The sequence below is a fragment of the Phocoena phocoena genome, chromosome 8 (genome assembly GCF_963924675.1).
Source record: "Phocoena phocoena chromosome 8, mPhoPho1.1, whole genome shotgun sequence".
In the NCBI taxonomy this organism is placed as follows: Eukaryota; Metazoa; Chordata; class Mammalia; order Artiodactyla; family Phocoenidae; genus Phocoena; species Phocoena phocoena.
The window spans coordinates 97313566-97376676 of NC_089226.1; the positions used below are offsets into that span (position 1 = coordinate 97313566).

The 63111-nt window shown below is 45.6% G+C and overlaps 4 protein-coding genes across 6 annotated transcripts in view; 2 read left to right on the plus strand and 2 right to left on the minus strand.

The window, feature by feature from the left end:
• Positions 1-1500, plus strand: part of NDUFS3 (NADH:ubiquinone oxidoreductase core subunit S3) — a 4850-nt gene extending 3350 nt beyond the window's left edge. The window contains exon 7 of the mRNA XM_065881862.1: positions 1243-1500. Within this exon, the coding sequence (XP_065737934.1) occupies positions 1243-1410 (168 nt within the window). The 3' untranslated portion in view covers positions 1411-1500. The remainder of the gene's footprint in view (positions 1-1242) is intronic.
• A 1550-nt stretch (positions 1501-3050) lies between these two features.
• Positions 3051-4694, plus strand: FAM180B (family with sequence similarity 180 member B). 2 transcript variants are annotated; one of them, XM_065883099.1, is made up of 3 exons: positions 3051-3204; positions 4034-4104; positions 4299-4694. In XM_065883099.1, the coding sequence occupies exons 1-3, from the start codon at positions 3120-3122 to the stop codon at positions 4692-4694; spliced, it is 552 nt and encodes a 183-aa protein (XP_065739171.1). In that variant the 5' UTR covers positions 3051-3119. The 2 variants fall into 2 exon arrangements, with proteins under 2 accessions (XP_065739171.1, XP_065739169.1); XM_065883097.1 differs by lacking the exon at positions 4034-4104 and having other exon boundaries at positions 3120-3204; positions 4264-4694.
• A 1327-nt stretch (positions 4695-6021) lies between these two features.
• C1QTNF4 (C1q and TNF related 4) lies at positions 6022-6996 on the minus strand. Its single transcript, XM_065883096.1, has one exon. The coding sequence runs from the start codon at positions 6994-6996 to the stop codon at positions 6022-6024; it is 975 nt and encodes a 324-aa protein (XP_065739168.1).
• Positions 6997-28719: 21723 nt separating this feature from the next.
• Positions 28720-49661, minus strand: MTCH2 (mitochondrial carrier 2). 2 transcript variants are annotated; one of them, XM_065881962.1, is made up of 13 exons: positions 49496-49661; positions 46941-47025; positions 46686-46792; positions 39609-39635; positions 39348-39410; positions 37422-37479; positions 37111-37162; positions 36613-36672; positions 35142-35235; positions 34130-34177; positions 33136-33203; positions 30838-30913; positions 28720-28929 (listed from the first exon to the last, which is right to left on the minus strand). In XM_065881962.1, the coding sequence occupies exons 1-13, from the start codon at positions 49580-49582 to the stop codon at positions 28843-28845; spliced, it is 912 nt and encodes a 303-aa protein (XP_065738034.1). In that variant the 5' UTR covers positions 49583-49661; the 3' UTR covers positions 28720-28842. The 2 variants fall into 2 exon arrangements, with proteins under 2 accessions (XP_065738034.1, XP_065738035.1); XM_065881963.1 differs by lacking the exon at positions 39609-39635 and having other exon boundaries at positions 28843-28929.
• Positions 49662-63111: the final 13450 nt, after the last annotated feature.

Sequence of the window (63111 nt, forward strand, 5' to 3'; positions counted from 1 at the left end):
TGGAACTGGGCAGCAGTCTGGGCAGGGAGGACTTGGTAGAGATCCTGGGCAGGAATTACGGCCATTGGATTGTGGTGGCTTAAGAGCATCAGTACTGGATTCCATCCTAGCTCCACTCTGACACAGTTTTGTCATCTGCAAAATAGGGACAATAATAGTACTTAACAATAGTAGATTTGCAGAAAACTAATTGATGTATGTTTAAAAGGGGAGTATTGTAAATGTTCAGTTGATGTTAGCCATTATTTTAATGGTCATTTTAATGACCAAGGCAGACTTAAGGACACAGTTTGTCACCAAGATCTGAAAGTGGAGTATCTTTTTACCCTGCCCTGGATCTCTGAGAAGGCAAGACACTACATGTTCAGCCCTTGAGAATGGCCAGAGGCAAGACCAGTAACAATTGCCTGTAAGAGCCTTATAAAGAATTTCAGTGCTTTACTTTACGATTGCAAAAGGTTGCAGGTTATTAGCAGGAAGATGGTTTATTATATACAGACGTGATTTTGTAGCAAAGTAACTTTTTAGAAATGTTGGGATAGTGGCAATCCAGCCCATCACTTCATACCCAAATGCTCCTGTTTTTTTAGTGTTTAGTTTAGCATGGTCCCATTCCCAGCACTCAGTTGTCTTTACCTTATCCAACTGATCTTCCAATAACAAGAAAAGCCATGCCACATGTATTGCCTTGCATCTTGGCAGTGATAATGCCAAGGCCACAGGGCCTGAACTTGAGTGCTTGCCAGCTTAGGTTTGTTGTTCCCAGCCACTGACTTGCTCCCTCATCATGGGCAAACGCTTACTGTCAATTTGTAAGAGTGTGTTGAGGGAATTCCCTGGCGGTCCAGTGGTTAGGACTCCACGCTTTCGCTGCCATGGGTCCACGTTCATTCCCTGGTTGGGGAACTAAGATCCTGTAAGCCGCACAGTGAAGCAAAAAAGAAAAAGAATGTGTGGATGGGTGAGCAGAGTTCCGGTGGAAGAGGAGCCCAGAGCCCCTGATGTGGGGATGGTGGGCAGGGGGGCCTGCCTGGGTGATGGCAGGGCATGACATAGAGGCCATTTTAGACTGTTTGGGTTGTGATCTGATGGGGAACACAGATGAGGATGGAGACTTACAGAGGCCGGATAGGAGTCAAGGACAGAGAAGTAAAGGGGCTGAGGAAGGCTTTGGGAAAGTGGGCCTTTAGTGGCTGTAGCAAGGTCTTCCTTAGTGCTCAAGCCTGCCTTTTTCTTCTGCAGTTACGCTATGACGATGAGGTGAAGCGGGTGGTGGCCGAGCCGGTGGAGTTGGCCCAAGAGTTCCGCAAGTTTGATCTGAACAGCCCCTGGGAGACTTTCCCTGCCTATCGCCAGCCCCCCGAGAGTCTCAGGCTTGAAGCTGGAGACAAGAACCCCGAAACCAAGTAGTTTCAGGGAAGGCATGTGTATCCTAGAAAGCGCCATATCTATCATTGAGCGTCCCTGTAAATAAAATCCTACTTAGATTCACCACTTCCTGTGTGCTTTTTGTGATACGCGGGCCGCTCACTGTGGTGGCCTCTCCCGTTGCGGAGCACAGGCTCCGGACGTGCAGGCTCAGCGGCCATGGCTCACGGGCCCAGCCGCTCCGCGGCATGTGGGATCTTCCCGGACCGGGGCACGAACCCGCGTCCCCTGCATCGGCAGGCGGACTCTCAACCACTGCGCCACCAGGGAAGCCCTGGATATACTTCTGAGAGAGAGATTCTGGAGCTGAAATTGAAAGTTCTCACAATCCACAGGGCTCAGGATGGGTGTGGCAGGGCCTCACCTGAGAATTGGAGGGGTCTCAACAACTGCTGGAGAAAGCCCCTTGTCACAGCATACTGTCTGGCGGCAGCTGATGGCTCCAGGGGCCTGGGTGGAAATAGGGCACCCTCCACCCACCCTCATCCTCCTCCTATGCAAACAATCGCAGGGTTCCATGGGCCAACAGTCAGAGCCAAGAAGAGCTTCAGCTCATTTTGAACCCTGTGTCCTGCTCCCTGCAAGCTGACAGCCCATCATGCTTGGGCTAAGGGAATCCTCCTGCACTCTGGCCTGAGCTGAGAATGCTATAAGCAAGCAAAGGGGGTCCCAGTCTGGGGCAAAAGACAATCAGGAGCTGCAGGTCTGTCTGCCAGGAAGCAGCACTCCGCACCCGGCCAGTGTGCAGTCTGTTCAGCCCCTGGCTGCGTGCCTGAGGTGGGAGTGTTTCTCTGCCTGTCAGTCAGTGGGCCGCTCGGCCAGCACACCAGGCAGTTGGAAGACCAGGCTTTGCAGCTGTTGCTCTTGGCTACTGAGGGGCTCCCTGGAGGCTGGGCCGGACTGGGCTGGGCTGGACTGGGTGTCAGGGGCTGGACTCAGCTGCAGAATGTTTTGGGGGTGACGACAGATAGTAGTGTAACTGTCTGGGCTCTTGCCTACCTTTTTTTTTTTTTTAATTAAAAAAAAAATTATTTATTTTTGGCTGTGTTGGGTCTTCGTTGCTGTGCGCGGGCCTTCTCCAGTTGCGACGCGCAGGCTTTCTCTAGTTGTGGCGAGCGGGGGCTCCTCTTTGTTGCGGTGCACAGGCTTATTGCAGTGGCTTCTCTTGTTGCGGAGCACGGGCTCTAGGCGTGCAGGCTTCGGTAGTTGTGGCACGTGGGCTCAGTAGTTGTGGTGCACGGGCTTAGTTGCTCCGCGGCATGTGGGATTTTCCCAGACCAGGACCCAAACCTGTGTCCCCTGCATTGGCAGGTGGGTTCTTAACCACCGCACCACCAGGGAAGCCCCCCTCTTGCCTAACTTTTCGGAGGGCTAAGTCAGAGCTGTTTGCTACCAAACGCGTTCTTCCTATTAACTAAGCATCCCGCCCATCTGGGCAGGAATAAGCTAAGGGCCTGACAAGCCAGGAGCCAGGCTCTTACTGCCAACAACCACAGATTCCACATTTCTGTGGGATGGAAAGAGCCCCAAGGAAGCCAGAGCCAGCCCCTCCCTGTTAAGCACGGAAGAATGATACACAAGCAGGGAACGGCTGGAGCCTGCAGTGGAAAGTTGGAGCCCTGGTGTGTGGCAGGCGGACAGAGGTGCAGAGAGCAGCCGGGGAGAATAAGACTCAGAGGACGTGGTGGGCCATGGCTGGGACGATGCAGTTCCTGGCTTGGTTAATGGTAGCCATTTGCTTCCTCCCTGGGGTGACTACAACCCAGCACCGTGCAGGTACGGGACCTTAGGGTGGGGTGGACAGGAGCCAAGGAAGGCTGCTGGCTGACAGCAGTTACACTTGGTCCTATCTGAGCCTAGCAGGGCTTAGGAACTGAGGGCATGATGGGTAGCAGGCTGACCTGTGCTGTGGGGTGGGGGAGGGAAAGGTGTGGGCCCCATCCAGAACCAGAAGGGTCGGGGTGAAGTGAGCGGAGATAGCCCTAGGTGCTTTCAATGGGCCTGGGGCTTATTCTGGCTGGTGTGCAAAGGAGGACCTCTTAACCTGCCCTGGGCTTAGGACAATCATTCCAAGGGTTAGGCAGCACCCCAGAAGAGGGGTGAAGGAAGCTGCAACAGACATCCTGCCTTGCCTGGCCTCCCTGCCTTGCACACGGTCACTTACCGAGAAGCAGGAAAGAAATAGGTCCTTCTCAAAGGGGTCCTTGACCTTTGGGGAGGGTCACTGGCAGTTTCAGGTCACGCTGTCCCTAGATGATTATAGGAAGGAGAAATGGGAAGTGAAGTGTCTTGTGACCCGTTGGCCTGGAGCCCTTGGCCAAGTGAACTGTAGAAGTTCAAGGAGGAGTCCTGGACATTTGCCAAGACAGTATCTGGCTTTGGGATGATGCTTTTGGGATCACAAGACCTATGCCTTGTGAATGAGAGAGTGAATGTCAATGTGCATATGTGTGTAGGGGGAGGTGGACATGGGATGGCATTCCTGTTCTTTTGTAGATAGAAGAACCTCTAGGCACCCCTACCAGGCAGCTTGAAGGGACTCGTGGGAGGTTGGGGTGTTCAGGGTGGAGCTTGGCAGGGCCCTGACTCCTCTCTGCTGCCCCAGGGCAGCCCATGGACAGCACCAACGTGGGAGATGGCCTGCAGGAGCCAGAGGCCCCGGAAGTGATGTTTGAGGTCTTTCCTCCAGCCTGGGACATGGGGGTGGGAGTGTCCAGATGTCCCTAAGCTCAGGGTTGGGAAGGGGGATGCCTCAAGCTGGGGCCGCTTGGGGAGGGGAGCCAACCCAGCATGGGTCCTACTGCCTGCTTATGCCCCCCCGGCCCCGCTCCCTAGGCCCCAGCCCACCCCTTACATGGCTCCCCTTGCAGCTGCTCTGGTCTGGGCTGGAGCTGGATATCATGGGGCAGCTGCACATCCAGGACGAGGAACTGGCATCCACACGTCCCGGCCGCCGGCTCAGTCTCCTCCTGCAGCACCTTGTGCCCAGTGACTTGGAGGGTGCCGAGCAGCGGCTGCAGCAGTTCCAGGACCTGCGGAAGGGACCCCCTCTTAGCCCTTGGGACTTTGAACATCTGCTCCTCACAGGCCTGTCCTGTGTCTACCGGCTCCCTGTGGCTAGTGAGGCTCAGGAGAGAGGTCGCTGGGCCCAGGTCTTCGTCCTCCTGGCGCAGGAAACACTCTGGGACCTGTGCAAGGGCTTCTGCCCCCAGGGCCAGCCCCCTTCTCTGGGGCCCTCGGCCTCTACCCTTGACCCCTTCCCCTAACCCTCCCCTTCTGCCTGTCATTCCCACCCCAGCCCCCTCCACCCCGCCCCCTACCTGAGCCAGACCCATCTTGGCCAGGGGCCTCCATCTGGCACCTGGTTTTTCCCACTGTGTTCGGGCCTCTGGGCTCGGCTTGTACCCCAGACCCCAGCTTACCCCTCCCCCATCTTCTTCCCTGGGCCCAGGCTCTGGGTCCCAGGCAGCAGGCAGAGACCTAAGGGCAGGACTTGCAGGCAGTGTGTGTGGTGGTGGTGGGGGGGGTGTAGGGGTCAGGGTTGAGAAGTGTGTTTAAGGGATGCTGAAAGGGAAGCTCCCAAGTAAGGCTAGGTCAGACCCTCCAACTCCTACCCAGGCAGTCCCATGAGAGGCAGAATCTACAGGAAACTCGTAAGTGCTCAGTGCCCAGTCCTAATGTAGACACCTCTTTTAAACCCAACCAAGGCTCTGGGAGTCCCTAAGCCTCCAAGTAAGTACCCCATGTGGGCTAGGAGAATAGACTGGACATTTTTAGGTCAGTCTGTTGGAGGAATGGAGGGAAGCAGGTGGAGGAACATTATCTTCTGGGGGGCAGGGAAGTGAGAAGTGTTTTTTGGTCTATATCGACAAGGCTCAGAGGAGGGAGTAAGGCTGGAAAGGGACTGAGGCTGGCTGGTGTAGTCCTGATCCTGTGTAGCTCATCCCATAAAATGTTCTGGTCTAGCCTCCTGCAGCCCGGTGTCCTTCTGTTTTCAGAGTAAGTTGTTTAACCAGTGCCTTGAGCAAACCACCCTCCTCATCCCGGGAGGGCAGGAATCAGGGCAACCAGATATCAACTGCTTGTCCCATGCGCACGCCCTACTGGGAAAAGGAATGTACCGTTTCCTTGAATCCCATAGCCCCAGTGAGGCAGCGGGGTGAAGTCCCTTGTCACAAAAAAGAACCAGATGGGCCCTAAAAGTAACGTCGTAGGTCAACGGGGAGGAATTACAGGGACTGACTGGAATGGGACATGAAGGGGAGGCCCAAATCGGGGTTAGGCAAGTAGGGTTCAATCACATTCCCACCTCCTCGCCCTCCCAAGGCCTGACTGAGTGCTAACCTCTGCCCTCCGACCCCCACCCGGGGCCAGCTGTAGTCAGTCCCTCCCGCCCCGCCCGAGACAAAAACGTTGCAGTCAAGACAAAGCGCAGGACCCCAGCAGACAGGCGCCGGCGCAGGCCCACTTTATTCGCAGAGTCCAGCCACGCTGGGCGGGCCGTCATGCTCGCGCCGGCGGGACATTTCGGGCCGCGGTCCCGGCTTGGCATGCACGCCCCGGGCCGCCCGGGGCTCCTCTCCGGGTCGTGGCTCAGAGCTCCGGAGGCCCGAGGCCGGGCGGGCCGGCGGGGATAAGGTCGGGGTACACCAGGAAGCCGGAGAAGGTGATGTACTTGCCATGGTTGCTGTAGGCGCCGTAGCCGTCGTGGTCGTGGCTGAGCAGCCAGACGGCGTCGCCGCGCCGTAGCGCCAGCATCACGCTCTGGCTCTGCATCTCGCGACGCCGCGATGCGCCGTCGTCGTAAATCATGGCCTGCACCTCGTCGCGGTTCTTCATCAGCTTCACCGACAGCGTCTTGCGCGGCAGCTTGCCCAGCGTGAAGGAGAAGAAGTAGGCGCCGGGCAGGCGGCAGCGGAACACGCCAGCCGCCGCGTCGAAGTCGCCGCCGATGTTGACGAGCTCAGTGTCGAAGGCTAGGGGCCGGTGCCGCGGCCCCGGGCCCGCGTCCGAGCCCACCAGGCTGCGCGTGCGCGCCGCCGAGAAGGCCGAGCGCGGCTCCGGGGGCGCGGGCGGCCCGCGCGCAGGCGCGTCGGCGTCGGCGTACACCAGGTAGCCGCTGAAGGTGGCGCCGGGTGCCCCGAGCGCGTACTGCTGGGCGCCGTGCAGCCGCAGCCACACCGTGTCGCCGTAGTTGAGCTGCAGCATGGCGCTCTGGCTGGCGGCGTGCCGCGTGGCGGGCCGCCGCTGCTCGTCGAAGGCCAGTGCCTGCACCTCGTCGCGGTTTCGCACCAGCATCACCGACAGGCTCTTGTGCGGGGCCTTGCCAGCCGTGAAGGAGAAGAAGTAGGCGCCGGGCACGCGGCAGCGGAACTGACCGGTGGCCGCGTCGAAGTCGCCCCCGATGTTCACGTACACCTTGTCGAAGGTCACCGCCATCTCCGACGTGCCCTCCAGGGGGGTGATGCGTGCTGCCGAGAAGGCTGAGCGCAGCTCTGTCGAGCCCAGAGCCGGGCCCAGGGCCCAGCAGGCGGCCGGGCCTAGGAGGCCCAGCAGGAGCGGCAGCATGGCGCCTGGGAGGGGAGGCACGAAGGAAAGGAGACAAGGGTTGGGCAGGGGCGGCCTGGAGACGGGTTCCCTTCACAGACCCGCCGTTGACCCACAACTAGGACTCCTAGTTTCCTACACACTTGGACTAGGTCAGTGGTTCTTAAAACGTCATGGGGCCTCAGTGTCACCTGGAGACCCTGTTAAAACACACATTGTTGGCTCCCACCCCCACCTTGTCTAGTATGAGGCCCAAGAATTTGCATTTCTAACAAGTTCCCAGGTAATGCAGAGATGTTGCTAGTCTAGGGACCACACTTTGGGGGCCATTGGATTAGGACAGTTTTGGTTTGTTTTTTTTTTTTTCTCTCTTCTTTTTTTGTAACCACCGAACTCCTTTTTCAAGTGAAAGATCACAGACATATACCATAGATGCAAGCACAAATGCTCTGGTCAGAGGGTCCTATAGCCCTGTCTGCTGGGCTTACACATCCCCTCCTCCTTGACACCCAGGGGCCCTGGAAACGCAGAAGGTGGTCAGGGGGTCTCTGAGTTTCCTTCAGCCTCCGATTTGCTGCATTTTCCTGTGTCTGTTCTATGGTCCTTACTTAGCCTGCCCCTCTCTCAGGCACTGGCTCTCTATACTGATATCCTCCATGATGGCTGCTGGTTAAGCCCCCATTTTGGCAGGAAAGGAAATAGCCGCTCCCTGACCCATTTCCTGGCCTCTGACCCAGTCAAGGGTCAGCTCCCATGCTGGACCTCTGGACTCTCCAGGGGCCCTTCTTGCACTAAAGAGGCCAGAACAGATGGGCTTTGAGGTAGCTCCCTCCCCCTGTAAAATCAGAGTAAGAGAAAGAGACTCCTTCCTCTGGGCTTGGGGGCTGGTCACTGAGGGGAAAGAGAGAGCCAGGGGCTGCTGGGGATAGAGTGAGAAAGCAACAATTCCAGCACGGCTTTGGCAAGTCTGTGAGGTCAGCAGCTTGGTTCCTCAGTCGTAGTGGTGGAGTGGAGAGGACTGACAGCTAAACCTGGGCCCAGGTCCTGGCTCTACCCGTTACAGGCTGTGAAACCTTAGGCAAGTTCCTTAATTTCTCTGGCCATGGCTCCCTCTGTGTAACTGGGGAGGAGACCTGCCTCACAAGCTTACTGTGAGGATGCTCTGAGAAGGCATGTGTGAACACCTTCGTTGGATGGCACTGCAGTCAATTTTTTGAGAAAATCGATCTGATCAAGTTCTTTTTTTTTTTAATTAAATTTTTAATTTTATATTGGAGTATAGTTGATGATCAAGTTCTTGACATAAGGGGTTAGGGTTCAGTAACTCCTACCCTTGGAAACTTGGTAAAGGCACTACTTAACTCAGAGGACTAACTCTCCAAGGGTAGAATTACATAATGCTTCCTAGTAGGGCATAGGCTGTGGGGATTGAATACCCTGAGGACCTGAAGTGGAGGCAAAGCAGAAAAGAAAATGAGCTGGTAGCAGTCTAGGCCGTGGGCCTCTATGGGAAATGCCCGGGGAGTGTGTGTATCTTTGTGTCTCTTAGAGACACCGCGAACCTGCCAGGAAGGGTAGCCAGGTGCAGCTGTGATGTGCCGCACACGAGGACGTTCGCCTGAGGTTAGGTGGGTGCTGGAGTCCAACCCACATTCTACTTGCCCAACTGTGTGGAATTGCTGCCCCTGGGGGAAAGTGTGCCTTTTTCTAATTCTCATAGTAAGACCCCCAAGTCCCTAGCCCAGCTGAACACTCTCTCCTTACACAGGAAGTACCTTTTCTCATTCTTACAAAGGTGTCCCATGGGCTAGCCAGTACCCTTGGTGAGGGCAGGGGCAGGGAGGGGGGGCATGTGCAGTAGTGAAGATTGCACCTCACAGTATTCAGTGCAGTCCCTTTCACAGAGCTCTTTGGACACGTCTGGTGTCACAGCCAACCTGCGAGACAGGTGGGCCCTCTCCTGTTTTATAGGGGAGAAAGCCAAGGCCCAAAAAGGGGAAGCATTTTGGCCCAAGGCCACTCATGGAGCACTGAGGCAAGCCTTGAGGTCTGTTGACTCCAAATTCAGTGTGCTTTCCTCTCCACCACCTTTCCATTCTAAACACAGTTATTTCCAGCCAACCTGTCATCTGCCTCAGTTTCACTTTTCACAAAAATTGAAGTGGAATGAGTCTTGGGATCTAGGGTGAAAGGGAAAGAAAGCAAAACCAACCAAAAAAATATTCTTAACATTTTTGTCTTCTGGGAACATCTCAACTCTTCCTGACACTGCTGCTCTCTTAGCAGGTCTTGCCCCAGGAGCACCTGCCCACTCGACCCTCAGTAATCTTCCTGCCAAGCCTTCCTGCCAGTGCCAGAGGGTCCTCCTGTGTGTCCAGTACCCAGCCTCCATTTCACCTACCACTGCCCATTTCTCAGATCTGTGGGTCCCCATCCTTCCCTAAACCCCCTTCCCGGAGCAGGTCAGAGGTAGCGGGTGTCAGGTGGGCATCACAGCTCCAGGGAAGGAAATGGCTGTTCCTAGCTCCATCCAGGTGAGGCTGAAAATAATCATCCTCAAAGAGAAAAAACTAGGACACAGTGCGCTGGACAGACCCAGAACCCTGGAACGGAGGGTGGAGGTGCAGCCATGTCAGGCTAAGGGGATTCTAGAGACCCCTCCCTACCAAACCTCAATTCCCAATCACCCCCTCCCTCAAGCTCTGCCCAAACCTCCTTCCCCACCTACCTTGAAAACCCCTCAGGCTCCCAAGAAGATAAGTCCCCCTTTCACAGACGAAGCCAATTAATCCTTTCTCATGAAAAAAAAAAAAAAAAAAAAAACCCTCGGAAAACGGTACCCCAGACCCTCTCTCCCCCAGACCTTCCTTTATCCATCCCTTCAGAGTAAAAGCCCTTGAGGCTCTTTCATGAAAAAAAGCTCCCAGGTCCTCCTTTCAGGGAAAAAGGACCCAATTCCCCGGCCCACGCTTCCAGTCAAGGAGAAAGCCTGGCTCCCCGCGCCCCAGAGTAGCCCTCACCTGGCTGGGGGCGGCGGTCGGTCGGCTTCTCTCCGAGCCCGCGATCCGGCTCCGGGCTCCGGGCTCTGGGCTCCGGGCTCCGGGCTCTGGGCTCCGGGCGGGCGCCGGGCTGCGCACTGACCGCCCGCGCTGCGGCGGGGCCGGGCCTGGCGGCGGCGGCGGCGGGCGGGGCGCTGGGACCCCGGGGTGGTCTCGGGGTGGCGGGGCAGCGAGGGAAAAAGGGCTGCTGAAGAGCTAGGCTCCGGGACAGCGCGAGGAGAGGCGGGGTAGGGGCGGGCAGGGGGAGAAGCGGGAGGGGAAGCGAGAGGGAGGGGCGCGCCGAGGCCGGGGAGCCGAGCCGCAGGGCCCAGGGGCACCGCACGAAGAAGGCCCCCCGCGCAGGCAGCGCGAGCACCGGGCTCTTCTTCTTCCGTGACCTCCCTAAAGCTTCATCCTCTGGGTCTGGAGAGCAGGCATCATTAATCTAAGTTAGCAGATGGGGAAACTGAGGCAGAGGTCAACCTAGCGGTGGCTCAGGGCACTCTACAGACCAGCCTTCTCCCTGATTTGAGGAGAGGAGACTGGAGCAGGGAGAAGAGACTGGACTAGCCTCTGGACTGCAAGGACAGTGGAAGGTGAGAGTTTGGCTGGGACAGATGTCCAAGCTGAGTGGCACCGGGGGAGGGGGTCTGAGGGAAGAGAAGGATAAATGGATCAATGCTGCCAGTAAAGGAAGGGCTTACAGTGACCTGACATCTCACCTCCAAATCGGAAAATGCCTGTGGTTGGTAAGGAAGGAAGGAGGAAGACAAAACCCGCAGACATCAGAGGGTCAGCCTGTGCCCCCTGGGGAGGGGTTGAGGAAGGAGGGGAGTCCTTGGGGCAGAATTGAGTGTTGGCAGAAAGGGCTGCTTCCACAGCGTCTGCAAGGAGGGAGAGGGTTGAGAAGGGCAATGGGAGGGCTCCAAGGGCCTGTTTGCAGAGGGCCACTGACACCCTGCCTAGCTGGGTCGGGGTGGCAGGACCCGGCAGGACACCAGGGCTGGAACAGCTGTCTTCCCACCGCAGCACTCACCGAGGCCCTTCCATGGCTTCCACTCTGGACTCTGGCACCACCTCAGGGGGGCTGCGGTCCTGACAGCTGTGCAGGGGACGACCTGCCTGGCTCTCAGTAGATGCTGACCAAATGGATGGCTTTTGAAGAGCCCCACTCTTCAGCTGCCAGAGCAGGACCCCTCTGCCTACCCCCCCGATTGACTCAGGGGGCCTGAGCTCTAGTCCTGGCTCTGCCACAGACCCTCTGTGTGGTTTCTGAGAAGCCTGGTGCCCCGTGAAATCCCCTGTCCTCTGGAGCTCTCCTTCTGGAACTATCAAAACTTACACGACCCCAGTTAATCTAACATGGGTTAGTCCTCCTGAAGGTGTTGACGGTGATGATGAACTCATTAAGTGTTCTCCAGGGTGCTGAGGGAATGATAAAATGAATCGATATGTGCCTCAATAGAAAGGGATGGATGGAGGCGTTTCGGCCTGGGCATGGGGGCATTTGGGGACAGAGGGTGAAGCACCTGTCTAGCCTTTCAGGACCATCTTTTCCCTCCTTCATCAGCCTGAAAAGGCCTAGGTAGGGTGTGGGGGGAGGCCTAGGAGGGCTGGGGAAGGCAGGAAGCCAATCTGCGGCAGCCACAAGCCTTCTTCTGGACAAGGAGGTCGGGGTTGCCATCTTGAAGGTGCATTTTGAAGGTGTGATTCCAACAGTGGGAGGAATGGGAAGAAGGCAGGACTCTCAGGGCAGAACAGTTAAACCACTGGGGGTCTGTCTCAGGCTGAAAGCCATCTGACACTTTCCCTAGGTCCACAAAAGCATTTCAGCAGAGAAATGAAATGTTCGTTTCATTTCTCTGGAGACAGGTGGCTGAGGCAGATGACAGCAGGGTTTTTGCTTCAAGGGATGGGACAAGGTGGAGGCCACTGGCAAAGGGATACAGAGCAGGAGGATGTCATGTACTGGTGGGCATCTAGGCAGGCTGGGCAGGCTGGGGGTGCACCGGAATGGAGTTAGGAGGCAGCAGGGTTCAGAGAAGAGCCCTAGGGCTAGGCTGTAGCTCCTGTCTGCTCCTACCACAGCACAGTGATAATTTTCATAGCAAGTTCCTTTCATTGGGTGTAGCAGATGCTACCAGAGCCCCCAGTCAAGCCCCCAGGCCTACTCGGAGGTCACCTGCAGACAGTTTCTGAACTTGCTCCCTGTGTCTCTCCTGTGGCATTCCCAGCTTTGGACGTGAGTGTGGGGCAGGCTGGAAGTGGGGAATTAACGCCCCCAGGGTAACCCTCCACCAAGGAGGGCCCAGAGTTAGTGGATAAATCCTCTAGCTTTCAGTCCCTCTGAAAGTGGGGCAATTTCCAATTCCCAGGCCTGTTCCAGTCTCAGAAAGACTCCAGCAGAATGGAACCTAAGTCGTCCATGGGGAAAGCTTGCTTATCCCTGTATGCTTTGCTTGCTTTCCTCTCATGCTTGTCTCACTCCCCACTCTCTCACCCTGCTTCTGGGATCACCTCCTAAATAAACTACTTGTATCCAAATCTGCCTCAGGGTCGGCTTTTGGGGGGAAACCGAACTGAGACAATGAACGATAACTGTGTTAAGTGCTTTTTCATTTCGCCCATTATCTTATTTAACTTCTATTTATTTGTTTATTTTAAAAGTTATTTTTGGCTGTGCTGTGAGGCATGCGGGATCTTAGTTCCCAGGGATCGAACCTGTCCCCCTGCAATGGAAGCATGGAGTCTTAACCACTGGACTGCCAGGGAAGTCCCCTTATGAAATTTCTTAACATCCCCTGAAGTAGATGTCACTAACCCAATTTTACAAATGAGGAATAAAGAGGTTAATGCAGAGGTAGGATTCAAAGCCAGGTCTGTCTGGCTCCAAAACCCAGTCCTTAACCACTGTGCTTTGCGGCCTCCTGAATTCTTTGATCCTCTATGGGCCTTAATTTTTTTTTTTTTTTTTTTTTTTTTTTTTTTTTTTGCTGTACTCGGGCCTCTCACTGTTGTGGCCTCTCCCGTTGCGGAGCACAGGCTCCGGACGCGCAGGCTCAGCGGCCATGGCTCACGGGCCCAGCCGCTCCGCGGCATGTGGGATCTTCCCGGACCGGGGCACGAACCCGTGTCCCCTGCATTGGCAGGCGGACTCTCAACCACTGCGCCACCAGGGAAGCCCCGGGGCCTTAATTTTTCATCTGTAAAATGAGGAATGCGTTCTTAGTTTGAAGGGAGGCGATGTACCCATTGCCGCCGGCAGCTAGGCCTGGCCAGTGAGATGTATGCAGAAGTTATTAGGAGGTACTTCCCTGGCGGTCCAGTGGTTAAGACTCTGCGTGTCCACGCAGGGGGCATGGGTTCAATCCCTGGTAGGGGACCTAAGATCCCACATGCCGCGCAGCAGCATGGCCAAAGGAAAAAAAAACTAAAAAAAAAAAAAAAAGGATGGTGAGGATTTTACATAGTGCTGATAGAGGAGTAAGGGAATGGGATCCAGTCTAAGGTAAGAGTGTGAGCAAAGGTGTGGAGGTAGCGTAGATCGGCCAGTTTGTGGCTCAGTTGAAGAGGGAAGGGTTTGTGGAAGAGGCCTGGCAGGTGAGGTGTTGTAGGGCTTAAATGCTGAGCTAAGGAACTTGGTTTATCCTGTCGCAGGGGGTTAGGGCTCAGAACAGTATTTAAGATTACTCCTACCACAGAGTGAAAGGCAGCATTAAACCATGCACAGAGCCCTTCTAAGTGCGGGACAGAAGAGGTGAGGAGAGGCAGGGAGATCTCTAAGGAAGATAAAGGGAAGGGACAGGTGGAAGAGAAACTAAGAAGAGCTGCAGAGACTGACAGAGAGAGCACGTGCGCACAAGCTCACAATTTAATTAGCTTCCTGGCTTGCCAGTGGCTTACAGGGGAATTAGCAGAGCTCAGAGTCTAGGGACCTTGCTGGGAGTTGAAGGGAAGCTAATAAGAAAGACAACAACAAGCCCCAGGGAGAAATGAAAGAGGAGGAATCGTCAGCCAAGCAGAGATGCCGGCAGGAGAAGCAGATGTCAGGGTGCTGAGTCCCTGCCTTCCTTAGAGGTTTCAGCTTTCCAGGGGAGTAGACTTTTAGAGCTCCTGGGCTGGGCTCCTGGCCCCACTGCCCCTGGTTCCAATGCCTCTGAGCACCTGATAAACAATGCAGAATGGAGGCAGTTGGGAGTGGCTGTGAGGATCAAGTTCCCCTCTGTTGGCCCTTTTCCCAGAAGGGAACCCCCAGGTCCCTTCTGCAGATGGGGAGGTTGAGGCCGGAAATGCGGAGGTGGCCTGCTCCTGACCAGATGTGGCAAATTGCATCTTCCAAAGACAGCGGGATAGCATCTCCCAGCCCACCCTGCTCTTCTTACACCATGCCACTCCCCTCTAAGAGGAAGACCTAGGTTGGGCGTGAAAGGTGATGCTGCTTCTGCCTGGTGCTCTCTCTTGAAACTCACACTTGGAATCCAGCCATCATGATGTGAGAAAGCCCAGGCCACATGGAAAGGCCACGTGCAGATGTTGTGGCCAACAGCCCCAGTCAGGACGAGTTATCTAATTTTCAAGGTTCAGTGCAAAATGAAAAGGTAGGGCCCCTTGTTCAAAAGTTAAGAATTTAGAGGGTCACACCATCATTAAACCATGCATAGAGACCTTCTAAGTGTGGGACCTTGTGTAGCTGTACAGGTTGCATCCTGTGAAGCTGGCCCTGACCGCAGGTGAGGTTCCAGCATCCACTGTTTGCAGTGTGAGTGAGGAAGCCTTCAAGTTGACTCTGGGCCCAGTCACTGTCTGACTGCACCTGTACGAAGGACTCCGAACGAGAACTACCTGGCTGAACCCAGTGTATGTCCAGACCCACTAGGGACAGAATTGATTGTTATTTTGTTTTAAACCAGAAACTTTGGGGGTTACTGCAGCCATAGGTAGTTGGAATACTGGGGGAAACAGAACGTGTCAAAATTGGACTGAAGATGCGGTACAGTTACTGAGTTTCTCCCCAAACCCAGGCTCATTACCTGAGCTACCGTTGCTGGTCCTCCTTGACCCATGTTGGCAGAGGAGGCAACAGGTAACTGCAGACCCTACCTATGGACCTCTCACTATGGAAGATGGTGGAGCCATTTTGAGTCCTCTGTTTCTTGCAGTTAAAAGCACTCCAACTTTTACAAGTTATTTCCCCTCTCTGGGTCCTGGTTTCTTCGGATGTATATTGAGAGGACTTCATAATCTAGGGCCTGTGAGTCTCTGGAGGGAAAATACAGAGGACTTGGTGACTAGAATGAGAGGGGGGGAGTGAAGGAATTGGAAGAGTCAGAAGGTGTTTACTTCACCTCTTGTACTGGGATCTGCGGGGGGACAGGGAAGGAAGAATGTTCAGTCTGGGTCAGATGATGACTGGTTCCACTTTGGGCATTTAGATCACACTAGATTTGGGGGATGGAAAACTGGGGGGGGGGACTTACATAGTGTCATCAATTAGGTAGAGAATATAATTATGCAGGAAAAGATTGGATAAACACCAAAATGCAGGAAAAGACTGGATAAACAAAAATATTGTTATTTATGCTAGGTTCAGGGATGATATTTATTTTCTCTGTAAAATATTTTCTATTTCCCAAACTTTCTACAATGAATATTTATTCCTTTCATTTGAAAAGTAATTTGAAATATCAATAAAAACTTTATTTCTTTCAAATGTATCTAAATACATATTGGAATTAGAATATTATAAAAGTGGGAGCTTAAATTAGAGGAGAAAAGATACAATTGAATAAACTGTATGGCAACAACTAGGCAGCCATCTAGAAAACTTTAAGTTGGATTCGTACATCACACCTGATACCAAAACAAATTCCAAACGGATCACATAGTTTTTTTTTTTTTGCGGTACGCGGGCCTCTCACTGTTGTGGCCTCTCCCGTTGCGGAGCACAGGCTCCGACGCGCAGGCTCAGCAGCCATGGCTCACGGGCCCAGCTGCTCCACGGCATGTGAGATCTCCCCGGACCGGGGCACGAACCCGTGTCCCCTGCATCGGCAGGCGGACTCTCAACCACTGTGCCACCAGGGAAGCCCGGATCACATATTTAAATGTAAGAATGAAACCAAAACAGTACTAAAAGAAATCAAGTGATATTAAAAAAAATTCAAAGAAGTTTGAAGTATGACATAAAATCCAGAATTCATTAAAAAAAAAATTGGTGGATACTTTTTACTACAGCTTAAAACAAATCATATTAACACGGCAAAACTGCCAGAAACAAAGACAAACTACAAACTGGAAAATATATTTGTAATTCATAACACAAAGAGCTCTAAGAAAAAGACGACTGAGTAGAAAAGTGGGTAAGGAATATAAGCAGTTAATAAAAAAAATACAAATAACTGTTAGAATAAGACAATTACAGTAAGATGCCATCATTGTTTTTACCTCTCAGGTTATCAAAGATCTATAGATTTATAACACACTCTATTGGTGATGAGGTGGAGAAACATTCATACCCTGTTAGTGGGAGGGTCAACTGGTACCCCTGGACAGTTGGACAATATCTACCAAGTTTTAAAATGTGCATGCCCTTCAACTCCATGATTCCACTTCCTGAAAAGCTGTTCTTCAGTTATATGCCCACATGTCTGAAATGACATGTTATTCATTGCAGCATGTTTGTAATAGCAATAGAGGACCCATCCAATAAATTCGAATACATAGACTACCTACCCTTTACAGAAGAATGAGGAGTCATTTTGTATACTGATATGAAATAATCTCTAAGATTTACTGTTAAGTGAAAAAAAACAAGGTGTACATTGAGGGAATTGGTAGGTAGCCGAAATAAAGCCCAGCCAAGCTGTAGCCATCTGAAGCCTCTCAAAGATGTTTTATGCACCCCTCAAATCATTGATTATAGCAGGTTCATTCTAAATGTACTTTTTCTATTCCCCCTTACAATTCACTCCCCTAATACATTATTATTCTACTCTTGGCCTTCTACATGAGAGTCTTTTACTGCCTTTTTGTGTTAGCTTGAATATCACCGTATGAGAGGATATTTCCTAACAACTGGCTATGACCCAGTCCTAGTCCCATCTCCCTTAAAAAAAAATAAATAAAGCAAACAACTTGCCATTTTCTATTTATTATGGCATTTATCATTCTAACATATTTTTTAGCTATCCACTCTAGAATATGACCTTCATAAATATTTGTTGAAAGAATGTTGGTTAAGTCTTCTGCTCTATAATCCTCATATGTATTCTTTGAAAAATTTATTTTGCCACTGTAGTGTAAGATCTAAACTTCCATACAGACTAGACTACACATCAGGCTTCTTTTTCCATAAGTCCACTCCAACTGTACTTGGCCCTCAAAGTCATAGCTTCTTATAAATGGAGAAAAGAAAGTTTCATGGAAGGAAATAAGTTTATTTCTCCTTTGCTTTCCCAATAAGATGACCTCTTTCCTCCTCCGACTCTTTTATTTATTTATTTTTGGCTGTGTCAGGTCTTAGCTGCGGCATGTGGGATCTTTCGTTGTGGCGTGCAGGCTCTTTGTTGCGGTGCACAGGCTTCTCTGTAGTTGTGGCACATAGGCTCCAGAGCGCACAGGCTCAGTAGTTGCAGCCTGGGGCTTTAGTTGCCCCGCAGCACGTGGGAACTTAGTTCCCGACCAGGGATCGAACTCCTGTCCCCTGCATTGGAAGGCGGATTCTTAGCCACTGGACCACCAGGGAAGTCCCCCTCCTCTGACTCTTAAATTCCCTACAATTTATTTTTTTAATCCAGAGTTCCATTTTTCCATTGATGCTTTCTTGAAAGAGTTCCCTTGAGTTTACACTTAAACAAGAAGAGGAGTTTAGGACCAATCCATTACAACATATTGGAAAATTTGTTAAATGTTATACATTTTATATTCAAAACTTACTTGAGAATTGCTTTAAGTTCAGGGCACCATGCTGTAAAGAGTTATATCTATACTGTTAGTTAGTATAATAATTATTTTTGTAATTCTAATGTAAATAGTAATACTTTATTAGGCAAGAGAGGTCCTTATGACCATTTCAGAGTATGCACTGGGTCCACATCTTTGAAATTTAAGTAATGAATCAAACAGGTTCATGAATTATGAAATAAATATTGATTTGATTACAAAAAAACAAGGTGTACAGTATGCTACCATTTCTTTTTTTTTTTTTCCGTATGTGGGCCTCTCCGTTGTGGCCTCTCCCGTTGCTGAGCACAGGCTCCGGACGTGCAGGCTCAGCGGCCATGGCTCACAGGCCCAGCCGCTCCGTGGCATGAGGGATCTTCCCGGACCGGGGCACGAACCCGTGTCCCCTGAATCGGCAGGCGGACTCTCAACCACTGCACCACCAGGGAAGCCCCTACCATTTCTATTTTTTTAAAAAAGTATGCATTTGCTTTTATGTGCATGGAATACCTCTGAGAGAATCTTCTAGAAACCATTAACAGCAGTTGCCTCCTGGGAAGAGGAATGGTTATGGGAGAAAGACATACTTTCCACTGTTTTACCCTTTTGTACCTAAAATTTAAAAAGGCAGGGAGGGACTTCCCCGGTGGTGCAGTGGTTAAGAATCTGCCTGCCAATGTAGGGGACACGGGTTCAAGCCCTGGTCCAGGAAGGCCCCACATGCCGTGAAGCAACTACACCCATGTGCCACAACTACTGAGCCTGTGCTCTAGAGCCCGTGAGCCACAACTACTGAAGCCCGCGTGCCCTAGAGCCTGTGCTCCGCAACAAGAGAAGCCATCGCAATAAGAAGCCTGCTCGCCGCAACTAGAGAAAGCCCGCACACAGCAACAAAGACCCAACACAGCCAAAAATAAAATAAATAAATAAATTTATTAAAAAAAGGCAGGGAGAACCAGTATCTTTTTGAGCAGCTGCTTGGTTCCTGCTGGCTTCTATTCAACCTGAGGTCGGCTGAAAGCCCTCAGCCTTTTTCACAAGCACCGTCAAGCCAAACTTCCTTCATCCTGTGCTGGTGCAGCTGATGTTTTAAAATACGTATAAATGCAGGTCTTTCCACTTCTTTTAAATTCATCCTGTGGGTTTCAGCTCACTGTTTCAAGATATTTTAGAATCTTGATTCTGACATCCAAATATTAGCTTTTCCTTCCAATAGTGGTGCCACCTGCACTGTGAGTGTGGCAGACACGATTAACTACTGAGCTGACCAAATGCAGAATCTAGAAGCATGAAATTTAAGACTTCTCCCCGGATTCACATCAACTGAATAACCAACTTGGGGGGAGGGGCACAGTGGTTAAATGGGCTAGAAATCCACCCGACTGGGCAATCTTGGAGGTCACTGTTTTCCTGGCTGTCTCCTCAGTTGGGAGGCACCTGATGTCTAACTGGAAACAGGGTACGCTATGTCCAAGGAAATTTTCCTAGTGGCCTTCCAAATAAATAATAACAAACTATATTATTGTTGACATTATTATTTACTCTATCTTGTTTTTAGTGAAGGTACCAATTCTCTTTCTAGGTGTTCTCAAACCCACAGTTTAATATGATATTCTAGAATAAATTTGGGAATTCACCTGAAGTATACCCACCTAGAGTTTCCAGAATCTACCTCTTCCTCTTTTCTAACACCGGGATATTTGCAGCCATCGGGCATTGGGGCCCCTTTCCTTTTGTCCGCAGCTTTATCAGCTACGTTGGCAAGGGTTCCAGAATCTTCTCTGCAAAGGTTTAACACCTTGGGATTTGCAACTCATTTAAATGGCTGGGTGCTTAGGTTTACTTCTCTTCTCTCCCTTTGGAGTTTCAACTTCCTCTATCTGAAGTTTTGCTTGACTCATTCCAGTTTAGAAATGCTTTTCTTCGATGGAGAGTGAGGAGAATCGGGGTTGAGTATTCTGCTTTCCGACAACTGCTAATCTGGCACCTTTTCCCCAAGTTAGAACCCTATCCTGTCTTTATTCCTCTTGCTCTGAACATAACCAACAACGTCTTTTACTGTCTGCACTTTTTCCGAGTCTCATTTTATCAAGGACTTCAGCCTTCTTCTCTTATACCTGCCTTTTCATTTGTGAGCCTGTCAGGGAGCTCTTGGTACAGCCACGCTGGTTTCTTCAGCTCTGCCCCTTTTCCTGTCCAAGGATTTTCTGCAAATGGGCTACCCTCATTTTCTATTTCAGAGCCTCCTGTCTCCTGTGTCACATTCCCATCTAAGTCTCTAAACGTGAGATAGTAACTCTAATCTCTTCAAGTTATTTTTCTAGGACTATTTATTTATTTGCTCACCCACTCATTCCATGGCCAACATGCCCTTCCTTCTTGATTCGACTTTGCCCTGTGGTTCCTGTGCCACTGACAGCTCCAGGCAGATCTTCCCCACGGTCAGAGCTAAGGTCGGGAGAGCTGCTCCCTGGCAGTCATGTCTGTCCACTGAGAGAGGAACCGGTCGCTGATGCATGTGAAGCTGTGTGGGACTGTGGCTGCCAGGGCAGGGTGGGGGCAGTCCCCCAGCCTGCGGCCATCCCGCCCTCAGAGCTTGGCTGGGCAGGTGGAAGTGGACTCCCGTGGGGCCATGGCTTCCAAGCGCTCACCTGTCAGTTTCACCCAAAGGCTTCTCCCCATCCCCCCACCCTGGGCTGGCAATGCGCCAGGGCGGAGAGCAGAAAGCACACAGGATTCAGAGTCAAGCATATCCAGGTCTGAATTCTAGCTCTGCCCCTTCCCGGCAAGTTGTTTAAATCTCTGTGCTTCCATTTTTCTCACTTGAAAAATGGGGATATTATGTGGTTGATGGGGTGATTGCGCATAGGTTTCAGTACCCATCAACCCCTGTGCTCATCTCAGGTTCACGGTTCTCACAGGTTATGTCCTTGACGGACTGTGCTGCTTTCTTTCCCTTTCTGGTCAAGCTGTTTCTTTTGGACATGCTACAGTGTATGTCTATGCCTGGTGAACCTTCCTTTGATGAGCCATGCCCCTGCAGCCCCAAGTAGAGTAGACCCTTGAATCTGTTTGGTTGAATCTGCAGATACGGAGGGCCAACTGTATATGGTTCCAGTGGAGCTGACCCTGGATCCTGACACCTTCAGGCTGGACCTGACTCAGGTCTGGCCAGTAGAGTACTCCATCCCCCAGACACACCAAATGGAACGGTTTACAGATGGATGTGTGTCAAGCCAGAGTCCTCCAGGGATTCTTGCTGGAACTTCCCTAAGAGACATTTACTCATTCTCTGAAATTACAAGCTCTAAAAAGCCATTGAGTGAAGATGCCATTTGTCATCTTGCTGCCAAGTGCAGTGAGCCTGTCTGAGAAGGAAACCAGGCAGAGGTGGGCCCAAGGAATGGGGCGAGTGGGAGTCCTGATGCCTTTGTTTGAACCACCAGATTAACAACTGACCATTTCTGTTGCTTGAGCCAATACATTCCTTTTCTTAATTAAGCCAGTCTGTTGGGTTTCTGAGTATGCAACCATGATATACAACTTGACCCTTTCATTGTTATAAAATCAAATTCTCTCTCATCAAGTTGCATTTTTACCTCCTTGTTTAAAACTGTTCCCCTATTTTTATGTAGAAAAACAGAACTCAGTACGTGTGCATGACATATTAGAAATTCCCCAGACTTGCACACCCAGCTCTGAATCCTGGCTCTGTCATTTATCAGTCTTGGGCAAATCGGTTAATCCTTCTGAACCTCACTTTTCTATCAAAAAAATGGGATTATATTTTGTTTATATGGCTGTTTTATGGGTTGGAGCTAATGGATATATGGGCAGGTCGTGTAGAAGGCCACCAATAAATATTCTATTATTAGGTGGTAAGTACATTTATGTTATCTCAATAGCTTTCACTCTGTACAGTTGTCTATAGATGCACTACTTTCCAGGTGACATCTCTTTTTTTTTTGTTGTACGCGGGCCTCTCACTGCTGTGGCCTCTCCCGTTGCGGAGCACAGGCTCCGGACGCGCAGGCTCAGCAGCCATGGCTCACGGGCCCAGCTGCTCCGCGGCATGTGGGATCCTCCTGGACCGGGGCACAAACCCGCGTCCCCTGCATCGGCAGGCAGACCCTCAACCATTGCGCCACCAGGGAAGCCCAGGTGACATCTCTTAACCACCAGTGTTTCCAGGTTTATCATGGCCGGGACCAAGGAGAGGGTAAGGACTTTTGGTACAAGATGGAAGATGAGGAGGTGGACAGGAATTTCAAAGCTCAAATGGAGGAGAGATGGAATTAGCCTTTTAAAAAACATTTGCAACTGCAGAACTTTACACCCACTTTCTATTTATAAATATCCTTGTCTCTCAGCTTGGCTCCTTCTGCACAAGGCTCCAGCAGAAGATAACAAACACAAAGAGCAGCTGCTAATGAGGTACAAATATGCAGAGCAGAGGAGGCTGTAGGAGGAGAATTGGGACTGCATGACTTGGGCTTAAGGTGCATGGATTTAAGGGTGCTAGAGCAAGAAGTCTTAAGAAACTTAGGTCAGAAAGTATTTTATCCCCTGTAGGAAGCTTGTATAGGCAGAGAAAAGTTGTAGCCATCCTCCATAACCAGATCATACCATACAGCTCCAGCTTTATCTACTGCCTACTGTCTTGCGCTGGTGGCAGGAAGACAAGATAGAAGCCTGCTGCAACAGCTGAGCAGAGATGATGCACCAAGGCACTGGGGACGGAGGGAGGATGACAAATTCAAGAGGCATTTCTGAGAATCTAGCAGTGACTTCTTAGAATAGTGAAGGGTGGAGAGGATTCAGTCCTCTCCAGGGTTTTAGCTTGGGAAACAGGGTGATCATGAAGTGTTTAAAAAAATTTGAGAATGCAAGCACCACTGCAGGCTTGGGGAGAAGGGTTGTGATGTAATTGAATTTGAGGATCCTGAACAAACATTTATTGAGAACTATGTGTTAGGTATTGTTCCAGGTGCTCATTATATGGCAGAAATACAGCTTTGAAGAAATGTTAGGGGGGCTTCCCGGGTGGCGCAGTGGTTGAGAGTCCGCCTGCCGATGCAGGGGGACACGAGTTCGTGCCCCGGTCCGGGAAGATTCCACGTGCCGCGGAGCGGCTGGGCCCGTGAGCCATGGCCGCTGAGCCTGCGCTTCCGGAGCCTGTGTTCCGCAATGGGAGAGGCCACGACAGTGAGAGGCCGGCGTACGGCAAAAAAAAAAAAAAAAGAAATGTTAGGACTGTCATTAGAGATGCAATTCCACTTTCCCTCAACTCTTGGCCTTTACTAGTTCCATGACTTTGCCCATATTATCTATATTTATAAAGTATTCCCTCACCTTCTAATTCTTTTTTTTTTTTTTTCAGTACGCAGGCCTCTCACTGCTGTGGCCTCTCCCGTTGCGGAGCACAGGCTCCGGACGAGCAGGCTCAGCGGCCATGGCTCACCGGCCCAGCCACTCCGTGCCACGTGGGATCTTCCCGGACCGGGGCACGAACTCGTGTCCCCCTGCATCGGCAGGCGGACTCTCAACCACTGCGCCACCAGGGAAGCCCCCTAATTCTTAAATAACCATAACGGCTACCACATTCCAAATATCTGCTGTGACACTGTACTCAATGCCCCGATAAGAGAAGAGTTATCCTCACTTTAGAGATGAGGAGCCTGAGGCTCAATACGATCAAATAACTAGTCCGAGGTCGCATGGCTGCTAAGTGACAGGGCTGGAAATTGTTCCCATTCCACCATCCTGCCTCCCAGCACCCTGTCCTTAGAAAACCAGGTCAAGTGCTACTCCTTCATGAAGTCTTCCCTGAGTTCCCCTAACTGGATGTCAGCTTTTCCCATTGTGGATCCCAGGGAGCTTGGTTTCAACTTCTGGCACATCCTGCCTGTCCAACACCCATCACAGCAAGTGTTTGGGAGACTCGGTGAGAACCCTTTCAGTGTACCAGGCTTTGCTTTCTTACACATGGTTCCATTTAATCCTCCCAACATTCTTAGTTTTTATGTTCTCGCCAGACTGTGTCCCTTCCTCAGCTCCCAGTAATGCCATGGAGGACGCAGAGATTTATTACATCCTCCACTGCCCACAACCCAGGGCTTTGCACTCAGTAACTGAGGGTTGTATTTATAAACTCTAAATGTGGGCCCCTCAGGGAAGGAAGGGCATGAAATGCTGAATTCCAGGAGGAGGTGAGCAGTCTGAAGTGAGGTACGGCTCTGTTGTTTCCATTTTCACCCTCCTTTTTTGTTTCCAGCCAAAGGACACTCTCACCAGTCTCTGGGATGCCAGGAGGGCAGGGGTGCAGATGGGATAGAAAGCGACTAGGCGCACTTCTGTTTCCTGTCCTTATCTCACCTCTGGCTCCTCAGTTTGGAAATAAACTGCAAAGCCTGATAGATTTTTCCCTGGAAATGTGGCATTACCAGCGAACAGTCCATTCTTCTGGCTGCCTTAGTGAGGCAAAAACTGGTGCTAGAAAAGGTTCTCTCACCAATGGTGTCATCTTGGGTTTGGGAGGGGGCAGGGTTTGTATCATTATTTGCTCTCCCTCTTGGGAAGTTGGCGAGTCTTCAAGAGCTCCTCCAGGTCACATTTTTGTTTCTCTCCCTTTTCCTTGACACGCTCCAAAGCACTGTTCTCCAGCCATATTTTGGTGTGGTACTAATCTGAATCTATTTGAAAACATTCTTTTTCAGGGTGGCAGTAAATTGGTTCTGGAACAACTGTGGTTTTAATACAAATTCTGGCTAATTGGTCCCAGACAGATTTGGGGTCCCGACTGCAGAGGAATCCACTTACGAGAGTGAGGCAAATGGGCTTTTCAACATTTCATCTCACGGCCATGGAATCATGGCAGTGTGTGTGGAAGACCTGCCTCCCAAGACAGCCTGGGGAGGCAGCAAACAGATGAGGCTGACTCATATGGACAAAACTGGTTGGAGGGGAAACACTTTTAGTTGCTTTAGAAAGCTGATTGCTGTTACCCTCTAAGATATTCTCCTGAAAAAAAGGTTGTTTTTTTTTTTTTTTTTTAGTTGGTGGCAAAAGAACCTTTCATTTGCAACTTTCCCTCTAGGACAAAAATCAGAGTTCAAGATTCTAATTCTCTCAAGTCTGAAGAGGTAAGACAAGGGATCAATGGAGGTGGACAACATGAAATGTGGCATCCTTAAAGAAGCCTAAAAAAATCTCTCCATGGGAGATAAAACACACAACTTTGTATTTAAAAACAAAAAAAACCTCCATGGGAATCCCCTGGCAGTCCAGTGGTTAGGACTTCGCACTTCCACTGCAGGGGGCACGGGTTTGATCCCTAGTCAGAGAACTAAGATCCTGCAAGCCACATGGCATGGCCAAAAAAACCAACCCCCACCCCCCGCAAAAAAAACACAAAAAAATCTCCAAAGATACAAATTACTATGGCACTTAGGGCAGCAGCCTGAATGAACCCATCCAATATGCAAGGATGTTCTAGAAGAATCCATTGAGGGAATTTCCAGGTGGTCCAGTGGTTATGCTTTCACTGCCGACAGTTCAGCTTCAACCCCTGATTGGGGAACTAAGGTCCCACAAGTCGCAGGGCATGGCCATAAAAAAAGAATCCATTGAGAAGCTGACATGTAAATCACTTTCAAAAAATGTTAACCTTCAAACGTAGTAGGAGTTCCAATACATTGGACTAATGGTACTTCTAGGAAAAAATCCTTCCTGTACAGTAACTTAGCTTTCCATCCACGTAAATCATGATAGTATAGAAAAGTAATAGTGATCATCTCTATTTTCAGTTGCTTCACCCACTTATCATTCTGCGGAGGCAAAAAGTGTATCTTTCCTGATTGAAGACCATTCTACTCTATTCTGTGGGAGGCTTGTTCTTTGGTTCACTGATCTGACTAAAAGGCAGGGCCTTTGTCCTCAGATGGATCACGTATCATTTGGCTCACTGGCTACTTTATTCTCAGCATTTCATTGCTTCTATGAAACAGTAAACATGCCTTGATATTTGAAAGACTCAGGTTTGAACTCTCCTCTAAAACTTACTAGCTGTATAATTTTGAATGAGTTACTTAATCTGAGTCTCATTTTCTTTATTTCTAAAGTGGGCATACCTACTCTACCAAAGCTTATGAGAACTAAAGCTTATAGCTTGGCAGTCATTACTCCCTACTGTTCTCTCTTCTTGCTTCCCCTTACCTGCCACAGTACCTTCAACTGACCCGACTTCATGCACTGCTACTTCACCAGCTAGTTTTCCTACAAAGCCCAGTGAGGTTGTTTTGGTGCGCCTGTTTTAAAGGGCCAAATATAATTTTTTCACATATTTTCAGATCAGAGAGAAGTAATGCCACTGCTGTGTTAAGCCTTGAACTTGGTGTTGGATGTAGTTTGTTTTGTCAGTTCAGTTTGCAGTATAATTTACGAGACTTAGGGGAGAAGTTTGAAGGCAAAGATCTCATCTGGTTGGGAGGACTAAGAGAGACTTCACAAAGAGATGGCACTAGAGCTGAATTTTACCATATAAGAAAAATTTCAATGGGGAGGGGGAAAGGAAGACATTTCTCAAGTAGGAAATCATAGCAAAGCTAGGGTATGTTTAGCTGGGATACAGGACCATGTTTAAAGTTTCTTTCATCCTAAGGTTGCTTGTATACCCTGGTACTTTTACAAGCACCCCAAAGTTCCAGGAAACCCCACGTTCTTTTCTTCAGTCAAGCTTCAATGACCAGCAGAGTCCCCAGAGGGAATATTTCCTGGCAACTTAGCTCAGTGCTGCCAAAGCAAACCACTTGCCCAGTTTCACAAGTGCAGCTTGCTAGATAATCCTTATCTAGGTTTACATGATTTACATGTATAATGAGTCAGTTTAGTATTCCTTGCATGTGTATCTTTTTTTTTTTTGCGGTACGCGGGCCTCTCACTGTGGTGGCCTCTCCTGTTGCGGAGCACAGGCTCCGGACGTTCAGGCTCAGCGGCCATGGCTCACGGGCCCAGCCGCTCTGCGGCATGTGGGATCTTCCCGGACTGGGGCACGAACCCGTGTCCCCTGCATCGGCAGGCGGACTCTCAACCACTGCGCCACCAGGGAAGCCCTTGCATGCGTATCTTAAGAGTACCTACCTACCTGCATTTACTAGCCCCTGAATAAATTTCAGACTCTGAGTATGTTAACGGCTTATAAAGTTTTATGGAGGACCACGGGTATAGCACTCTTATGGGACTTATAGCTTGGACGCAGTTAGATTGATCAGCCAGTACTCTGAATGAAGCCAGGCCTTGGTGAAATTTTTCCACAGCCCGACTTTCATAGGCAAAGCCAAAGCCTTGGCGCCCGCTGGTGGTAGACTGGTTCTCGCAGTCAGACAAGCTTCTCAGCTAGGCAGGCAGTAGCATGTACGAGAACTGAAGCCACAGGATAATACACAAGGCACATCTTCCCAGATCATCTTTACTTGAAGATTTTTTTTGGGAAAAACAGTAGGTAATGCAAAACATTTTTATATTAAAACAAATGCAGATACTATTGAATAGAATATAAAATTTACATTCCTTTTTGAGACAAAGAGACATCAAAGACATTTCAAGGTAAGCTACTTGGGAGCTTCAGGCTACATTCCTAAACCCCGGGGGAGGGAGAAGACCCTGCACGCCCACTCTAATATTGTGGGTGCTGCAGCTTTGATAGGGAAGTAGCAAATTCTTCTGAGAAAGAGCAAATTCAATGCTTATTCATTTGGCAACAACCCAGTGGATTTAAGTAAGTGAAACCAAATGCTTTCTCATTTTAGAGCATTTTAACCTGCTTCTAAAAGGCCTGAGTAAATAAGATCTTTATGTTTCAGTGGAAATTTATGCCCTTCTAAAATGATTTTTTCCCCCTCCTCTGAACGCTACCATGCCTAACTGAGGGTATGACATGCGAGGTGGTCAATATCCTAAGAATCTTGTGGACTTACGTCTGCATTACCAAACGTGAAGTTACAAGTATACCTTCCAAGTGTGTCATCAGGAATGAAAAACAAACTACTCACCTTCTGCAACAACAAAAACAAAATAACAAACAGAAGCACAAAAGATTATATACAATTAGAACTGTATAATGATGTAATTTAGGGGTTGGCAAAGACTTAGCTCTTAGAGAAGGGGACTAATGCCGCAGTATTTGCTTTTCATATTTTATATAATAAGAATTTCTTTTGGGAAAAAAAAAAGCCATTATGCTTCCTTTCCAAACCTTGCTTATATTCTAATCGTCCTTTTTTGTTGTTGTTGGCAACACAATTTATTGCTCTGCAATAACAGACTGAAGGCATGGATGCCTCACGCAGAGATTTTCTAGGGTAGATTAGCAGGGTATTGTCCTTTCTTTGAAGTTGAGAGACAGGGTTAATTAAATGTGCTTAGAGGAATATACCGGGAGACAGACTCTGGTGGATGCTGCTGAGTTTTTAAGGTCTACTAAAAAAACGGTAACTTATAACCTCCCATATCACTTGCCTTATTCATTTTCTTAAGTTTCAAACAATTATTTCTCTTTCTTCACAGGATTGTACTCTTCACTTTACAAAGCCTTAAATTAAGACTCAAATTGCATGACAACCTGCCTGCACCTTTAGGTAAATGCAACTTCTTTCTTTAAGTAAAATAATCTGGAGTAAAAATGTTTCAGGATAACTAAAGGGGGAATATCAGTGGTAAATTATGTTGTGCTGGAAAAAAGAACAAAAAAAGGCAGACACCAAACACCTCCATTTTCCCAAGATTAAATGATTATTAAAAAAGCGTGCCACACTGTATAGAAATCAACATTCTCTCCCATAATTCTGTGCATCTGGGACTATAGAAATGTCACTGTCCCTGCCCCATATCTTCAAATTAACATCCTCAGGTCATAACAGTAAGTCTTCCCAAAGGGGACCTTCCGGAAAAACAAGCTATTTCCTCGGCTCATACTTCCCTGGAAAAAAAAAAAATACAAATAAAGTCTACTGCGAAAATGAGGTCAGCCAGTCCAAATCAGCAGAGACAACTGGACATATTTCTGAGAAACATGACTAAAATGACCAGGATAAAACCGGGACTATCACTACAGAGTAGCAGTTTGTACTCTCTGACTTAAGCTGAGCTTCTGTGGAATTAACTACAATTCTGACACACCGATCAAGGCAAGTACTTCTTACCTATTTAGACAGAATTCCCAGTTTGGATCCTGGCTCTGCCACTTGCTAGCTAGCCGGATTATCAAGTCAATTCATATCAAGTGTTGAGAACAGTCCTATCACGCAGTTAAGTGCCAGTTTTTGTTTGTTTGTTTGTTTTTTCGACCGCGTGGCACATGGGATCTTAGTTCCCTGACCAGGGATTGAACCTGAGCCCCCTGCGGTGGAAGCGTGGAGTCTTAACCACTGGACCGCCAGGGAAGTCCCTGTGCCAGCTTTTATTTGTTTTGAATGGAATGGTAGATCTCTAGGGAGTACTTAGAAAATCTTATAATTAAAGTAGTAATGTTGTGAGTTTAAATGAGTAGACTCTGAAGTTAGACAGCCTGCATGTAGATCCTGCTCTCCCAAACACTGGCTGTGTGACCTTGGGTTACATGATTGGCATTATTTAACCGTTCAAAGTCCCCGTTCTTCATATGTGAGGTGGGATGATAAAGAACGGTACCTATCCTCACACGGCTGTGTTGACGGTTATGTGAGCTGATACATGAAAAACTCTTAGCATAATGCCTCATATACAGTAAGTGCTCAGTTAAGATTTGCTGTTGTCTTAAGCATTTAAAGGACTAACCGTTCCCTAGGTAAGGTGTCTGATACCCTACTAATTTTCTATTTGCTTTCTTCCTATAGCAGGGGGCTGGTTAGGAAGCGGGGAAAGAAGGGCCACCTTTCCTTTTAAATGGGGACCACAAAAGGAGACTGTAACACCGAGAATGTAAAACTCAGAATGAAACCCAGAATGTTCATGTTAGGTCTGTCTGGCAACCATCCAAGTGTCCTGGCCGGGGTTCACAGAAGGGCTTGTTGGGCATGCTGAGCAAAAGCCCCCCCAGCAGCACCTAGGCCTTTGCATTCAGAGTTCAGGCTGGGAAGCCTGAGCCCTGTGAACAAAGGTCTTTCTCCTATGTGTCACCAGTGCTATAATATAATGCAACAAAGAGTTTCCTCATACAATTTCTTCTACAATCCTTTAAAGAGTGCTTCCCATTCAAAAACAGCTTTCAACTGATGGCCATTTTAGTGATTCCACAGCCCACAGCCATTTATCATTTTGGTTCCTAATAAAGCTCTGCCTAGATTCATCAAGAACTTTTGGCTGGAGAAGACCTACACCTCACAATTGGAGTCTGGACAAAATCATCCACTAACATGACTCTAGAAGTAAGAGACCAGCCCTTTCAACAACACTGTGACAAATAATGTCATAATTAAATAACTTTTTATTTCTCAGCTTCTCTAAATACTGTAGGAAAACACCTGAATATATTAGGAGATTCTGAAAAGTTACAAAAAGGTGAGGTTGGAAAAAATAATCTGAAATCAAGGGCATCATTTTAACAACCAGGAAAACTGTCTACCCAGACCTTATTTGTAATTTGAATGTGATCACTCAAATGGCTTCCAGAATCACATCTAGGAATTCTTAATTTTTCACTACCTCTCCTGATTCCCAAGCAGTACATTTTATTACTATGCCAGAGTGACATATGGAACATTGAAAAGGGTACATTAATTGGTAACTAAAGGATAACCTACAAGAATTAACCTGGGATTCCAGAGACATTTAAGAAAAAAAACAAAAACAAAATAAAATACGAGGAGGGGAGAGGGAGGGAGGGAGGCAGAGAATGAGAGAGAAGTACCTCTTTTTGTAGCATGCACCAGCAATCTATCCAAGAAGAATATACTGGGGAGTAGGGAGGACATCCACCAGCAAGCCTGAAATAGAAGAACAGGTTAGCTACTGAAGTCAACATTTAGAAAACATTCTCTCAAGAGCTCAGTAAATCTTTGTCAAAATATTCTTCCTGGAAAGTTCCCTGAGAAGCAATTTTAGTTCTGAAGAAACAAATTCTGTTGGAGCAGGGGAAAGACTGAGCATCCAAAATGGATCGCCCTCCCTTACATTTAGGTTTTGAATCAACATAACAGAAACAGAAACTTGAACCAGTCATGTACTTTCTAAAACATCTAGGTTTAAATTTGTGGACAAATGAAATCCTAGAACATAGTAATTATGTGATTAAAAAGCAGGGAAAGGGAATTTAAAAACTAAGTAGTATTCAAAAGACTCCAAACTTGACAATGGACAGTGGTGTGAAATGGCGGTGACTACATGCTCTTACCCAGGTATAACTCCTTATCATTTCCTCTCTCAAAAACTGCAAATAATAATAGTAACAACAACAAAGACAACAACAACACACTTAACTAATCCTTCAAGCCTGCTCTGGGCCGAAATGTGGCAGCTGCTCCACAAATCACAAAACAAACTCCACACAGCTGTCAATTTGATATCTTGTTTGAAAACAATGACATGTACAATGGCATATCGTGGTAGGTACTCCAGAGGAACAGAGTTTTGAAATAAATCAAGAGGCAAAACTTCTGGGACTTCCCTGGCAGTCCAGTGGTTAAGAATCCGTGCTTCCGTGCTTCCCCAGTGGCGCAGTGGTTAAGAATCCACCTGCCAAGGCAGGGGTCATGGCCTTGAGCCCTGGTCCAGGAAGATTCCACATGCTGTGGAGCAACTAAGCCCGTGCATCACAACTACTGAGCCTGCGCTCTAGAGCCCCGCGAGCCACTACTACTGAGCCCGCGTGCTGCAACTACTGAATCCCGTGCACCTACAGCCCGTGCTCTGCAACGAGAAGCCACCGCAATGAGAAGCCCATGCACTGCAATGAAGAGTAGCCACCGCTCACTACAACTAGAGAAAGCCCGCGCACAGCAACAAAGACCCAACACAGCCGAAAATAAAATAAATTTAAAAAAAACCAAAAACCACCATTCACTTTATAGCAGTACACCATATATACTCAATAAATATTTGTTAATCAATAAATATTAAAAAAAAAAAAATGAATCCGTGCTTCCACTGCAAGGGTTGCGGGTTTGATCCCTGGTTGGGGAATTGAGATCCTGCAAGCCGTGCAGCCTGGCTAAAAAAATTTTTTTTTAATTAAAAAAAAAGAGGCAAAACTTCTGTCCAACCTGGTAGAGTCAGATGGCGCCTAGAAGCTGGAAATCAGTGGTGTCCAACACCACACCCACCCCTTCCTCAGCCAGTACATGAAAGGTCAAGAAACTTTCCATTTTCAACCAAATTTCCTACTTTTCTTACTTGAAAACTCACTTTCTCCATGAAGCCCTGAGGAAAAACAGGTACAGGTTGTCATTCAATCCCTGACATACCTTTTGTAACTTTCGAAAGAGAGGATAAGGACTTAAAATAAAGGAGGGGGCTTCCCTGGTGGCACAGTGGTTGAGAGTCCACCTGCCGATGCAGGGGACACAGGTTTTTGTGCCCCGGTCCGGGAAGATCCCACATGCCGTGGAGCGGCTGGGCCCGTGAGCCATGGCCGCTGAGCCTGCGCGTCCAGAGCCTGTGCTCCGCAACGGGAGAGGCCACAACAGTGAGAGGCCGCGTACCGCAAAAAAAAAAAATAACGCAATAAATAAATAAATAAATAAAGGAGGGACTTCCCTGGCGGTCCAGTGGTTAAGACTCTGCGCTACCAATGCAGGAGGCATGGGTTCAATCCCTGGCCAGGGAGCTAAGATCCTGCATGCCGCACCTCGTGGCCAAAAATAAATTAAAAAGTTCTTTTTTTTTTTTTTTTTTAAATGTGAAAGTAGAGTAATTTGGTAATTTTTCCACCCTTTTCAGAAAAGAACCTAGACTACTGGCAAGTGCACATTATTTATAAATGCTTGAGAAATATTATTTGTGCCCTTCTCTATTCCAAAAAAGGATATGAAGTGGCTGCTTATAATACAAATTGATGGGACTGCTGGTACATGGGGCAGACAGAGAAAAAAATTAGGAAATCTATTAACAGCAACAACTGTACTATCCTCCCCAAATTTCTACCAGGACTGCCCTACCTGTCAGGCATACAGGCAGCCAACTACTAAGATAAGAAACGCAAGGCACTTACCCACAGTTGTTGACAGCCATAAGATTAGAGACAAGCACAAAGGGATACGTCAGCATACTGGCAAAAAACTGTAAAAGAGTAAAAAGACAGCTAAGTTACTAAGTCATTCCTAGTCTCCTTTATTCTTCTCCCTTAGTCTTAGTGCCACTGTGGTCAAACACTCCAACATTGGTCTTGCTTTCTCAGTATCCCAGGAGAGACTAAATTACACGCTTTTGAGCCTGCAGATGTCTCCTCCTCTTACCATACCACTACGTGCAACCTTTTAACCAAAGACCAGAAGGCTTCGCTTATTCTGTGATTGAGCCCACATTCAAATAAAACTGAACTTCATCATTTAAAAGTAAATACAACTAAATACAATAAGCATTTCAAAACAGCCCTGAAGAAAACAAGACAACATGAATATCCTTCCACAGACAATGGAAACTACTTCCAAAGTCAACTACTGGAAGACTCCACATGATTCAAGAGGGTGCAGTTTCCAATATAGGTTCAGCACGACACAGTGAGAAGCAGGGGCAGATCTGTGATGAGAAGCGCCCACTTACCCCCTCTGAAAGCTGAACAGCACCAAACTATGTAGGCTTGTTATTACTGCTACTATGATGCAGGGATTCTTGGTTATTCTTACCTCTGAAAAATGTTAATAAATTTGAAAGACTTTCCTGTGAGACAGCTGGTTGCTTTAAAGCAGTGACGACAAAGAAATTGAAAAGAAAAGAGAAGGGAAGAGAAGAAAAGAAAACTACTCCTAAAAAGGGACTTCCCTGGTGGTCCAGTGGCTAAGACTCCACGCTCCCAACACAAGGGGCCTGGATTTGATCCCTGGTTAGGGAACTAGATCCCACATGCCACAACTAAAGATCCTGCATGCCGCAACAAAGATCCCACGTGCCACAAATAAGACTCGGCACAGCCAAATAAATAAATATTAAACAAACAAACCAACCAACCTACTCCTAAAAGGCTAAAAGGATTTTTAAAAACTTACTCCTGTGACAGCTTGGGAATAACTCTTCATTTCATTCATGGTGGAAACCTAGAGCAGGAAGAAAGCCTTTATTAGAACGAGTAAGAAAATTAAGCTGATATAACAGCTAATTGTCCCCAACCATATCAATATATTCTATCTCTGCATTATTAGTTTCTTTGACAGCTTGAAAATTAATTTAGAGGATGAGAACATAAAACATTATGAGCATAAAAAGGCAGTGATCAAAATGATCAACTTGATTCAACATTAACAGACAAGTTCATATCAGGCTAGGATGGCTCGGAACAAATATAATAGCCTCAGGATTTCAAAAACAACAGAAATGAGATTGGTAACCTTTTCCGACGTCCTAGAAATATTGATACAATCCCTGGAAACAACACTGACGGTATACTGAGGGACAAGTCACTCCCTCCGTATACACCTAGCTGTGTACCAGATGCTGTAGGGAAGATCAGTCTCAATACTCAAGAAACCAAGCACATGGATTTTTAGTCCTACCCCTGGCCTGGGTGTGTCCTAGCTCCCACCATGCTTTGGGGCTAACTGTGTTCAAAGAGGTATACAACTGCTGAGACTGGAGAAACACTGCTTTTAGGGAAGGCTGATTCTCACCCCCCACCCTGCCCCCAGGCTAAGGTTTCTAGAAAGCCCAATACAGGAGTCCCCTTAACACTTCAGATTAGATGAAACACCTGCATACACTATAAAACTATCCTGCTTCATGGTGTCCTCTAACATTAGGCTTCAATAAAGAAGTGATCTCCTTGCAGCATGGAGAAAGGTAGACTCTTAGGCTCACTCTGCCACACCTTAGGGACTTTCTAGGTGCCTCTCTCTATAGTAAACACTATAGGGCACTACATTAGCCTTTAAAATTTTGACTATTAATATATAGCTATATAATGATGAGTCTGGCACACCAACTGCCATCTTACTTTAAAGCTAACCTAGCTGCCAGGTGGATACAATGAAGTCCGCACCAGCACATCTCAAGGGCACAACCTACCCCACTGTCCAGTGCATAAGTATTGACGAGGTAGGCCAGTGAGTTACAGAGCCACAAAGAAATGATGTCACCTAGGAGGCGAGGAATAAGACCCCTACATGAAGAAAAAATAAAAGTAAGCACCAAGAAATGTGATCAGCAAAAAGACAATTCACTCAATATAAACACTTCTCAAAGAATTAATTTCAAAACATTCTAGAGAACTGAAAAGACACTGAACACAAGAACTTAACCAATTCATTCTAGTTAATATAACTGTTCTTGAGGCTAATCTCTAATGACTTTTATTCTCATTTAAAAAATGCAGGTCAGCTGTACCCCTCTAAGATATGGCCAATGGTTTAGCTTACTATTAATAACTATAAGCAAGGAGGCAAAAAATGTGCCTATTTCGGAGAAGAGACTTAAATATGATTATTGCTAAACTACTTGATATTCAAATTTGGCAGGGCAAAAGATGAGAAAAATTACAAAATGAGAATGGCCCAAACACAGATACAGGTGAAGGGCATCAAAAAACATGTTTCCAGGGCTTCCCTGGTGGCACAGTGGTTGAGAGTCCGCCTGCCGATGCAGGGGACACGGGTTCGTGCTCCGATCCGGGAAGATCCCACATGCTGCGGAGCGGCTAGGCCCGTGAGCCGTGGCCGCTGAGCCTGTGCGTCCGGAGCCTGTGCTCCGCAATGGGAGAGGCCACAACAGTGAGAGGCCCGCGTACCGCAAAACAAAAAAAAACACACAAAAGAAGTATGTTTCCAGGGCCTAGTTAACCAAGGTGAGGCAGTGTGGAAGAGTGGGACAAACATTACCTCACAGACTGAAGACCAGCGTTTAAATGCCACTTCTACCACTTATCAGCTATGTGATGGGCAGCAAATGAACTTCCCAGAGCATCACTTTTTTTTAAATCTCTAAAATGAGAATAATAATAGCTGTCTTGCCTATTTCCCAGAGTATTTATGATACTCAAACATAAAATCAAGTATGTGGAAACACTGAAAATTAAAAAGGACCATTTAGTTAATAATGCGGTTTTTGTTGTTAACAGAAGAACAAGGGTAGTAGCCTAAGTTCTTCCAAAGTAAATTCAAGGGAATGAATATAGTGCAAAAACGTATTCCCTCAGGATAAAGAAGATACATGTTAGATAATTTTCCATTTTTCAAAAACTAACTTTCCTCATTTTATCAACTATATAGTAATTGAGAACTCACTGTAAGGGTAGAAACTTCAATGAATTTATTTAAAAAAAAAAACAACAACCCTCATTTCACACATTTTAGATGTGCAGAGCAAAAGTTTGGGATCTCTACAAGAGAATTTAAGTCAGATGGGCCTACATGGAGTTTAACCTGAATTAAACCCAGAGAGTACATTTTCTCTGAGGTTCAAACAAGGAGTTATGTCCTCGTTCTCATCAAAGCTTTCTACTCACACAAAAATCACATGCACAAATCGGTAATTTACTCACGCAAAAAATCCTAGGATGCCCTCTTCCCGATAGATAGTTGCTATGGAGTCACAAAGTCCACTAGGTTCAGAAGAAAGAAACATAAAATACATTAAGATTATTTTGGAGCTATTAAAAAAAATATTCAATTACCACTTCTGACAAGGTGAAACTTATACCTCCACCCCTGCTCCCTTTTCTACCACCCTCACTCTGCAAAGACGGTTGCATTTAGAGATAGAAGTGGAGATATTAATACCTAAGGGTGTGGTCACAGGCAGTCAGGGTGAATTCTGGCTTCAGTGGTCCTGCAATTTACCCTGAGGTCCTGGGAGGCTCCTAAACCTGTCTGGGCCTTTTTCTTCGATTTTACTGTTTTTTTTGTGTGTAGATCAAATGATATAAGATACATGAATTTGTTTTATAAGCTCTAAGGCATCATAAAAATGTAAAGTATTATTATTCTAATACTTTGGCTTCAACAGATCTCCCTGAATACTTGAAAACAGAAACACTTACCAGTACTTCGATTCTCTGCCAATGAACTGTACCATAGATCTCAGAGTGATCACTATAGAACACAGAGAAAAGATTTTTAAGCTACATCGAGATAAATTTTAATAGCCCTGGGGGAAAAAAAAAAAAAAAGGTTTTCCCACCTAAAGACACTTTGCTGTCTGGATAAATTGGATAAAAGCCAAAACAAGCAAACAGAAAACACACAGGCAAGGTACTTTAGTGAACTCTCATGTCAACCTATCTAAGTAGTCAGGAGAGACGGTGATATAAAAGATAAAAATTCAGATTTCAGTCATCAACTGCAAACATACCATGGAAGGGATGTGTGATGAGAGTAGCAGCAGAACGAGCCATCATCTCTCGAGTTGTCTAGAAAGAATCAACATACACTTGTGAAATCTAAATAGACGACACTCAAATTCCTGAGAGAAGTCATGTGGGTGGACACTGTAGAGTAAGAGAGTGAGTGCCAGAGCACTCCTGCCCTTGCCGGAGTCAGGAAGAGCAGGCTGAATGGGATGCAATGTGAAACACTATCATTCTAGCACAGCTCTCACTCATGGATTTCAATACTGTTATAGTTACTTCTCAAAATTTCTCTGCAAAGCAGGTTTCTGTTATCTTCTCAGATTTACAGATGAGAAAAACAAAAGCAAAGAAACAGGGAAAAGGACTTCCCTGGAGGTCCAGTGGTTAAGACTCCGCGCTTCCAATGCATGGGGTGCAGGTTCGATCCCTGGTCGGGAACTAAGATCCCACATGCTGCATGGTGTGGCCAAAAAAAAAAAAAAAAAACAGGGAAAGTCACCAGCAAACAGTAACCTAGCTGGAATAAAACTAAGAGGCTTGAGGTTTCCCTGGTGGTGCAGTGGTTAAGAATCCACCTGCCAATGCAGGGGACACGGGTTCGAGCCCTGGTCTGTGAAGATCCCACATGCTGTGGAGCAACTAAACCCGCACACCACAACTACTGAGCCTGCGCTCTACAGCCTGCAAGCCACAACTACAGAGCCCATATGCCACAACTACTGAAGCCTGAGCGCCTAGAGCCCGTGCTCCACAACAAGAGAAGCCACTGCAATGAGAAGCCTGTGCACAACGAAGAGTAGCCCCTGCTCGCTGCAACTAGAAAGCCCACGCACAGCAACGAAGACCCAACGCAGCCAAAAATAAATAAATAAATATATAAATTCAAACAAACAAACAAACAAACAACTATGAGGCCGGTATTTAGACTATTAAGTTGCTCTCTCATTGTGAGTGATTTTAGAGACTCTGATACTCTGATATCTACACTAGACAAATGTCAGGCTCTATTTAATCTATACCAACGTCTCAAGGAGAACACAATGACATTCATCTGTTTTTCGACCACAGCCCCGTAACTCTGCAGTATCTTAGAGCTCTATATTTACCCTAGCTTATCTTTCTTGTCCAGAACTCTGTAAAGAGGTTAGTAAAAAATTCAATCACAATACTTGGAGGTAGGCTGTAAATATAGCAGGTCCGTCGTTCGTTTTTGCATTTAAACATTACCTTCATTTAGTTAAGAGATCTCACCCCTACTCTAATGGTAGTTCTAAGAGCCTTACAATGAACTAAATAAAAGTTAAGAAAATATAAAACACATATTAATACATGCATCTCTACTTTTAAATAAAATCACTTCATGAAAATTTACAAAAAACAAAGTTGACTCATCTGACATCTTGGCCTATAGTGATGTTTGTTCAGTGATATATACTTTAGAAGGCAGCTTTCAATGAAAAATTGTGACGTCTCTATAGACAATTAGATAATGTAAAGACTAGAAATAAAAGAGTATTATTAAGTCAGGCATGCAACAAACTCCAATGGCAGAAGACAGGAGTGGGAAATGGACGATAAGGACATCTCAAAGTCAGAATAATGTTGTAAAAGCATTTCTGGATATATAATATCCAACACACGAAGGCCCTGGCCACTATTTTAATACTTTTGGGCCAGAGATTTCCAACTCTATTATAAGAGGTTTCAGTACCTCTTCAGTTTTAAAGATGAGTGGGCAAATTATGTTGCCTTGAAATTCCAAACAGCAAGCAATGCTTTTTTCTCCCTTTATGTTCTACATGCAGTAAAGCCCATATTAAATTGAAAGTTTAACTTTGTTTGGAAGAGACACTGAACATACAGGCCTGATGATCCTGATTCCACAACTGCCAGCTTGCTCTGATTTAGAGAAATCATAATCACCTTACCTCCTTGATAACTCGGTCAAAGGAAGATGAAACTTCTTTCAGTACATTTCCAGATCCTGGCTCCTGGAAATTGAAATGAAAGTAGATAGATATGTTGATGGTTTTAAATAGAACTGTTCAAACTGGTGGCCATCCTGTATACCAACACTCTCTATGATGAAAGGAAAGCTGACTGCTTGTCCCTTTTCCTAAAGAGGACCAGAGAGCAACAGTAGCTTGCAGGGAAAATGGACTCACGCATAGAAATTGGTTCCAACATACCTCAGCCTTGTCACACTCCTGGTAATGCTACAAAGGAAGAGAAAAGAAAAGAAAGGATGATTAAGGCTATCATAGTGTTATTGAGACAGAACATAAAATGAAAACTCTACCGATTGGCAGAAATTAAAAGAGTTGATTTTTTTGGCTGTATATCTCCAATTAATTTCTACTTCTAATTAACACTTGGAAATAAGTGTCTCTAAGATGATTTTGTTGCTAAATTTAACATACTGATTGGTCAGCTCATAAAAGTGCTTATCTAAAAGAAAAAGGAAAACAAAGCAAAGCAAAAATCCAAGAACATTATTTTTATTTATTTATTTGAATTTCATTTATTTATTTTTATACAGCAGGTTCTTTAGTTATCCATTTTATACATACTAGTATATATATATGTCAATCCCAATCTCCCAATTCATCACACCACCACACCCCCGGTCCCACTTCATGCCCTCCTTGGTGTCCATACGTTTGTTCTCTACATCTGTGTCTCAAATTCTGCCCTGCAAACCGGTTCATCTATACCGTTTTTCTAGGTTCCACATTTACGCGTTAATATATGATATTTGTTTTCCTCTTTCTGGCTTCACTCTATATGACAGTTTCTAGATTCGTCCATGTCTCTAAAAATGACCCAATTTCGTTCCTTTTTATGGCTGAGTAATATTCCATTGTATATATGTACCACATCATCTTTATCCATTCGTCTATCGATGGGCATTTAGGTTTCTTCCATGACCTGGCTATTGTAAATAGTGCTGCAATGAACATTGGGGTGCATGTGTCTTTTTGAATTATGGTTTTCTCTGGGTATATGCCCAGTACTGGGATTGCTGGGTCATATGGTAATTCTATTTTTAGTTTTTTTAAAGGAAGCTCCATACTGTTCTCCCTAGTGGCTGTATCACTTTACATTCCCACCAACAGTGCAAGAGAGTTCCCTTTTCTCCACACCCTCTCCAGCATTTGTTCTTTGTAGATTTTTCTCATGATGCCCATTCTAACCGGTGTGAGGTGATACCTCATTGTAGTTTTGATTTGCATTTCTCTAATAATTAGTGATGTTGAGCAGTTTTTCCTGTGCTTCTTGGCCATCTGTATGTCTTCTTTGGAGAAATGGCTATTTAGGTCTTCTGCCAATTTTTGGATTGGGTTGTTTTTTTAAAATTGAGCTGCATGAGCTGTTTATATATTTTGGAGATTAATCCTTTGTACGTTGCTTCGTTTGCAAATATTTTCTCCCATTCTGAGGGTTGTCTTTTCTTTGTTTGTAGTTTCCTTTGCTTTGCAAAAGATTTTAAGTTTCATTAGGTCCCATTTGTTTATTTCTGTTTTTATTTCCATTACTCCAGGAGGTGGATCAAGAAAGATCTTGCTGTGATTTATGTCAAAGAGTGTTCTGCCTATGTTTTCCTTTAAGAGTTCTATAGTGTCCTGTCTTACATTTAGGTCTCGAATCCATTTTATTTATTTTTGTGTATGGTGTTAGGGAGTATTCTAATTTCATTATTTTACATGTATCTGTCCAGTTTTCCCAGCATCACTTATTGAAGAGACAGTCTTTTCTCCATTGTATATCCTTGCCTCCTTTGTCATAGATTAGTTGACCATAAGTGCGTGGGTTTATCTCTGGGCTTTCTATCTTGTTTCATTGATCTATTTCTGTTTTTGTGCCAATACCATATTGTCTTCATTACTGTAGCTTTGTAGTATAGTCTGAAGTCAGGGAGTCTGATTCCTCCAGCTCCATTTTATTCCCTCAAGACTGCTTTGGCTATTCGGGGTCTTTTGTGTCTCAATACAAATTTTAAGATTTTTTGTTCTAGTTCTGTAAAAAATGCCATTGGTAATTTGATAGGGATTGCACTGAAACTGTAGATTGCTTTGGGTACCATAGTCATTTTCACAATATTGATTCTTCCAGTCCAAGAACATGGTATATCTCTCCATCTGTTGGTATCATCTTTAATTTCTTTCATCAGTGTCTTATAGTTTTCTGCATATAGGACTTTTGTCTCCCTAGGTAGGTTTATTCCTAGGTATTTTAGTCTTTTTGTTACAGTGGTAAATGGGAGTGTTTCCTTAATTTCTGTTTCAGATTTTTCATCATTAGTGTATAGGAATGCAAGAGATTTCTGTGCATTAATTTTGTATCCTGCAACTTTACCAAATTCGTTGATTAGCTCTAGTAGTTTTCTGGTGGCATCCTTAGGATTCTCTAAGTATAGTATCATGTCATCTGCAAACAGTGACAGTTTTACTTCTTCTTCTCCAATTTGTATTCCTTTTCTTTTTTTTTCTTCTCTGATGGCTGTGGCTAGGACTTCCAAATCTATGTTGAACAGCAGTGGTGAGAGTGGACATCCTTGTCTTGTTCCTGATCTTAGAGGAAATGCTTTCAGTTTTTCACCATTGAGAATGATGTTTGCTATGGGTTTGTTGTATATGGCCTTTATTATGTTGAGGTAGGTTCCCTCTATGCCTACTTTCTGGAGAGGTTTTATCATAAATGGGTGCTGAATTTTGTCAAAAGCTTTTTCTCCATCTATTGAGATGATCATATGGTTTTTATTCTTCAGTTTGTTAATATGGTGTATCACATTGATTGATTTGCATATATTGAAGAATCCTTGCATCCCTGGGATAAATCCCACTTGATTATGGTGTATGATCCTTTTAATGTGTTGTTGGATTCTGTTTGCTAGTATTTTGTTGAGGATTTTTGCATCTGTATTCATCAGTGATATTGGTCTGTAATTTTCTTTTTTTGTAGTTTCTTTGTCTGGTTTTGGTATCAGGGTGATGGTGGCCTCATAGAATGAGGAAACATGATAAATAACATACAAAGGAACCCCCATAAGGTTAACAGCTGATTTCTCAGCAGAAACTCTACAAGCCAGAAGGGAGTGGCATGACATATTTAAAGTGATGAAAGGGAAGAACCTACAACCAAGATTACTCTACCCAGCAAGGATCTCATTCAGATTCGATGGAGAAATCAAAAGCTTTACAGACAAGCAAAAGCTAAGAGGATTCAGCACCACCAAACCAGCTCTACAACAAATGCTAAAGGAACTTCTCTAAGTGGGAAAAACAAGAGAAGAAAAGGACCTACGAAAACAAACCCAAAACAATTAACAAAATGGTAATAGGAACATATATATTGATAATTACCTTAAATGTAAATGGTTTAAATGCTCCAACCAAAAGACACAGACTGGCTGAATGGATACAAAAACAAGACCTGTATATATATGCTGTCTACAAGAGACCCACTTCAGACCTAGGGACACATACAGACTGAAAGTGAGGGGATGGAGAAAGATATTGCATACAAATGGAAATCAAAAGAAAGCTGGGGGGCTTCCCTGGTGGCGCAGTGGTTGAAAGTCCGTCTGCCGACGCAGGCGACACAGGTTCATGCCCAGGTCCGGGAAGATCCCACATGCCGCGTAGCGGCTGGGCCTGTGAGCCATGGCCGCTGAGCCTGCACATCCGGAGCCTGTGCTCCGCAACGGGACAGGCCACAACAGTGAGAGGCTCGCGTACTGCGCACAAAAAAAAAAAAAAGAAAGGAAGCTGGAGCAGCAATACCCATATCAGATAAAATAGACTTTAAAATAAAGAATGTTACAAGAGACAAGGAAGGAAACCACATAATGATCAAGGGATCAATCTAAGAAGAAGATATAACAATTACAAATATATATGCACCCAACACAGGAGCAACTCAATACATAAGGCAACTGCTAACACCTATAAAAGAGGAAACCGACAGTTAACACAATAATAGTGGGGGACTTCAACACCTCACTTACACCAATGGACAAATCATCCAAATAGAAAATTAATAAGGAAACAGAAGCTTTAAATGACACAACAGACCAGATAGATTTAATTGATATTTATAGGACATTCCATCCAAAAACAGCAGATTACACTTTCTTCTCAAGTGCGCACAGAACATTCTCCAGGATAGATCACATCTTGGGTCACAAATTAAGCCTCAGTAAATTTAATTGAAATCATATCAAGTATCTTTTCTGACCACAACGCTATGAGGTTAGAAATCAATTACAGGGAAAAAAATCGTAAAAAACACAAACACATGGAGGCTAAACAATACATTACTAAATAACCAAGAGATCACTGAAGAAATCAAAAAATACCTAGAGACAAATGACAATGAAAACACGATGATCCAAATCCAAGAACATTATTTACTAAACACACACATATAACAGAAAATAAATTGATAAAAACATAGCTTAGGGGCTTCCCTGGTGGCGCAATGGTTAAGAATCTGCCTGCCAATGCAGGGGACACACGTTCAAGCCCCAGTGCAGGAAGATCCCACACGCTGCGGAGCAACTAAGCCCATGCACCACAACTACTGAGCCCGTGCTCTACGGCCCCCGAGCCACAACTACTGAGCCCACGCGCCACAACTACTGAGCCCGCATATCACAACTACTGAAGCCTGCACACCTCAGCTACTGAAGCCTGCGCACCTAGAGCTGGTGCTCTGCAACAAGAGAAGCCACCACGATGAGAAGCCTGCGCATCACAACGAAGAGTAGCCCCTGCTCGCCGCAATGAGAGAAAACCCGCGTGCAGCCAAAAGACCCAACGCAGACAAAAGTAAAATAAATAAATTTTAAAAAACCAAAAAAACACAAAACATAGGTTAGGACTAAGGCTCTGGAAAAAGCCTCAGGGCTTTTTCACGGAAAAAGCAGGTCTAATACCAAATTAGGGCAAGATGCTTTTCTTCACTGTACAAAGAACAGAGAATTGGTGCTAAGTCTGATAGCTGAAACCACCTCACTTTTCCTTTTGTATCTGACTGTTTCCAAACCAAGCAAGAGAGAAGATGCTTTATTCTTTTGGAGAAGAGAACATGAAACTGCCAGAGCTCAGACTGCACTGGAAGAGGAAACATTATTTGTGGGATATTTCAGAAATAGAAGATGGGCTAGGTGAAATACAAGAACCAGACAACTGACCTCCTAGTCCTAACCAGATTTAAAAAAGAGAGAACACTGTCTTTTACGAAAAGAATTACATTTTTAAAATAAAATCAGAGGAAAGAGAACAAACAACATGATTAAGCGAAATGATGGTTTTTGGTCAAATTCCAGGTCTTTGGCCAGAATTAACTCTAACAGTTTCAGGAGTTTTTAAAAATCCTCACTCATTTCTAGACTTTGGTTTTCACTCCATTAATAAAATTTTCAACCTGTCTCTCCTACATTATTCTAAACAGATTTCAATTTAATTCTTGTTCAGATATACAGAACTCTTTCTTGTTCAGAAAGACCTGAATTGGTCTTTCTTCTTGATTGTATTAGTTTCTTTTGATACTAACTATAGTACCAATACCCTGTTCTATTTCATCGGGCTACATGTGAAACACATATTCCAGGTACTTGGTTACCTCAAGTTTGTCTTACTTTTCCTTAACTTGATCTCAAGCAGTAATTTCACTCTTGGTCTATACATAAACCTCTTTGAACTAGATGACAACTACTTTCCCACATGAAAATCTAAACCTCATTTAGGTAACAGGAACGCTTCCACTGAGCCAAAGTACAGTGTGGCTGGAAAAGAGCAGTAATCAATCCACCAAAAACACCGGCCCATTAAAGCTCCATCGCTCTGACCCACGGGCCACCCACAACGCTGCTTCTAACATTCAGTCCACAGGCATGATGACAAGAGCAAGTACAATGAATAACAAAACTGCTTCCACGTGAGGAACTAACTGGAAAACCTCTCCAACTCAATTCAACAAAGTCTGAAAAGAATTTAAAACCTAAGCCAATCAGATCATGAAACTGATTAACAACACCACGATTTGCTCATCAAATGATAAAAAAGCAGAATTGGGCCAACATTAAAGCCTTAAAATATACATGGAGGATTGTACCAATTACTATTGGCAGTGGTCTTTTTTTTTTTTTTTTTTTGGCCGAGCCTTGCAGACTGTGGGATCTCAGTACCCTGACCAGGGATCGAACCCATGCCCTCTGCAGTGGAAGTGTGGAATCCTAACCACTGCACCACCAGGGAATTCCCCGTACTGAGTACTACTGAGATAAACAGTCACAAATAAACACTATCCTACTTTAACGTTTATCTTAAGTTAAAAAAAAAAAAAAATTTGTAACAGAAAACATTTACTAGGAGTAACACTAGGAATAAGAGGAAAATAACATGAGAAAGAAATGTATGTTTTAACCAGCTTCCTTCCTCCTTCAAAGAAATAATATGAGCTACACAGGAGCTCAAATGAGTGTACTTAATTTCTGCTCAGAACAACTGGTCCAGAGGAAGAAGCTTGTATAGATCAAAATCAATTACTTCATTTTATACAAATTCTCCTTGCTTTCCAGGAAAGAATTAAGAATGGGTATTTCAAGTAAATGTTTTTCAAGAGGAAGAAAGGCCATGGATGTAAAGACGTATATCTTTGAAACTGCTCTTGATCAAATTGTACGTAAAAGGTTATCTAGGGCTTCTCTGGTGGCGCAGTGGTTGAGAATCCCCCTGCCAACGCAGGGGACACGGGTTCGAGCCCTGGTCCGGGAAGGTCCCACGTGCCGTAGATCAACTAAGTCCATGCGCCACAACTACTGAGCCTGCACTCTAGAGCCTGCAAGCCACAACTACTGAAACCCGTGCGCCTAGAGCCCGTGCTCCACAAGAGAAGCCATGGCAATGAGAAGCCCGCACACCACAATGAAGACTAGTCCCCGCTCGCCGCAGCTAGAGAAAAGCCCACGCGCAGCAACTAAGACCCAATGCAGCCAAAAATAAATAAATAAAAAAAATTTTTAAAAAAAGGTTATCTAGCTCAATGCTTTGTGACCACCTAGAGGGGTGGGACAGGGAGGATGGAAGGGAGACCCAAGAGGGAGGAGATATGGGAACATATGTATATGTATAGCTGATTCACTTTGTTATAAAGCAGAAACTAACACACCATTGTAAAGCAATTATACTCCAATAAAGATGTTAAAAGAAAAAGAAAAGGTTATCTAAATCTATGGGAAGATGGATTGATTTTCTTCTTACCTGTAAAACTTTACCATGGACCACAGTTCCAAGGACCCCTGAACACAGTCTTGGAGTTAAGCCTGTGAACAACCCACGCTTCCCATCGATGCTCGCAATGTGCTGAGCTAAGAACACAAGTAGGAGATTTACATTCTAGTTGAAAGTAATGGTTACGTAGAAATTTCAAGGAAACATGCTTACTATATATTCTTTCAGTAACTCCTATCACACCCTTCAAAGTCCTCCAATTCCAAATAAATCAAAGACACTTACCATAACAAAAGAGACCTGGAAGCTGACAAACTTGCCGCCCAAAAATATTTCGTCCTATTGTTGGAGGAAGAGGCTCATATCCCACCTTTAAAAACAAGAGACTAAATCAATACTAAGCAACATTCCCGGGAATGCCTGAGTTGCAAGGTCTTGAATAAAGAACAAATTTAGAGTTATATATATATACATATTTTTTAGAGTTATAATTTTTAACACAAGTTAAAATGCAGTGTATATTTTCCAAGACAGTGATGAAGTATCATCCTTGTCAGTTCTGGTGTGTTCTTTTGTTTTGTTTTTAATTTTGTCACTTGTTTAAGACTGGTTACAGGCTCCCCTGGTAGCGCAGTGGTTCAGAGTCCGCCTGCTGATGTGGGGGACACGGGTTCGTGCCCCGGTCCGGGAGGATCCCACATGCCGCGGAGCGGCTGGGCCTGTGAGCCATGGCCACTGAGCCTGTGCGTCCGGAGCCTGTGCTCCGCAATGGGAGAGGCCACAACACTGAGAGCCCCACGTACCGCAAAAAAAAAAAAGAAAAGAAAAAAAAAAAAAGACTGCTTTCAATAAACTCCAAGTTTTCTTTTGGTTCAAATTCTACAAAGTAAACCATGTAGCTGAGATAGACTGGCATCAATCTAAAAATAGAATAAGGGAATTTTTGTGTTAACAAAGCTACAGTTTACTGAGGACGCTCAAAAATATTTTCTAAAGAAAATCAAGCACATTTTTAATATCCGGACAAAGTGAGAAGACTAAGCCAGCAACAACTTCATATTTGGCTAGCAAAACAAACCACTCAAAAGGCAAATGCAGATACAGCTGGGGATAATTCATTTGGGAAATAATTACAAGCTAAGTCCATGTTAAAGGAGCAGACTGTCATGAACAATCTAACGAGTCATTTTAGAATTAATGTCATCATTTTATTTCTACAATATATTCAGACTCTTTAGTGCCAAAGGGATACTTGAGAGAATGAACGTTGTCGGACATGGTTTTGACTCTCCTGCTGTGATTCTCAACCTGTTCAATTAAAGAACTCCTGAAAGTGTCACTGTGCAACTGTTTTTAAAACTGAGTATTTGGGAATTTCACCAAAACCCCTGAGACACTTGGCAACACAAGAATGTTGTGCAATAAGGATTAAGGAGTTTTTGAGGCAAGAGCTCTAATGTCATTAGAAAATCTTGTCTCCTGGATAAGGACTGAGTAATGGGCTTATATCAGATTTACTGAAAAATGCTTTTACCTCAGATATTATCTAGCTACAAATGTGCCAATTCTGTTTTAGATGTCACAATACATTTCAAAGATTTTGTTCTTTCTTTCTTTTATTTTTTGGCCGCCTCTAGTGGCTTGCGGGGATCTTAGTTCCCAGATGAGGGATTAAACCTGGGCCTTCAGCAGTGAAAGCGTGGAGTCCTACCTAACCACTGAACCTCAAGGGAATTCCCTTCGTTCTTACTTTAAACAACTTATTTTACAATAGTTTTTTACATATAGGTTCTGAATCCACAAGGGTCAACTCAGCAACACATAATATGGATTAGTATCATTAACTCAAAAATAAGAAATGAGGCCTTCCCTAGTGTCTTGCATATTTCTGACAGAAAGGCAGATGGCGAGGACAGGGGTTCTGTCCTTGGTACTATGCATGATGTAATTACGTCAACTCTCAACAAAAGTTAAAAAAATGAATGACCTGCCCGTGACAGGGAAATTCAGAAAGGCAACTGAACAATACTACCTAATGGTCTACAGTCAGCTAAAACCGGGCAAACTTGCCTGTGAATATAAAATGCCATTTAAGAATTATTTCACAGTATATTAGAAACTAACATATATACTTAAACTCGATAAAACTTTCAACTGAACTGATTTCACATCACTCTGACATGTGATTTCTCACTGTCATGAGCCACATGGGCTGCTGCTGAAGAGGGTTCAGTGGATCCTTCCGAAATTTGACTCATCAACCGCTTGATGATCACTTCTGAATGAACTCCTTGTGTTTCTCTGGGTATCTGGTGCTAAATCTCAGAACAGAAGCGCAGTAGTAACAGCAACCAAAAAAGAGAAAACAAAAGCTAATAAAGTGTTGGCTCCCCTCGAATTTCAAATTTGTCTTCAACAGATTTCACGTCTTGCGTTTGGGGCCGGGGCGGAGAGAAGGATGCTCATTTCAGAGCAGCGGAGAAAGAAAGGTTGGTAAGCCCTTGGCGGCGCCCAGCCAGGATCAACCTCAGGGAAGAGAAAACAAAGTTCAGGGGAGCCATCAGGCAGGGCAGGGCAGGGCAGGGCGGCAGCCGGATACCAGGAAAGGAGCGGGCCTCACGGCTTGGCTGGGAGGCGAGACCTCGGGAAGGCCCACGGGCAGTGGGAGCTCAGCGGACGGTGGAAGTCGTCCCTGCCGGGAAGGAAGGGGCGGGCAGCAAAGAAGGAGCAGCATCTCAGGAGACTGAAGGCCCTGAAGGTTGGAGCCGGTTCTCAGGCGCCTTGGGCAGCGGCGACCGAACAGGGCGCCGGGCGAGGAAGGGAAAGGCGACGACTCATACCTGGATGAGCACCTTCACGTACATGAGCGGCTGGGACAGGATGGTGAGACCGGAGCCCAGGAGCACCTGACTGGCCGCGTCCGCCATGATGGCACCCGCGGACGGACAGACAGACGGAGCCACCAAGCTACCACGCCGATCCGGGATCACGTGCCAGGGCCGCGAGCTTCACTGGCCCGCCCGCGGCCCGGGAGCACGCACGCACCGGCGCGCGTCTCCCCGCGCAGTCCCCGCCCCGAGAATTGGCAAGGGCTCGCGAGCGGGCACAGAGGTCGGGGCGGGGCTTGCGAGCCCGGGGCGCATGCGTTTTGGGGTGGAATCCGCGCCCTCCACTAGGAACAGCAGTTTCTCCTGCGCTTGCGCAGGCTGGAAGCATCCGGGGGCAGAAGAATGGGCGTGGCGGTGGGGAGTGACCCTGACGGCAAAGGCAAGGTCACAGGAGTGAAATGAATTGGAAAGGGTTCGTCCATGTTCTTCGCTTCTGCCCTTGCGCTTTTGGCATCAGCAACATAAGCTCCAAAGAGTATTCAGCATCAGAATCATAAACAATCTAATGGCCAGCAAAACTAGATAAGTTTGAAAAATGAATCCATCGGGGGTTGCTATACATGTACTCATTCGTTCAGTTAATGTTAACTTCTCAGAAACGCCTTCTCTGACGTCTATTTAAACTTACCTCCCCTTTATTTCCTACTCCATAGTCTTGCAACACTTATAATTGTCTGAAATTTATTTATCTTTTTGTTTCCTCCACCAGAATGTAAACCCCGTGAATCCAGGAGCCGGGACAGCCTTTGTTCCTTGTATGTTCAGTGCCTGGCACATACTAAGTGCTCAATAAATATTTATTGCATAAATGAACAATTACTTAAGTGATTACCAGGCTACAGGTTATTAGAGGCAAAAAGAAAATGGCGTTGTCTTCAACCCTTCAGTCCCAGCTCACACATTCTATATCAACGCTTAGGCAGAGCCTGGTGCAGAGAATAAACTGAGAGTGGAGACTTGCAGTTCAATCTTGGCTCTCTTTTGTATCAAAATGATTCAGAAGTCATTTTATCTTCTTCAGTTTTCAATTTTTGTATCTAAATCTAAGGATTACACTACTACCTGCCTCTCAGGGTTATTATTGAGCGTTAAGTGAAATTGATAAATTGATAAGATTTTTAAAAACTGTATATTGAAATACCAATGTTAGTTTTAATTAATATTGTCCTGGACTCAGCATGGTGCTAGAGAGGCAGTTTACAGAGCAGGAGGGAGCCTGGACTTTGGAGTCTAATTGACCTGGTCCAGATTTCACCTCTACCAATTATTAACTGTGTGACCTTTGGCAGGTCACACGACTTCTTTGAACCTTAAACAAATGAGTATAGTAATGTCTACTTCATACTGTTGTGAGAATTGAATGAAATGATATGCCTACCCAGCTTGGCACATGGAAATATAATACCAAATTGTAGCTTTTAGAGTTAAAAGAAACTTAAAAGTTGATTCTAACTAAATCCAGAAATTTTGATATTTAACCATAGAGACCATTTAGCAAGGGGACATTTTTTTCTGATTTTTAAAAAATTAATTAATTTTTGGCTGCATTGGGTCTTGATTGCTGTGCGCGGGCTTTCTCTAGTTGCGGAGAGTGGCAGCTACTCTTCATGGTGGTGCATGTGCTTCTCATTGCGTTGGCTTCCCTTGTTGCGGAGCACGGGATCCAGGGTGCGCGGGCTTCAGTAGTTGTGGCTTGTGGGCTCTAGAGCGCAGGCTCAGTAGTTGTGGCACACAGGCTTTGTTGCTCTGAGGCATGTGGAATCTTCCCAGACCAGGTATCAAACCCGTGTCCCTTGCCTTGGCAGGCGGATTCTTAATCACTGTGCCACCAGGGAAGTCCCTGATTTTTCTTTTTGAAGTGTAGTTTGTGTACAATATTATATGTTACAAGTGTACAACACAGTGATTCACAATTTTTAAAGGTTATACTCTATAGTTATTATAAAATATTGACTATATTCCCTGTGTTGTACAATATATCCTTGTAGCTTATTTATTTATTTATTTATTTTTTGCGGTATGCGGGCCTCTCACTGTTGTGGCCTCTCCCGTTGCGGAGCACAGGCTCCCGACGCGCTGGCTCAGCGGCCATGGCTCACGGGCCCAGCCGCTCCGCGGCATGTGGGATCTTCCCGGACCAGGGCACGAACCCGTGTCCCCTGCATCGGCAGGCAGACTCGCAAACACTGCGCCACCAGGGAAGCCCCTAACTTCTTTTTTTTTTAATTAATTTTTATTGGAGTATAGTTGATTTACAATGTTGTTAGTTTCTGCTGTACAGCAAAGTGAATCAGTTATACATATACCTATATCTACTCTTTGTAGATTCTATCCCCATATAGGTCATTACAGAGTATTGAGTAGAGTTCCCTGTGCTATACAGTAGGTTCTTATCTATTTGAAATTTATTTTATTTATTTATTTTTGGCAGCGTTGGGTCTTCATTGTTGCGTGTGGGCTTTCTCTAGGTGCGGCGAGCGGGGGCTACTGTTGCGGTGTGCATGCTTCTTATTGTTGTGACTTCTCTTGTTGCAGAGCACAGGCTCTAGGCACGCGGACTTCAGTAGCTGTGGCATGAGGGCTCAATAGTCGTGGCTCTTGGGCTGTAGAGCGCGGGCTCAGTAGCTGAGGCGCATGGGTGTAGTTGCTCCGCGGCACGTGTGATCTTCCTGGACCAGGGATTGAATCCGTGTCCCCTGCTTTGGCAGGAGGGTTCTTAACCACTGCACCACCAGGGAATTCCCTAGGTTCTTATCTATTTTATATATAGTAGTGTGTATATGTCAATCCCAATCTCCCAATTTATCCTTCCTCGGCTTTCCCCCTTGGTAACCATAAGTTTGTTTTCTACGTCTGTGACTCTATTTCTGTTTTGTAAATAAGTTCATTTGTACCATATTTTTAGATTCCACATATAAGCGATATCATATGATATTTGTCTTTGTCTGACTTACTTCACTCATGTTCTAACTTCTTAAGTTAGATGCTGTGTTCGTTTTCTATTGCTGCCATAACAAATTGCCACAAACTTAGTGGCTTAAAAAGATACAAGTTTATTATCTGACAGTTCTGCAGGTCAGAAGTCCAGTAGGAGTGGCTGATATCCAGCTCTGGGTCCCACAAGGTTGAAATCAAGGCATTGGCCCACTGGGTTCTTATCTAGAAGCTTTGGGCGAGAAGTTACTTCCAGGCTCATTCAGGTTGTTGGCAGAATTCAAGTTCAGTTCCACATAGTCATAGGACTGAGGTTCACATTTCCTTGTTGTCTGCTGGCCAGTTTTCTCAGCTTCTGGAGACTCTGCTAACAGTTCCCTGACTTCATCTTCATAAGCTGGCAGTGGTGGGTCCAGTCTTTCTCATGCTTCAAATTTCTCTGATCTCCTGCCTACTAATCTCTCCTGCCTCTTCTTCTACCCCATCTCTCTGATGAAGTCTTCTACTTCCCTCTTCTGCTTTCAAGATTTCATGTCATTACACCTGACCTACCTGGATAATCCAGAACAATCTCCGTATTTTAATGTCAGCTGATTAATAACCTTAATTCCATCTGCAAAACCCTTTCATAGCAGTACCTAGATTAGTGTTTTGATTAAATAAGCAGCCGACAGGAATCTTGGGGGAGACCTTTAGAATTCCGCCTACTATAGAGGCTTACTTCTTTCATTGTTACCCTTTCGTATTCATTACCATAAGCATTGGACATCATCCTTTTTTATTTTGGCTGCACTGGGCAACATGCAGGATCTTAGTTCCCCGATGAAGGGATCAAATCCGTGCTGCCTGCAAGAGTCCCCCCGTCCCCACCAAGCATTTAAGTATGAATTTCCTTTTGAGCACTGCTTTAGCTCATAGCTTCTAATATGTTCTTCAATAGTTAGGAATTTTGGGTTTGATTTCTTCTTTGACCAAAGATTCGTTTGAGAGAACTTTTTGTTATCTTAGTGGCAGTTTTCGTTTTACCTCCCGGATAATATTCATTACTAGTTTTATTGTTTTGTGTTCAGAGAATGTTGACTTTTCTATTTATACTTTTTGAAATTTTATTTATAAATTGATTTATTTGCTTTGTGACTTAATATATGAGTGATTTTTGGGTGTTCCATGAGCATTAACAAAGGACATTTTTCTTTTCAGGTTTAAATGTTCTGTGTGTGTATGTGTGTGTGTATTTTAGTTTTTGTCCGCTTGATCAAAGAAAACTGAAATAAAATCTGCAATATTAATGTGTATCTGTCTAGTTCTTCTTGCATTTCCAGTAGTCTTCTCTTTATAATTGTTGACACCATGTTATTTGGTGTAGAGAATTGGTTAACTGCTAGAGCGTCATTGTATATTGCACCCTTTCGGATAGTTTGTCTTGTTAAATGCTTTTGGCCTTGAATTCTACCTTATCTCATGCTTAGACTATGGTCCTTTATATCCTTCTGTGTGCATTTACTTAGTGCTTGTCTGCCCTTTCTATCTTTCTCTCTTTTTTTTTTTTGCCTGCACCCGCCGAGTCCTAACCACCGGACTGTCAGGGAATTCCCCCTTTCTTTCACTTTTAATCTTCCTTGGTTACTTCATTTTCGGTGTCTGTTTTATATGCCATATACTTGGTGGGTCTTGTTTTGTGATCCAACCTGAAACTCTAGTCATCCCGCTGTGTCCATGGGGTCCGCATCCGTGGATTCAACCAACTGCAGATCAGATTCAGGGATTGAAATTTTCTTTTAATAGATGAATTCAGCCAATTTACATTTCTTGATATGACAAATACTTTTGGTCATAGTTTTGTTATTATGCTTTAAAATTTTTTTCCAACATTAAAAAACGTGTTTACAACTTTAAAAATAGTTTTTTGTTGACAGCTTAAAAATAAGATTTTACGATATGAACTATTTCTTTTTGAGTGTGTGTAGGTATATTTGAAAGGTCTCTGTTGTATATATAGTGGCTATTTTGGTGACCACAACTTATATACTATACCTTATTCTCTCTTTATTAGGCAGTATCTATTCAGTCCATACTCTGAGCACTGTTGAAATAAATTTTTATTCACTTCTTTCCCTTCCCTATCTCCATCATCTTCCTGCCTTCCAGGTTCCAGTTAATGGTATTCTTGTATTTCACAGTGTTCACACATGGTATGTCTAAGTGTTCATATTTATAACTTTAAATATACTTATTACTTGATTGATCAACTTTACATATCTTTTTATGAAATCAGCATCATCACACTAGTTTTCACCTTGACTCCTCTTTCTCTCTCAACTATTATTATAAGTGTAATTAACATATTGCAGGTTTGGGAATTCCTTGGCAGTCCAGTGGTTAGGACTCTGCACTTTCACTGCGGAGGGTGTGGGTTCAGTCCCTGGTTGGGGAACTAAGATCCTACAAGCCACCTGGCCAAAAAACATATTGCTAGGTTAATATTTTCATTCCATTTTATAATAAAAGACATTCACTTTTTTTTTTTGCGATACGCGGGCCTCTCACTGCTGTGGCCCCTCCCGCTGCTGAGCACAGGCTCCGGACGCGCAGGCTCAGCGGCCATGGCTCACGGGCCCAGCCGCTCCGCGGCATGTGGGATCTTCCCGGACCGGGGCACGAACCCGCGTTCTCCGCATTGGCAGGCGGACCCCCAACCCCTGCGCCACCAGGGAAGCCCAAGACAGTCACATTTTTAAAAGTCCTAAGACTAGAATAAAATAAAATGGCTTTCATATTCTCTATGAGTCCTTTTGGTGAGGTTGTCTCCATTCATCCCTCGGTTGACTAAAGTTCATTTTCTAGTAGATTTTTTAAAAAAGGATCATGGGGTACTTCCCTGGTGGTGCAGTGGTTAAGAATCCGCCTGCTGGGCGTCCCTGGTGGCTCAGTGGTTAAGAATCTGCCTGCCAATGCAGGGGACATGGGTTCGAGCCCTGGCCCGGGAAGATCCCACATGCCGCGGAGCAACTGAGACCGTGCACCACAACTGCTGAGGCCCGCGCGCCTAGAGCCCGTGCTCTGCAACAAGAGAAGCCACGACAATGGGAAGTCCGCGCACTGCAGCGAAGGGTGGCCCCCGCTCGCCACAATTAGAGGGGGCCCGCGCAGAGCAACAGAGACCCAACACAGCCAAAAATAAAAACAAATAAATAAATTTATTTTTTTAAAAAAAGAAAAAAAAGAATCTGCCTGCCAATGCAGGGGACACGGGTTCCTGGTCCGGGAAGATCCCACATGCCATGGAGCAACTAAGCCCAAGAGCCACAACTACTGAGCCTGTGCTCTAGAGCCTGTGAGCCACAACTACTGAAGCCCGTGCGCCTAGAGCCGGTGCTCCGCAACAAGAGAAGCCACCGCAGTGAGAAGCCCACGCACCACAACAAAGAGTAGCCCCTGCAACTAGAGAAAGCCCGCGCACAGCAACAAAGACCCAACACAGCCAAAAATTAATAACTAATTTTTTAAAAAAAAAAGGAACATGGAAAATACATTCCTTCACTATATGCATGTTAAAGGTTTTAATCTTTTTGCCTGGATGCCTTAATTTCACCTTGAATTTCAATACATTTATGAAGGCATGTCTTAGTGCACTTTATTTTTGTTGTTATTGTTAATTTTTCTGAGAGAAGGTGTGATCTTTTAATATGCAGATTTTTAAATGCTGGTAGATTGAATTATGTCTTTTTTTTTACAATTTAATACTACGTTTTGAATATTCTATTTATATAATTCAAAAATAAAAACTTATATGAAAGGTGAGGACTGTTAAAGTAGGTTGTAAAGCAATGTATACAATATGACCTCATTTAACGAAAATTCATTTTTTAAAAAAGAAAAAGATCTGAAAAGATTAAAAGTAATTTGTTAACTATGATCATCTCTGGTGATAGCAATATTGTGTTTTTATTTCCTTATTTTTGCTTAGCGGATTCTCTCATTTTCTATAATAAACCTGTATTGTTTTACAATAGTAAAAGGTATGAGGGTAAATCCTTTCCAGGGCTTTTGGAAAGGCTTTCCTAGCCATCACCGGTGATGTCATGCAGACAACAAGTGCTCCTGATATAATGCGATGAGAAGGGCATTTGGCCTCTGTGACATTCTTTCCAAAAACCCATAACACCAATCAAATCATAAGCCCAATTTGAGGACTATTCTACAAAATACCTAACTGGTGCTCTTCAAAACTGTCAAAATCATGAAAAATAAGGAAAGACTGGGAAATCATCACAGACCAGAGGATACCAAAGAGACATGACAGCGAAAAGCAATGTGATGTCTGGATTGGATCCTGGTATAGAAAAAAGACATTAAAGGGAAAACTGGTGAAATTCCAATGAAGTCTGGAGTTCAGTTCATAGCAATGTACCAATGTTTTGTTGGTTGTGATGTATGATAGCATTAGGGGAAACCGAAACTGAGCGAGGGGTATATGGGAACTCTGTCGTATTAAGTTTTCTGTAAATGAAAAATTATTCCAAAATAAAAAGGTTATTTTTAAAAAGAAGAAGAAGAATAAAAGACACACAGGAACAGATGTTCTTTCACTGGGTGTTGTTGGATCTGGTGGTTGCCTGGGTCTGCTACAGCCGTACAACTAACAGAGCAGAGTTCACTTTGAGGACAAAGTTGGCACCGAAGGTGACAGAGATGGAAGATGATAAGGCCTGAATCTTTGATGATGCCAGTGAGCTTCTAAATAAATTAAGCAGTCTTGGAGCTGCCCTACATCTGGACTTCTTATTTGTATGAAGCAGTAACTGTGTTTTGTTTGAATTTTGTTTTTCCTCCTGTGGACTGTAGTTGAAATCATTCTAGTTAGGAAAGGCAGTTGGGGGACTTCCCTGGTGGTCCAGTGGGTAAGACTCCGAGCTCCCAATGCAGGGGGCCTGGGTTCGATCCCTGGTCGGGGAAATAGATCCCACATGCATGCTGCAACTAAGAGTTCGCATGCCACAACTAAGAGACCGCAGGCAGCTGAGTAAACAAATTGGTGCACTGAAGTGTTTCAGGTGCTGAGGTCAAAGTCTCCAGGAGGCAAAGGAAGGACTGGTGAGCCCTGCCCGGGAAATGGCACCAAGAACAGTTTTGCAGAGTGGGCTACTATTTGGGCTGAGTCTTGAAAGGTGGCAGGTGTTTGCTAAGTAATGAGGTGGGGGGTGTGGGAGGGAGCTGGGAAGGGCAGTTATTGTTCCAGATTCACAGGGAGTCAGAGCTGGAGGCTGAGGCAGCAACAGGGCCCTATCAGAGATGGGCCCCTGCAAGGTGACCAACGTGATCAGATTGGCCTTGTAATGGGCTCATCTTGGCCGCTCTGCCAAAGAAAGGTCAGCTGGGAGACCAAATCTAACAGTTTAGGAGGACGATGACAACTTGAACTAAGTGGGTAGAGAGAAGTCTATGGATTTACTTAGGAGGTAGAGTCACTGGTACCTGATGAGTGTGGAGGTACAGAGTTACATGGTAACGACAGTGGCACTTCTATTGAGAGAGAGAAGATGAGGGAGGCTCCTGTTTAAGGAAAAGATAATTGAATAATTCCATTTGGGACATGTTGCCTTTGAGGTGCAGAGGGAAACTAAGTGGAGGTGGAGGGGAGACAGCTGGATCTAGGGGTCGGGGGTGTAGGAGGGGCTGATGCAGTGTCATCATGGCTTACAGGCATCAGGGATGGGTGGAGATCACCCATGTAGGGTATGTAAAGGAAGAAGCCCTGGGACACATTCAGGGAGCTAAGATAAGTGGCGTCTCAGGAGACAAGAGGCCATGTTGAGTTGTGAGATGAATACTCTAGAACCGGGCTGTCCAAAAGAGAGATAATGCTGGCCACAATACATAATTTCAATATTTTTAGTAGCTACATTAAAAAAGTGAAAAGAGGGAATTCCCTGGTGGTCCAGTGGTTAGGACTCTTTGCTTTCAGCGCTTTCGCTGCTGAGGGCTTGGGTTCAGTCCCTGGTTGGGGAACTAAGATCCTGCAAGCCACATAGCGCAGCCAATAAAAAATTAAAAAGAAACAGGTAAAACTAATTAATAATATATTTCACCCAAAATATTATTTCAACGTGTAATCAATATAAAAATATTAATGAGATTTTTACAAGTCTTTTTTTGGTACTAAGTCCTTGAAATCTGATACGTATTCACATCTCAGTCTGGACCAGCCCCATTTCAAATGCTCCATGGCCACCTGTGGTTTGTGGCTGCCAATCGGACAATTCGAGACTGAGGCAGATCTAGGTTCAAATCCTTGGGGAGAACAACTTTTCTCATCTGTGAAATAGGGTTATAGTATATATCTCCCATGTAAAGGTAAAGCTCTTGACACATCGTGGGCCTACAAAAAATGGGAGGTGAGAACTTTTAGAAGGTGGGGGAGTGGAGACAGCAAGGAATGGAAACTTTGCAGGACGAGACAGAAGGTTTTGTCTTTTCTTTAAAGATGGGAAGGGCTTGGCATGTTTTTGGGCTACAAGGAAGTTGCCGGTAGAGAGAGAGAAATACAGAAGAGGGAATAAAGCAAAGCAGAAAGTTTGAGAAAAGTTGGGGAGATGGAATTGAAACATAGGTGGAGAGGTTAACCTTAAACCTGAAACTGGGCACTTTTTTCTCTAAAAACAAAGGAAAGGAAGGCAGGGTGGACAGGAGTAACGGCCGCTAACCATTCCTGAGAGCCTTTTGCGTGTAGGGCACTCTGATAAGTGCCTTATATGCATTCTCTCATCCAGCACCCCCAGCAACGCTGAAAGGTGGGTCCTGCTAGTGTTCCCATTTCACAGATGAGGAAGTTGAGTCTCTGAGAGAGTAACTTGCCTAAGGTCATAAAACCAGTAAAGCCAGCATTTGAACCCAGACATTCTGATGCCAGAGTCAAGATTTTTGTTTTGGGTAGAATGCTCCTTATTTTGCCTTCGTCTCATGTTTCATGATTAGATTCAGGGTATGCGTTTCCAGCCAGAATACTACATATGTGATGTGTTCTCAGGTGTCGCATCAGAATTACGTGATGTCAATCCACCCCAGTGGTCACTCAGTCAAGATGTCGTCCAATTTCTTCATCACAGAGTTAACTACTTTTTCCTTTACAGCTAGTAAGCAATCTGAGTGGAGACACTTTGAACCCACGCAAATATCCCGCTCCTCATATTTCCTTCTAAATTTAGTCTCCATTGGTGATTCTTGCCTGATCCATTTTACTATGGTGGTTGCAAAATGTTGATCCCAACTCCAGCACTCCCTCTGCATTCACCATTTGACACTCAGCATTCATTCTACTTTCTTTCTCTTCTCTCTCTCTCTCCCTTTCTCATTAATATGAACTCACTGATTCCTAACTTTTTCAATGGGTTATAATTTATGAATGTCGTTAATCATTTTGGTACCTAATATCCCAGCTTTGGCTGGTGGCAGCTCCTTCAAGCTGGCTCCTTTGTCCTATGAAATGCCTACTACTAATTTTTTTTTTTAAATACTTTCTTACTTTTTGGCATAACAAAATGTTCCAGGCCGCTCATCGCATATTTGCAGTGTACCAGCCCTGGGAGCAGTCATTTCTCTAATGAACCCTGATTCCTTTCAGAGGGGAACGGTATGAGAGTACAAGATCTCAGTGCAAAATATGCTTATTGCTAACGGGGTGTGTTGGATTTTAGGCCCTCTTAGCAGACAGAGCTGAATATATATACATGTGAATATACATACCTATACATATTTTAGAAATCATGAGTGCACACTGATATCTCCAATTCCAATCCACTTCCAAGGGTTTTTTCTTGTTTCCCTCCATTAAATATTTGTATGTTTCTTTTTCCAGAGTGAGAATCCTGGCTCTTAACAACATCAATACATTTACTCATTTGCCCGATCATGTAATACACCTAAAATAGTTTCAGAATCATTTTGCCAATACGAGTACATAAACAAACCTACTAAAAAGAGTTCAGAATTTGTTTGTAGTTTTCTCCCTACCCCATCCCACCAGACCCTAGCTTCTTAACCACTTCGTCCTAACGAGGTTGTTTGCTGGGAGGGAAGCAGGGGACTTGAGCAAAGGGAGGAGGTGTAAAATAGCCACGGAGAAGGAAGGGTGAGAGAACTTCCATTTCAGGAGCAGAGGATACATTTCTGAGGCTGGAGGAGACACGTGAGCGGTGGCCCCCGTTTGCTCAAGGACAGGTTTTCCTGCAGCCATCTTGGCAGGCTGGGTGTAGGAGTGGAGAAGACAGATGGTCGGGATGGCTGGAAGGAGCCAAAGTTGGGGAACTACCAGGTGGATGTGGCAGAAGCACAGAGGGTGAGGAGTCCGGGGTGCTGGCAGGGAAGGGGTTGATGTAATGCACCCTGGAGTCTGGGCTGAATGGGGGAGGAAGTGAAGCCAAGAGAAAGGGGAGTGGCTGGAGTTTGAGCTCAGCTGAGAAGGGGTTTACTGAAGTGATTTCTGGTCACTGAATCCAACGGTTCAGGGGGCCGGGGGGAGAGATGGCTTGTGCCAAGCTTGGAGGGGCCGAGAGGGGAGGGGACTGTACTTAGAGCCACCAAAGTGGCTTTGTTTCCCCGAGGACCAGAGGCTGGGTGACAGGACCTAGCTGGTTCAGGCCCAAGAGGGAAGCTGTTCTAGGCACCTTACTGCAATCCATGATCAACAGCTGGGGGAAGTATTCAAACCAATGTGATTTTGTAAAAATGAAGGGGCCTTAGAGATCACTTCACCTGGACAGTCACTTCACTTTTCAGGTCAGAGAACGAAGGTCCAGAGCTGTTAAGCAACTGCACCCACCACCCCCGAGTCTGGGTGGGATTCAAACCCAGGTATTTCACATTTCGGTGGGTGGCTCTCTTTAACCCAGGACAACGTTCTAAAGCTATAGCAGAGTGTCTTACTGACAGGCTTGCTTTGGTTCACTAGTCTGTTCCCACCTGGGCTTTAAGCACAGGAATGGAGTCTGACACATCACTGCATTCTCCTTAGTTCCTAAGTCACTGCTGAGTGCACTCTTTCTGACTGATGAATTTGGGGGAAGAGCCCATGTCTTAGGGTAGGAGTGCCAGCAGGAAGTTGGAATTTTCACATAGCATAATTTCTCTCTACAGTTGTGCACCACAACTACTGAGCCCACGCGCCACAGCTACTGAGCCCACGTGCCACAGCTACTGAAGCCCGCGCGCCTAGAGCCCGTGCTCCGCAACAAGAGAAGCCACCGCAATGAGAAGCCCGCGCACCACGACGAAGACCACTCGCCGCAACTAGATAAAGCCGGCGCACAGCAACGAAGACCCAGCGCAGCCAAAAATAAATAAATAAGTAAATAAATTTATTTTAAAAAGATATGTTTTTAAAAAAAAAGGACAATGAGAAATGATAGGCATATTGGCTTAGATGCTGTAGCACGTAAATGCCCTGCGGGGCACTTTCTCTTAGTCTAAGCAGGCAAACTTGCCCCTCTTTTCTAAAGAAAACAAATAGCTACTGCTTTACGGGACTGACTGTGAGCTGGGCAGGGCCCGACACTGAACTGCCATGGCCTTTCGGCAATTACTGGATGTGGAGGCTGTGCCTGGGTTGCATAAGATCCTCTCCTTTTTGCCCCTTTGATATCTTAGCAGCCAAACCACAGCTCTCAGGAAGCTTTTCACTCTCAAAAAGCACTTAAAAAAAATCTGATCATGTATTCTAGTTTTTTATTCCAAAAATATCATACTGGGGTGCTTTCAATAAACTTCTTCCAAAATTATTTGGAGCAAAAACCAAGTATTTCTGAACAACTTTCAAACAAGGCTTGCTCTCAGTGGTTTGTTTTGGGACTTGTCCTTTAAAGATATCCTTTTAGGAATAAAAAGTGGGGTTTTGGCTGGGTGATTTCTAGATACTTAAAATGTTGACTAATAGTTTTAGGGTGTAAGATGTGGAATAGAAGAAGGCCATTTGCAAACTCCTACGTAAAGAGCATGGGCAGATATTCCCTTTAAAAACACATACACAGAGCTTCCCTGGTGGCGCAGTGGTTAAGAATCCACCTGCCAATGCAGGGGACACGGGTTCAAGCCCTGGTCTGGGAGGATCCCACATGCTGCGGAGCAACTAAGCCTGTGTGCCACAACTACTGAGCCTGCGCTCTAGAGCCCGTGAGCCACAACTACTAAGCCCACGTGCCACAGCTACTGAAGCCCGCGCGCCTAGAGCCCATGCTCCGCAACAAGAGAAGGCACCACAGTGAGAAGCCCGCTCACCGCATGAAGAGGAGCCCCTGCTTGCCGCAACTAAAGAAAGCCCTCGTGCAGCAACGAAGACCCAACACAGCCAAAAATAAATAGATAAATAAAAACAAAAACAAAAAAACCCCACGCACACAATGTGTGTGGGGAGAGATGGGCAGTATATGGGAACTCTCTGTACTATTTCCTCAATTTCTTTGTAAATCTAGAACTGTTCTCAAAATAAAGTCTATTAATTAAAAAAAAAAAGACACAGACACTGGGATTATAATAAAATGTGTTGCCATTTGGTTCTAATCTCTAGTCATCTAGGTAGTGGTGGTGGCTGAAAGAGTTTAAAAGTGACGAAAAACGTACTAGGAAACTTTCAATCCAATGTG

Coding starts and splice junctions, on each gene's coding strand:
- FAM180B (XM_065883099.1), top strand. CDS start 3,120: ATGGCTGGGACGATGCAGTTCCTGGCTTGGTTAATGGTAGCCATTTGC. Junction 3,205..4,033: donor TACAACCCAGCACCGTGCAG/GTACGGGACCTT, acceptor CTGCTGCCCCAG/GGCAGCCCATGGACAGCACC. Junction 4,105..4,298: donor CCCCGGAAGTGATGTTTGAG/GTCTTTCCTCCA, acceptor CTCCCCTTGCAG/CTGCTCTGGTCTGGGCTGGA.
- C1QTNF4 (XM_065883096.1), bottom strand. CDS start 6,996: ATGCTGCCGCTCCTGCTGGGCCTCCTAGGCCCGGCCGCCTGCTGGGCC.
- MTCH2 (XM_065881962.1), bottom strand. CDS start 49,582: ATGGCGGACGCGGCCAGTCAGGTGCTCCTGGGCTCCGGTCTCACCATC. Junction 39,411..39,608: donor AGGAGTGTGACAAGGCTGAG/GTATGTTGGAAC, acceptor TTCAATTTCCAG/GAGCCAGGATCTGGAAATGT. Junction 34,178..35,141: donor CTTATGCACTGGACAGTGGG/GTAGGTTGTGCC, acceptor TTCCTGCTCTAG/GTTTCCACCATGAATGAAAT.